Source organism: Thamnophis sirtalis, unplaced genomic scaffold, assembly GCF_051295495.1.
Source record: "Thamnophis sirtalis isolate CommonGarterSnake01/CBP01778 unplaced genomic scaffold, rThaSir2_p1.2 scaffold_8, whole genome shotgun sequence".
Taxonomy (NCBI): Eukaryota; Metazoa; Chordata; class Lepidosauria; order Squamata; family Natricidae; genus Thamnophis; species Thamnophis sirtalis.
The window spans coordinates 67,579,441-67,634,939 of NW_028261388.1; the positions used below are offsets into that span (position 1 = coordinate 67,579,441).

The following is a 55,499-nucleotide window of genomic DNA, read 5'->3' on the forward strand; positions in this document are numbered from 1 at the left end:
ATCAGCGGTTCGGCGCCATGCCTCCCGGCATGCAGAGACTGCTCCAAAATCTCCCACGTGCTCCACTGAGCCACGTGGAGGGGGAAATCGCTAGTACACCAGGAGCAGTGTGGAGCAGAGGGATTGAGACCATTGAGTGAATACCCTCCTGTTGGCAGCCCGAACGACTAGGCTGACACTGGGGAGCAGAGTGCATGGTGCCAGGACTGCAGTCGCCAAAACCAAAACCACAGCCACAAGGCAGCAATCCCAGGACCACAGGATGCCCATGAGACACCTGAACAGTCCATGGGAGCAACCCAGATGGCACAAGTGAGAAACCAACAAGTGGCCCTAGAGGAAGGGGGATCTACAGTGACCAAGAGGGTTCTGCTGGCATCCTAAAACAGTGAGGACAACGGGCCAGAGGAACCAATGGTAAGTGACCCCATCCATCCATTCATCATCCCTGTCACCATAAGAAACCCCCAGGTGGCTCAGAGGACAGGTATGGTTGCATTGATTGATTCAAAGTGTACCCGGTATCATAAGGCAGATTGTGGTTAGTGAGCTAGGGATATAGGTCCTGAAGATGCCCAAACCCATTAGGTTTGAGCAAGTGGACAGCTCAGTGCTTGGGGCGGGGCTATCCACATCACAGAGCTTATTGCAGTAGCAACGATGACTGATTCCTTAATATTGGGCTTGGCGTGGCTGGACAAGTGAGGACCCAAAATCTGGTGTGAGGCGGGATTTAGGATGCTGAGAGTAATGACTGGATCCAACCCACCACTCCATGAGCAGGTACAGAGGGGGACAGTGGCCAACCCAGAGGGGAATACAGGGAAGACCTTGGAGAGGACCCCCTTGCCACAGTCTATACAGACCTGGCGGAGGTGTTTAATGAGGAAGAATGTGAGGTCCTACCCCCACACTGCCCTACTGACTGCATCATCAAACTGATCCCCAAAGCGGAACTACCCAAGCCAAGGATGTACTCGATGATGCCAAAGGAGATGGGACAGTTACAGCAGTACACCAATAAGAACTTGCTTAGGGGGTTTATCTGACCTTGTTGATTGCATGTGGCGGCGCCCATATTGTTCAGAGAAGAATGGGACTCTACACTTATGTGTCGACTTCCAGGGATTTAAAGGGGTCTGTGTGGAACACCTATATTCCTCTGCCCCTAATGAAAAACATGCTTGCGATGTTGGCAAAGGGACAGTTTTTCACCAAGTTAGATCTACGGGAGGCCTACTGCTGGGTCTGGATTAGACTGAGGGACGAATGGAAGACAACATTCAACTGGGGAGCTAGCCGTTCCAGGTGATGCCATTCGGGATACAAGGAGCCCCAGCCATGTTCATGCAACTTATCAATGAGGTGCTGCATGAACACCTTTACCTGGCGGTCTACCTGGTTGACATCCTAATCTACACCACCACCATGGAAGAGCACAACCAGTTGGTACAGCAAGTGCTATGGAATGTCAACTCTTAAAGTTGCCATAGTGAGAGAAGGGGGGGGGAGCGCATTCCATGCATACTTTCAGCTAAAGTCAGATCTCAGATTACAGCAGGCTTGGGAGGGGTGCACCTCATTGAGGAATGTGATTTATGACACAGACTGAGGGGAGGGAAGGAACAGGAGTAAAGTTCAGCTATAACTCAAACAAAGCCCAGGTCTGACTGAAAAGGCCTTGCCTAATGATACTCCTAATAAATGACTAATTTTGTATTGAAACTTGGCTCGATATTCATGAATCAATTAGGGCATTTTTAGGAAATCTGACATGGAAACTGTTAGTGGCCAAGATATACATGAAACTCTTAAAGTGTGAGTTCCACAAAACATATCTAGATTACCTGGTCTACTGAATATTCAGCGATGGGGTGGAAATGGATCCACACAAGGTCCAAACTGTGTTAGAGTGGCAAGCCCCAAAAAATGCATAGACAGTTGCAGTTTCCTTGACTTTGCCAACTTCTATCAACAGTTAGTCCCATCATTTGCCAAGGTTGCATTACCTTTGACTGACCTGCTGGAAACAAAACACACTGTGGCAAAACCCTGACCTGGACAACCCCTCTTTTGGATGATGGACTACCAAAGGGCATTCCAAGTGCTGAAAGCTCCTTGCTCAGGAGGCAGTCCTGAAACACCCTTATCTCTGATGACCATTTGTCGTGCAGGCCGATGCCAGCGACATGGCCATGGGGGCTGTCCTGTTACAAAGGAATAAAAAAGGTCATATGCAACCCTGTGCCTATACCTCCTCTACGCTCACAAAGATGGAACGGGGTTGAGCAATATGGGAAAAGGAAGCCTTTGTGGTGTGCTGGGCGTTGCTAACGTTCTACATTTATAGAGGGAACCCAGGAGCCATTAGAGTTGGACAGACCATAAAAGCCTTGAGGCCCACGGCGGTTGTCCCCGAAGCAGGTCCAGTGGGTGCAGTACTTCCAATGGTTTACCTTCACCCTAAAATATGTCCCAGCAGGGAAGAACTTCTTAGCTGATGCAGTGAATGCCCCAATACAAGAGTTGTCAGGAAGATGTAGTTCAGGCCATCATTCCAGCCAGCCAACCGGCAGCTCAGGTAACAGGAAAAGAGAGATGAATTGGAGAGGAGAGGAGATGAATTGGCAGAGGAGCTGCTAACCACATTGCTAAATGATTCCTGGCTCACAGGGACAGATTGGCATGGAAGAGTGACAAATTGTACATATCACCTACCCTAAGTCCCAAGGTGTACAGTGGTGCCATGACGTCAAATAGACTGACCATTTTGGGTTTCTTAAAACCCTATACCTGGCCAGATGGCAGTTCTGGTGGCCTCGCATGAGGTCAGAGATCAAGAGCTATGTGAAGAGCGGTCGGTGCATCAATGAAATTGAGACCTGGAAGACCCTAAGTCTCTTGCAGACTGTGGCTGATCCCGTCTGGTCATGTGAGGAGATTGCCATGGACTTCATAGTAGACCTGCCAGAGAGCAACGGGCCCATTGTAATATGGACAGTCATAGACCTGTACCCAGCCGATAGCAAGCATGCAGCAATTGAACCCCATGCTGGAGGTCCAGCTGACATAAAGTCTTAGTCAATTAACAAGGTGGTTTGTAAATAACTGAATTCTTATTTTTAAGAATAAAAATAATTCTATATACATTGTCTTCATGTGACCTGATGACATCGCCCTTGCCCTTCCTGTTTTGTTACTGAATTCAGTGGTTTTACCTTATATGCAGGAAATTGAATTGGAAATAATCCAATATAAATCCTACTTATTAGATAACGCTCAAAAGAGCAAGGAGGGGATTGTTATTTAAATGTGAAACATTTGAAGTTTGACACAGAAAGTTTATAAACAGGAAAGAAATCTCATATATGCCTCTTATGGCTATTATTCATAGCCAATATGCTGACAATGACCTTTAAAATGTTAATGTATTCAAATCTAGTATTCCTTCAGGAAGCTTCATCCCATTCCCTAAAATCTGACAGAGAAATTGCTCTTTCTCAATAAGGGTGGAGATAGCATCTATGCATGGGTTGACACTGTCCGTGCTCTGATTGGAGTGAGTCTGATTACTAATTAATTAACACGGTGTTTTGGAGTGGCTGCCATGGCCACTATGTTCTAACCCTGTGATGGGGAACCTATGGCATGGGTGCCAGAGGTGGCACGCAGAGCCTTCTCAGTGGACACGCACGCCATTGCCTCAGCTCAGCCAGCTGGTCGTCAGGTTTCTGACATGCGCACTCTTGCCGGGCAGCTAGTCATTGGGTTTCCTAGGCCCGCATATGCATTGGCCATTCTGGTGCTCTGCTGCGTGCACGCCTTCTGGTTTGGGCACTCTGCCTAAAATGTTCACCATCACTGTTCTAGCCAATATGCCTGCCTCACAATTGAGACAGAAAGGGCTTTGGTACCTACCTGATACATCCATGATAGCACCCATGCATGGGTTGACACGGTCCATGCTCTGATTGGACTGATTACTAATTAATTAAAACACTTTATAACCCCTCTTGTGGGTAACTCTACCCATTTTCAACTCAGTCCACTCTGGGACAGTCGTGTTCTCCAGTTTCTTCCCTTCTCTGAATTCTATCTCTACTCGTTGAGAACAAAGACTTTGACAGGTGACAAACCTGATAGACAGGGATGTGAGTAGACTGGGAGTTCAGAAGCCCCCATGCCATCAGCCACAGGGCTTTGGCCCACGGCCTCGCATCCCCTATCTTCCCTCAGTTGGGTGACAAACTGACAGTGGCAAGGCCCCCAGCCTGAGTGACAGCCGACATCGCAGCCCAGCTGCGTGGCTTTCTAGCTCTGGCCGCGGCACGTGAAATACAAAGCCTTAACCATGGCTAGAATCCCTGGTGCAATTGCAGTGGCTTGAATACACCATGCGTGCACCTGCAGCACTCCAGAATCACGCCCTGAACTGCCCGACGCGCAGGACCATCATGGAGGCTAGTGGGTTAGGTTTAGGTTTAGGTTTATTGGGATTTATATGCCGCCCTTTTCCCTGAGGGGACTCAGGGCGGCTTACAACCACAGGGAAGGGGAAGTGCAAGGTCAAAACAAACACTTTGTGAACAAAAGAAAAATAATAAAACACAGCTTTCATTCAGCAATCAAACACTCGGGCGGGTAATTGGAAGCCTATCCCCAGGCCTGCTGGGAGAGCCAGATCTTGAGGGCTGCGCGGAAGGTCTGGGTCGTGGTGAGGGTGCGGATCTCCATGGGGAGCTCGTTCCATAGGGTCGGGGCAGCAACAGAAAAGGCTCTCCTCCGTGTGGTCGCCAGTCGACATTGACTGGCAGATGGAATTCGGAGGAGGCCCAGTCTGTGCGATCTGATTGGTCGATTTAGGGAGGTAATCGGCAGAAGGCGGTCTCTCAAGTACCTAGATCCACTACCATGGAGTGCTTTAAAGATGGTCATCATTATCCTGAAGCGCACCCGGAGACCAACAGGCAGCCAGTGCAGCTCGCGGAGGACAGGTGTAACGTGGGCGAACCGAGGTGCGCCCACTATCACTCGCGCGGCTGCATTTTGGACTAGCTGTAGTCGCCGGATGCACTTCAGGGGCAACCCTGAGAGGTCAAGGAGAACGGCTCGGAGTGGTGTTATCGGCAGCTAATGCCTTTGGCAGCAGACAGGGCCTGTTAGGTGCCTGCAGTGCTCCTTCCCGACCAGCAAGGCCAGGTCTGCACCAAAAAAAGCATGAATGCCTTTTTTGGGTGGGTAGGGCCAGCAAGGGAGGTTGCGGCCATTTTATCTCTCTGCTAGTGGAAATGGCAGACAGTAGCGTGCCCGATAGCAATGCTGGAGCACCCAGGAATGTTTTGGAGACCAGAGACCTGCTCATGCTGGGGCAGGCCATCGCCCCCCCCCCCCCAGGCAGTCACCACCTCAGAACCAGTCAGGGGGGAAACCCAGCACTAAGAGCTCCTTTTCCAAGAGCTCCAAGTCCAAAAAGGACTCCAAATTGGCCACCAAGGCCAAGCATAGGGAGGCAGCAGGGCCATTGCAGCAGTGCCCAGACAGGGTTCCAGTGCCCGCCACCCATCCTAGCCCAGTGTCGCCTCTGCAGCTGGACTTCAGTCAAGGCCCCTTTAGCCCTATGTTGCCCATCCAGGCTTTGGGGCAGCACCGCTTTGCAGCCACTGAGCAGACCGGCGGAGGCTACCTTCACCCCAACTGCCGTTGGTCTTCACCCAGAGGTCACTCTTGCCAATGTACCAGCGGCATACCCGATGCTGAGCATATCCACTGTGGCATCTGGCTTCCAAGACATCATTGCCGAAGCCATCAAGCAGGACATCGTGGCAGGCCTGCAGGAGAGGAAACAGGGGGCTCCAACAGGGACTTCCCGGTCTGCCCCTTGGGCGGCTATGACACCAGAAATGGTCACCCGCTTATCTCCAGCTGAGCTCATCCTTAGCCCCTCTCCCACCTCTGAAGAGGGGGACACCCGAGATGCTGACCTTTTCAAGGAGGACCCCACCCCAGACAAGCCCACCTGCTTAGGTGTTTTTCCTCTTGCTCTTTTCAAACCATTGTTAAGCAAGGCCAAGGCCTCCTCCAAATTCAGAAAACCGGTAGTGACTGCCACTGCCCCAGAGCAACCTCCATCGGCCAGCACCCTATTCAAGGAGCACAAAATGGAAGCTGACACCATCCCAGCACCTCAGCTGTTCATCATCATGGTGGAAAGGGAGTGGTCGGCACCGGCATTTGGCCCCGCACCCTTGTCTAATGATTGGTGCTTCTACTACAGCTGAACAGCTGAACAACACCCTTCTCTGGCTGACTGTCGATTCCCCCCCCCCCCCAATTGCATTCCAATACCATACTGCCTGGTGCACAGGAGGACATCTTCAAGCTGGAGGATAGACAGGCTGACCAGGTTCTCTAGTGGGGACACCAAGCGGCGGCCTGGGCAGTGCGGGCCTCGATGGCTGCTTCTTTCTTTTCCCGCTCTAGCCTCTTTTGGCTACAACAGCTTCAAGAACGCATTCCCGCAGGTGACTCTAGGGCCCACCAGGACCTAAATAAAATAGTCACCACAGTACAATTTACCGCAGATGCCATGCTGAGTGCCACCCAATTCGCAGCCAAGGCCATAGCTTCATCTGTGGCCTTGTGTAGGCTTCTGTGGCTGTGTCAGTGGCAATCTGATACGAGACACAAATGGTCCCTAGCGTCTGAGACATACAAGCGGGGGGGGGGGCTTTTCGGGGACTTGCTGACTCCACTGTTAATCGAGGGCAAGGATAAACGTAAGATCCTGCCCTCTAACCCAAACAAGGGGTTCGCACGATCTGCCTCCTACCCCAGGAGGCAGCCCTTCAGAGGACAGGAGTACGGGGGGTCTTTCAGACATACAAATTACTCACCGCCTGGCTTTTCCCAGCAGGGGGGCTTTGGTCAGCAACCACCACAGCAACAATATAGGCAACAGAGGGGAGGCCAGTCTAAGTGCCCTTTAGAGGGATCGGTAACCGATAATACCACAAACCTTAACCTGCCGCAGGATCAAGCCCCCATTGGAGGCCGTCTGCGGTTTTTTGCCAACCAGTGGGAGGTCACAACTTCTGACACATGGGTTAGAGCCATGGTCAGGTTCGGTCTGACCTTGGAGTTCATCTCCCACTCCCCTAGGTCTTTCCTCCAGTGCCCCATTTCCAGTAATCCCCAGAGATGATTGTTAATGTCTTCGGCCATCCAACACCTCCTGGACATTGAAGCCATTCAGGAGGTGACCACCGACCAAATTCGCCAGGGATTCTATTCCTGGTTGTTTGTTATTCCCAAGGCCTCGGGGGGTGGGATGGGGGGTGGAGAGCCATTCTTGATTTAAAACGGTTAAACAGGTTTATTAGTTATAAATGTTTTAAAATGCATTCGTTACACTATTTTGGAGGGGGTATGAGAGGAAGACTTTTTGACCTTGGTCGACCTTACGGAGGCGTACTTGCATGTACCCATCCTGCAGGAACACCATTAGTTTCGTTTTTGTTATAATTCTTGTCATTACCAATACACGGCTTTGCCTTTTGGCCTTTCTTCTGCGCCCCAAGTCTTTACTAAGATCTTGGCTGCCCTGGCTGCCCATTTATGTGCCATGCCTGTCAGAGTACAGGTATATCTCGATGAAATTTTGATTCAGTCAACCTCATGGAACAGGGAGGATCTCCACACCATATTACACGTACTCCAGTTCCACGAGTTCTCCATCAATGAGACTAAGAGCCATTTCACTCCTACCACCAAAATTTTACACTTAGGGGCCTGGATCGACTTGGAGGTGGGCAGGTCTTCCTATCAGAGGAATGTAGTAATAGCCTAAGGCAGCTGGTGACAGAGGTTGAGAAGGAACATAGACCTACTCTGTCCACTCTCTCCAGACTCCTGGGCAAGATGTAGCAGCCATTGCCATTGTTCCCTGGGCCAGACTACACACAAGGGACCTCCAATGGTTCCTCCTGCCCTACCAAAAGAGAAATAACACATCTCTGGTCCATGTGACCCTACCCAGGGAGGTCCGTCGCTCCCTCAGATGGTGGAGATCTGCGGCCAGAGAGGGGATGCCATTTCAGAGTAACCAGTAGGACCACCATAACCACAGATGCCCGTCTGTATGGCTGGGGGGCTCACATGGGATCACTTGAGGCTCAGGGCCAGTGGACTCAGGCAGAAGCAGTTAGGAGCATCAACTGGTTGGAGCTCAGGGCCATAAGACTTGTCCTGCTGTGTTTCCAGCAATCTATTACCAGGCAATACGTGTTAATACTGACAGATAACATCACTGCCAAGGCCCACGGGAACAGACAGGGGGGCACCAGATCTTCCTTATGCAGGAAGCCAGTGCCTTGGAGACCTGGGCAGAAAATAACCTTCTCTCGATCACAGCTGAACATAACTCAGGGGTGGCCAATGTTAGGGCCGACTGGGTTAGTAGAACCAGGATAGACCAGACAGAATGGCGATTGCACCTTTTTCTTTTTCAGATCACACACCGGTTCGGGACCCGTCGTGGATCTGTTTGCCTCCCATTCCAACGCTCAGCTCTCCAGGTTCTTCACGAGGTTCCATATGCCGGGAGCAGAGGGCGTGGATGCCCTTCGCAGCCCTTGGCCAGAGGATCTCCTCTATGCCTTTCCCCCAGTCCCTCTTCTGTCCAGGGTTATTCACAGGATCATCAGCGTCCAGGCAGAGGTTATCCTTCTGGCCCCTTACTGGCCACAGCGACTGTAGTTCACTGACCTTCGGACATTGTTGACAGAGACCCTGGAGAATCCCATCGGACAGGATCGCCCTCAGCCAGGGATTGCTGGATCCCCCAGAGCCCCTGTGGCTTCAGCTGACCCCTTGGCGGTTGAGTGGCTCGCTCTGAGCAGGGGCGACTACTCAAACAGGGTAAATAGCACTATACAGGCCTCTAGGCCTTCGACAGTCTGCATCTACAATGCCACTTGGAAGATCATTTGCAATTGGTGTGTAGACAGACTAATTAAATCTGAGGAGTCCTCAGTTCCCCAGGTGCTGCAGTTTCTCCAGGACAGTCTGGAAAAGGGGCTGTTGCCTAACACCATCAGGAAACAAGTGGCAGCCCTGGGTACCATACTTATCTGCGGGGAGGGACAGACCCTTTCCCATCACCCTATGGTCAGGAGGTTCCTGAAGGGAGCCTCAAATCTGAGACCACCAGCTGTCCACTAGTATCCATCTTGGGACCTTACCAAGGTTCTGGAATCGCTTGTCAAACCACCGTTCCCCATCACAGGGTTAGAACATAGTGGCCATGACAGCCACTCCAACACACCAAGAATTTGAGTTGCAAGAGATTCCAACAATGAATCAAAGCCTTTGTTTTTAGGTTGGCATTCATCCCTTATACAGTGCATCTTTTGATGCCATTAGGCTCTGCCTGTTCTAACTTTATAATCTTTATTAGATATTTCTGTGATAATTGTGGCTTTGCTATTTGTTTCTTTTCTGATAACATATCCTGAAGGATACACATCCATCAGAAAGCTTTAACAAAAATGCATAAAAGAACCTCAAACAATCCGTTTTCTAACATCCGAAAACTTTGACCTAGGGCACCTTAGTCTGCTGTGGAAAGCCTCTCAACCTTCTCACATATGAAACTATGAGAAAAGGAGCTTTCTGTTGCAGGGCTTTCTGAGGGAACCTCCCAAGCTAGTGCCAGGCTGTGCTGTCATGGCAGTGAACAAAGTTTCATAGTCTGTGCAATTTTAGATTCATAATGTATTGTATCTGTAGCTACTAAATACAAACTTTTAAGCTATAGCAGGACGAACTTGGAATGAACAAAAGAGAAGAAAAATAAGAAATATTGTGTTTAATATTTTAAACCCACCGGTAAAATATAAGGGAAGAGCAATTGTCTCTGTTGTTTTAGCTGAAAAGAACTTCTCAAATGTTAGCAACTATCTTCAGCACATGCAGTTTAATTAAAAAGATTTAAACCCACATTAGATGAGGAGGAATTAAGGTTAGGAAATCTCTTTCCATTTCAGTACACTCAAAGAAATACTTCAGATATCAGGAAAATGTTGAATAGGGTAAAAAGGGAGAGTGATATATATTTCTGTGAAAAGTATCCTTATAATTTCTTTCTTTTAGAATTCAAGCATGAATAATAGCAAAAATAAAAACATGGGACTTTTAACAGATAGCAAAAGATGGATGCACTGAAGTTAATTTTTGGTCCAGGACTCTTTCCTTTAATAATATTCCTTTACTGAAGCAAAAACAGAAGTATGTCCAATAAGTTATAGACATCTGCTATAAAAGTCATAAAAAACCGCCAAATTAATTTCTCAATGGGCATATTGCCATGCAACACACAGCATCTCCAGGCAGAAAGACTAACAAAAGATAACTTTTAAAAGAATCCACATGATTGGAGTGCTACATGACTTCTCAACTTCTACTATGGTCAAGCAAAATATCCACCAACATTATCTGATCTCTGTTTATAATTCCCATTGCTATAGAAGGTTGAAAATTTGTCCATGTAGGTGAGCTTTTTACTGAAAGTTTCTAATTAGGCTCTTCAGGAAAATAAAAGTAAGAAAAATGGTTCAAAATATAATGCAAATCCTGTCCTTTTTTGAAGAGCAGCAGCCTTGTGAAAAGTGATGGTCATTGCAGAATGAAAATTGAAGAGGGTCACCTAGCAACAACCTGACCCTCATATGAACGTGAAGTGAGAAATGTTTATCCCCACAAATAATGGCTGAAAATTGGGTTGAGTAGAAACCCCCATTGTCTTCTGTGCTCAATCAATTGTTTCTACTGGAACCTATTGCTTCCTTAGAGTCTTATCATCCATACGATTTCACATAGTGTAAATTATAGGATCCAGGCCTCATATTTCAACATCACTTTCTTTATCATTATCATGGTCACCGTCGTAGAACTCATTGGAAGCTTCTGGCCTGCAAGATATAATAAAGTTACATAGGATAAGAAGATAATGTAGCAAAAATTAAGGATAAATATGGAATCTGCTTATTTTAAAAAATGCAACGAGCACATGGCTCTGAAAAGGAGAACTATGGCTATTAAACAGATCATGCCAAGAGTCCCAATCAATACATACTGATTTCTGGAAGGTAACTGCTGGAGTTTCTCTCGAGTATCAGGTTAAAATACATAGTTTTTATTTCAGGGACAAATATAAAAACATGCCTGCTGTAATTATCTTCTGAATTTCTCTCTTCTGGATCAGGTTCATCTGTGCGATCATAGCTCAGAAGATCAGACGGGACATCATGGATCTGGACGCTAGGTGCATGATTCAGCATCTTCAAATTCTCAAATATTGTCTGTCGTATTTGATCTAAGTACTTCACAGACACAAAATGCAGCAAAATCCTATTAAGCAAATCACTTCAGCAAAGATGATCAAATTCCTAACATCATTTTTGCGGCCATCAAACTTAACCCATAATCATAGACCCGCAGTCATAGTGACCACAACAGTTTTCCAAAATGTTCAGAACACCCCTATTTTCAGAAATGTCCCGTTCTGGTTGCAAATAGCTTTTGTTTTCCCGCCAATAAGAGTGTATGCAGCATCACGCTTGCATTAGTTATTTGGTGTTTTCTGTAGTGGCGTTTGAATTTGAGTTTTGATCATTTTGACTGCAGATCTTTGTTAATGTATATATTTTTAATAATATCGAGGCCAGGTTTTCCACCAAAAAGAATGTGTTTGGTGATCCAAACTTCAAAGAAACTGTTCTAAAATGGTATGAAGAAGCAGAGGGTGATCTGAGTGAAGTGGAATTGGATTACGATGAAAATTTTGTAATGGATGATGAGGAACCCGCCACTACCACAGATTCTGACATCAGCTCCCGATGAAATTGATGACAGGTACAATCTACATCATGCAATAATTTATATGGCAAGAACAAATTCAAATAGTTTTCTGCACCTTTTGGAAGCAATAGATCTAGAACTGCTAGTTATAATATTGTAGTGCAATTACCTGGACTACGGCCAGGAGCTAGAAATCTCGGAAATTCACCTACTCCTCTAGAGACTTGGGAATTACTATTTTCTAAAGAAATTATTAGCACCATCATTCAGTGGACCAATGCAAAAAATAGAGCAGAAAGATTGAAGTTCAAAGATGGAGAAACAAAGGAAAGAAACTGGAAATGTCGCGGTGAGAACGGCTGGGAAATTATCGCGCTCCGAGGAGCTTTGGAAAAACCCAGACAGCAAACCATCATCGGAAGGTCTTTGGACCAGAACTGTCCTGAAGGGATGGTGAAGAAGGAGAGGCATTTCAGACAACTGCGAGGAGCCAGGCAAGCTCCAGGGAGGGTTGGAAACAAGCTCTCCAATTCGACGGTGGTGGTGGTGGCCATCTTTTAATGACCACCCTGAACCTGGGGCAACCGGACTAAGCTTGGAGCAGGAGCAATGTTTGGACAGAATGCTGGGACCAGGAGATTGGCCAATTCAAGGATAAAGGAGTTTAAATTTGGAGCTTATTTTTTTTTTCAGAGCTTAAAAGTAGCAGTTAATTTGTACTTGGAATACGGAGGGAGGGTAAAAAAAAGCCGGTGACTAAAATACTAAGAGCCCAAGAAGATTTTGGTTAATATAATTGGAATTGGAGAAGTCTACAATAACAAAAGTAAAAGATTCAGAGAAGAAAGAGCAAATTTTCTGTGTGGATTTAGAGTTTTTCGTTTCTGGCAACTTTGACAAATTATTGATTTGATCATATTGTGGGATCGTAAAAGCCACCTACTGGAAAGAAAGTACAGCAACATTCTGAAACAAAGCCCAGCGGTAAAATTTGACCTTGACCACAGGAAAGATAAGTGGAATACTCTGAGAATTTTTAAGGAGTGTATGGTCCTTCCCTATTGTTTAACTTTGTTTTTCTACGGCTGAGGAAGAAAATAAAAAACTTTTGAAGTGCACTGGACTAATTTGGGACTGGTTATTAAAATTAGAAACAAGAAGAGGGGCTTAATTAATTGTTGTAAAATATAATAGTATTAAAATTTTATTAAATTTGAACATGGAGTGTGGGATGTATGAAGAACTACTTGAAATGTTAAAAGATGCATGTGCATGTAAAAGGTAATAAAGAACCAGAAAAATCATTGAAACACATAGAACAGGAAATAGGAGAGCCTAAAATTGGAAGTGGAAATATGATGTAAAATGAATTATGTATATGAGAGAATGTTAAAGGGGAAAATCTGGGCAACACTTGGTTTACAAAAAATTTAAAATTTATAACAAAAAATAAAAAACTTTGTTTGGAAAAAAAAGATGGAGAAACAAAAAGGGACTTGCGCGATGTGGAGATCAATACAATTTTTTGTTTATTGCTCTATATATCAATTTTTAGATTCAACCATGAAAACATCGACTGTCTTTTTGCTAATGATGGAATTGGTCAGGAAATTTTTAGATATGTAATGAACTGAAACAGATTTGCTAATTTGTTAATTTGATCAATAAATGAAAATTTTAACTATACAAAGTAAATTTAACAACATATCCCACCTATTATTTTTATAGATTAAGAAAATTGTATGAGCTGTCATTATGACCTCATGTTTGTAATAGCTTAGCTATTAGTAGTACGTCTGTAGTTAAGGGTAAAGCATAGTAACAAATTTAATCTACTATTAGGCACAGGCTTTTTTAGTAAACAGAAGAACTAATAATGCTTCTTTAGAAACAACGGAGATATTTTGGAAAGGAGGCAAATAAAAGAAAGGGTCAATTTGTTCATTTAGCAGGAGATACTCACTTGCCTTGAGTTCTGATTTTCAATTCTAGTGCTGACATCAGGGTGCAGAGTAAAGTCTGGAGCAAAGTATTCAAAATATTCTTTATGGATAAAAAATAGAAATGTTTATATATTAAAAAGAGAAATCCATATATAGCACACATCAAAGCACAACAACAGCCAGTTATTCCTTTGAGAAAATACAGTTAATCTTCAAGTTAGCAATAGCAATATTACTTAGACTTATATACCGCTTCATAGTGCTTTTACAGCCCTCTCCTCTCTAAACGGTTTACAGTCAGCATGTTGCCCCCAATAATCTGGGTCCTCATTTTACCCATCTCGGAAGGAGGCAACGTTGAGCCAGTGAGATTTGAACTGCCAAATTGCAAGTACAGTAAAGGAGGAGTAAGTGGAATTCGGGTCACTAGCAAAGCAGGCCCAGTGCCTGTGGAGAACCGGCAAGGCAGGATAGTGGGGGAAATAGGCAGGGGGCATGTTGCAGCATCTCTGCTGCCGGTGGTAAGGGTGAATGACCACTGTGGTGCATAACTTCACTACCAGGCTATAAATACCGTATTTTTCGGAGTATAAAACACACTTTTCCTCAAAAAAGAGGCTGAAAATCTGGGTGCGTTTTATACATTGAATACAGCATTTTTTTGCCTCCCGAAGCCCTTCCCCTTCACCAAAATGGCTGTGCATACCCTTATGGAGACTTTCAGAGAGCTCCTGGGGCTGGGGAGGGCAGAAATGAATGAAAAATGGGTTGTTTTTGCCCCCCCAGCCCCCAGCAGCACTCTATAAGCCTCCATAACGCTATGCATGCAATTTGTTTGAAAAAAAATGTGTCCGTTTTTTGCTTGTTTTTGCCCCCCCCCCCCCAAGGCTATTCATGCCTTTTTATTTAAAAAAATGGGCCGTTTTTGTGAAAAATGGGCCGTTTTTGTGAGGTTTGCATAGTGCAAAAACTTTTTTTCCCCTTTTCGGAAAGCTCTTTAAACTGATTGATGAGAATTACATTGATCAAGTGCTGTGCCAGCAGAAACAAGGTCTTAGGTGCTGCAGATTGTCAGCGATTTCCTTTTCCAGCACATGGATAAATACACCTGGAAACATCTACCTACCTACTCTCTCTCTCTCTCCCCCTACCTACCTACTGTATTTCTCTCTCTCTCTCCCTCTATCTACCTACTCCCTCTCTCCCTACCTATCTACTGTATTTCTCTCCCCCCTCTATCTACCTATGTACCTACCTACCCTCTCTCTACACATTTACTGTATTTCTCTCTATATATATCCCTCTATCTACCAACCTACCTACTCTCTCTCCCTACCTATCTACTGTATTCTCTCTCTCTCTCTCTATTTCTCTCTCTCTCTCTCTCTCTATCCTCTACCTATCTACCTACCTACCCACACTCTCTCTCCCCCTACATAGCTACTGTATTTCTCTCTCTCTCTCTATTCCTTTATCTATCTACCTATCTAACTACTCTCTCTCTCTCTCTCCCTACCTACCGATTGTATTTATCTCTCTTTCTCTCCCTCTCTATCCCTCTATCTACCTACCTACTTTTTTTAAAATTTGCCTCTTCAAAACCTTGGGGTGTGTTATACTCCGGTGTGTCTTATACTCTGAAAAATGTGGTACTTTTTTGCAGGGGGAGGAATGTCGTAATTTTGAGCTGTCACTAATTGAACTATCTCAAGGATTATCTGTAATACAATCTTAATGTTTTCACTCTTTTGTCTGAGACATGTAATTTATTGTGACCCTTTATATCATAAAGCATAAACGCACAGATTGAATATAAGGTTGAGGTAGAAAACCTCCAAGGTCTCTTCCAGCCCTATGATTTTATCTGCTAAAATCTCCTCACAACTGGTTACTCTACAATTAGAAAAAAAACCAAAAGAAAATGCAAATTTCCCTGATGCTTTTTATTCTTAGTGTCAATTGCATATCATCTTCATCTAGCATATTAACATACAGTTTTTCCCCAAACTGGGTACCCATGATCTTCAATATTGACAAATCATTGCTGATATGTGAGTAAAGAAGCAATTCTTCAGACAATGTGACTATGTCACATTAGAAATCTAAAAAATAAAAGCAGCCCCTTTAATACAAGCCCAGAAATTGCTTAGAAGTCAGCAAAAGGCAGTACATTGATGTTAAAACTTCTGTTTTGTTAAAGATTTATTGATGTTCCTAAACTGACTTTAAAGACAACCCTGGCTATGCTATTTCAGTACAATATTCAGACATTCTGCTTAATGAAACAATATTTCATTAACATAATAAACCAATTATTCCCCGCCACACTGAAAGCGGCGGTGGTGAGACCCCTCCTGAAGAAACCATCCTTGGATCCAGCTGTTCTTAATAGCTATCGTCCAGTCTCCAACCTTCCCTTCTTGGGGAAGGTTGTTGAGAAGGTGGTGGCCTTCCAGCTCCAACGGTCCTTGGAGGAAGCAAACTATCTAGACCCCTTCCAGTCAGGCTTCAGGCCCGGTTACAGCACAGAAACCGCTTTGGTCGCATTGATGGATGATCTCTGGAGAGCCAGAGATGAAGGACATTCCTCCATCCTGGTCCTCCTTGACCTCTCAGTGGCTTTCGATACCATCGACCATGGTATCCTTCTGCGACGACTGCGGGAGGTGGGAGTGGGAGGCACCGTGCTACGGTGGTTCTCCTCCTACCTCTCGGACAGGTCGCAGTCGGTGTTAGTGGGGGGGCAGAGATCGTCCCCTAGGCCCCTAAATTATGGGGTGCCTCAGGGCTCGGTCTTATCCCCCCTACTATTCAACATCTACATGAAACCGCTGGGAGAGATCATCCGCAGGCACGGGATTAGATACCATCAATATGCGGACGATACTCAATTGTATCTGTCCGCCCCGTGCCAACTCAATGAAGCGGTAGACGTGATGAGCCGGGGCCTTGAGGCCGTTATGGACTGGATGAGGGTTAACAAGCTTGTGCTCAACCCAGAAAAGACCGAGTGGCTGTTGTGTTTTCCTCCCAAAGATTTGGCTAATATTCCACCACTCAGGCTGGGGGGTCAAATTTTATACCCCTCAGAGAGGGTTCGCAACTGGGGAGTCCTCCTGGATCCACAGCTGTCATTTGACCACCACTTAACGGCTGTGACCAGGGGGGCATTCGCCCAGGTTCGCCTGGTGCGCCAGTTGCGACCCTACCTGAATCGGGAGGCTCTCACAACAGTCACTCGGGCCCTTGTGACCTCTAGGCTGGAATACTGCAATGTGCTCTACATGGGGCTGCCCTTGAGGAGCATCCGGCGACTTCAGCTAGTGCAGAACGCAGCCGCGCGAGTGATTGCGGGTGCACCCCGATTCACCCGCATAACACCTATCCTCCGCGAGCTGCGCTGGCTACCTGTCGATCTCCGGATGCGCTTCAAGGTGCTATTAGTCACCCATAAAGCCCTACATGGCAGTGGATCTGGATACTTGAGAGACCGCCTTCTGCCAATTACATCCCTGCGACCAATAAGATCCCATAGATTAGGCCTCCTCCGTATCCCATCGGCCAGCCAGTGTCGGCTGGCAACTACAAGGAGGAGGGCCTTCTCAGCAGTAGCCCCGACCCTTTGGAACGAGCTCCCCGTGGAGATTCGTACCCTCTCCACCGTCCAAGCCTTCCGCATAGCCTTGAAGAACTGGCTCGCCCGTCAGGCCTGGGGATAAGGATAGTTACCCCTCCCGAATGATGAATGTATGTTGCCTACTATTTTATTATATGTTTCTATCTTAATGTCTGTATTCCCCCTTCCCGGTTTTGTGTGAGCCGCCCTGAGTCCCCTCAGGGAAAAGGGCGGCCTACAAATACTAATAAAACTCTAAAACTCTAAACTCAATTACTTCTGGGAAATTACACTAAACATAGTATGGAGGAAGAATGTTTTACATTTCTTAATTGCATTATGAAATTGTTCACCTTTGAACTGAGGGCAAATGAGACATTATTATAACTGCATATTATGCATAAAATATAAACGACTGCACAAATGTAGAAAAGTTACTGTGTGTTATATACTAAAATACAATAAAATTTATAGTATAGTATTATTTATATACCTGGCTAAGAAAAGGTTAAACAAATAATTGTTTATATTTTAACACAGAAGAACCTGACTTACCACTATATGGAAGCTCCTCACTAATTGCTTCATCTACAAGCAATGATGTTTCATAAGTCCTGAAAGGAAAGGCAGACCATATCCATCAAGACCATATATCTATGCCACTTACTTACTAATATATTACATTTATTGGCCGCTCATCTTACCATAGGTGAACCTATGGCATGTGTGCCACAGGTGGCACGCAGAGCCCTCTCTGCGGGCATGTGGGCAGTCACTCCAGCTCAGCTCCACCATGCATGTGTGCACGCCTCCCGCTGGCCAGCTGGTTTTTGGGCCTCTGCCACTCATGGGGGCGTGAGCATATGGGAGATGCCTACACATGCGTGGGGGACATGCATGCATGTGTGGTGTGGGAGGCCATCACTGCCATAGGGTAACTCTGGGCAGCTTACAATAACTTATAGCCATGAAAGATGGCTATCTCCAGCCTATCTCAATGCTCTTACAATACTCACCAGCATCGGGCCACATTGCGAACTGTATAACCACCGCCTCCTAATACCAGAAGGGGAATGTTGAAACTTTTTACATATTCCACACACTCCCTGGAATCCAAAGTTAGAATATTTATATTGGCATATACTTGGCATACAATACACATAAAAATTGTGTGTGTGTGTGTGTGTCTGTGTGTGTAAATCTAGCAATTTATGATAAATGACTGCTGTTAAAATGATTTCAATGTTGTTATCAAACCTATTTTGCTGAAGCTGGGAAATTGCTAAGCCAATAGGGGATTGCCAAACACCACCACCCCCCACACACAAATATTTGAACAAAGGACCTTATTAATTTAGGGAAAATCCACTGGGGACTGCACAGAAGAAAAGGGCAGAGAGCTGAATTAGATCCAAAGACAGAAGGTGGTTGAGAGAGCCATTCTTTTTCTGATGCTTGCTTTTCTGTCTCCAAAGTGGAAGAGTCTCAGCCCTTGCTGGAGTTTGAATCAATTACAGAGGACTTTGAAAGACACCACAGGTCCAGTTTTAATGCAATGAGAAAATTGCAATAATATTTTTGACAGCATATTAAAACTGGAGGAATAGATGCAATACAAGAACTATGATAACTATGATCTTTTCATACTCTCTAAGATTGACATATACTGGAATTGCAATAACGTGTTGTGACTTATAGAGTGACTTTCCCCTTTAAAATAAGCTCAGCACTGAAAATGAATAACAGCTCTTAAGCAATTATAAAGACAGCAGTTTGCTAAGGGGTATGCATGTGTGTAAAAGAAAGCAAAATGGCAGCCACAGATATTGAAGAGATAGACTTCAAATTTTGCTGCCACCAGCGACATCACTGTGAAGATCCCTGGCAGCATATGACATCAGAGTTAAAAATAGACATAGTTTGTAAATAAACTACTCTTTCTGCTTTATTTGTTAGTGAGGGTTACTGTAGGTGGTCAGCTAAAAAACAAGCAAAGCACATTCAATATAATATAAAACCCCAGCCATTTTGCAACCTGCAGGATAGTTGGCAGCAGCTTTGGTGTTTAATATAAAACACAAAGTGTTTTATAAGAAAAAGAGAGTACAGGAGAATTTGAGAGGTGTCTTATCTTAATGCCTAAAAAAAACAGAACTTCAACAACATTAAAAGAGAAAAAAGCAGAGACGTAGCCTCATTAGCCTAATTTCCTATTTAATTTTTGATGGGTTATAAAATGGACTTACCCATGTCCTCTTATACTGAGGTTAAAGCAGCCCAGGCGATCACAGCCTAAGGAGTCAGCACCACACTTAAAGGGATAAGTGGGAGAGATAAAAATGAGGAATAATGACAATTGAAATTTCCCAGCAAACCTACCCATCATTATTGTAGCCCCTCTTGTAATCTGTGAGTCCCTTCATATGACCACAAGGAACAGCCATCAAAAATTCTCACCTGCAACACTATGCAAGTTGGCTGATAGAATTCCACCACTTGATTAATGACCGGCTGGAAGAGGTGCTTATAACCTTCCAAACAAAAAGACAAAGGAACCACTGCTATGATTTCCCTGCTGAAATATGCACTGAAGATGGATACTACCACAAGGCCCAGTGGAAGACTCACTTTGGTCATCAATGCCATCCCGCAAAGGTACATTTAGACAGTAATAGCGGCCACTCTCAGCTCCAACTTCATACATGTCACCTACATGTCAGTGTAGAATTTAAATAGGAGTACATATTAGAAAACATCATTTTCCAGAAATGTGACACAGAATTTCAATTTTTTTCACACACTTACTAGCTGGCTAATAGAAGTCTGATTCTTGAAGCTGACAAAGAATAGTAAAAGATTTTGTACCTGTACCAGGGAAAAAGTAATTCCCGTATTTGTGAAAAGATACTGTCATGACACGGTCTGTCAAGTAAAAAGCTTCCTGGACACCATCTCCATGATGGATGTCTATATCAATGTAAAGCACACGTGGGTGGTACCTGTCAGAGAAAAAAACCTTTTCTGTGGGAAAAACCGTATCTCCTAACATCGGTAAAACTTAAAGTCTCATGTATGAAAAATCTGTACTTATCACTAGTGTCACAGCAGCATCTCCTCAGAGCTACTGCAATTCTGACAACACTGATCTAAATTGCCAGCACTTTAAAAATCATACTAAAGAAAGAAAAATCAGTCCAGGATCACATTCCGATAAATTGCAGACAAAGGTGCTCATTTTCTATTTCAAGATTTTTTTCAATCATGCATCACCTTTATTTTCTCTGTGGTTGTAATACCCTCTTGTCTTTGTCATTCTCCTCTCACAATTGATGAAGAACTTATTAAGTCTGGAGTTATGGTGTATAGAGAATTTTTGAAGTTATCCCCAAAGTTAATACATTTCCTCTGAACTCAATGAGCAAACAAAAATATCACTAGTACTTCTGCCACAATTTAAAAGATTAGAAATAAACAACAAAAAGTTAATTAAGACTTTGATTTTAGAAAGTTAAGAATAGATTACAGGTCCAAATAAATTTGAAATCAGATTTTGGAATGCATTATACAGGTAGTTCTTACAGACTTACAACTGTTTAATGACAGTCCAGAATTATGATGGCCACGGAATTAAAATGTTCACTTTCCCAGGTGAAGGATTCTTTATGGTAGTCCTCAACGTACAACCACAATTGGGACCATAATCTTCATTATTGAGCGAAGGGGGGGGGGGGCATATGATTGCTTTAGTCAACAATGAGAATCTCAGCACTCTTGGTTATTGTAGTTAAGCAATCTCCCTGGTCATTAAGCAGAGGGAGTGAAAGAGTCACCTGTTGAGTTAAGCTTCTGTGTGGATGCAGAAGGGAACTCTTCTGTGGATTGCAGGAACTTAAATCTGACCTTTACTTTTGTAGTCTGCTAGAGGAGTTCCCGTATTCTCCATGCTTGGAAGGGGAATCCTTCCATAGAGCTGCAGGAATGGAGCTCAGATTTTCAGGATCCAATTTCCATTTCTGTAGCCTGCTGGAAAAATTCCCCTCCACAAGCAACCCTTTTTTTTCTCAAAGGGCTGCCTTGCAGAACAGGGTGGGGAAAATTCAGTTCCACAGGGTTCCCTCCTGGCAAGCGGCCTTTTCATTCTCAAAGAGTTGCCAGTCAGAAGAGCATCTCAGCTTTATGACAGGCAGCAGCAGCAACATGCAAACTTCCTTGCTGGTTTCATGGTTGACTTTTTGGGGAAGCTAGCAGAGAAGATTGTAAATGGTGATCATATGATTTCATGGCTCTTGGCAACCAGTTTTATGTATGAACAGGTTGCCAAGCACTCTGATCATGTGAACTTGGATGGTGATGCAATATTTTGTTAACGGCTGGAAGTGCTTTATATGGGCCATAAAACAACCTTTTTTTCCTAAGACATAATTGAAATAAGCAATTTTAAAAATTGAACTCTAGAGGGAACTAAAGTTTTTTAATTAAAGGAGAAGAATACATAAACCTAATTAACAGTTACAGAATTACACAAAACATTGTAACATTAGAAATACTGATGGACACTTTTGAAAAATGGAATCAGAAGTTAATATCAGCAATGTCAATAACGATCCTGGTTTTATAGACAAACTGTGTCCAAAGATGTTATGGAAAAAACAGAAAAGGAACAAGTTTTATCTGATAAGACAGAGACAGAACTGACACTAAAAGTGGATCTACTAATTACAGGATAGAATGATATGGAAGGAGATGTCTCATTAGGCATGTAAAAGAAATCAGTTGATGCTTTAAAAGTCAAAAGAGAATTATAATAAGGTAAATTGGATTTACAAAAGAGGTCTGTTAAAGTTGGATGAAAATTGTGATTAAAGGATAAAAAAAGAAATGAAAATAAATCAAATTCTATGACATTACTTGAAAAGACTAAAGATTGAGATTGTTAGAAGTAAAAGGAAGGAATATAAAATTGGTTTATTTCAATAAGTGTCACAGGAACAACTCAGACAACTGAGGAATAACTTTCTGACAACTCTTAATAGATTTGATGATACCAAGACTGAAATTATATGCTTTATGGATTTGTTTAAAGGTAAGAAATGGGTCATCGAATGAAGACAAAATTGGAGGAGGTGAAAAGCTACCATAATTGTTAAAAATTGTTGCAATCAATGTTGGAAGTCACTTCTTTATATATATATATTTCTTTACTACATTCTTATCTCTTTTGTCTACATTTTTGTCTTTGCACTTTTTTATTCTTACTACTTTTCTTTCTTTCTTTTAGTTTATGATGAACTCTGGAGTGAGTTTTCCAATATTTTCTAAATGTTTGGGCATTTTTAATTTTTGGCACTTGGAAGGAGACCTCATTATGTCTATATTTAGAATCCCAGGGGAACATTGTGAGAGAACACTTGTACTGTGGTGAATTATTTATGCAAACAAGAATACCTACTTGAGAAGCTCCAAAATGCCAATCACAATGTCATTCACATAACAAAACCCAGAAGCCTGGAGAATGAAAAATAAAGAAATTACTGTATGTTAGTTAAAAGGAGCCACTATGCCTTCCTAATAAATAAAGCAAACTTGATTATTACCTCAAACTTCTTGGCATGATGCAGTCCTCCAGCCCAATTAATTGCAATATCACAAATCTAAGAATAGAAGAGAAATATTAACTTTGAAAAAAGAATGATCACAAAATAAAATATCTAATAAAAGATCACTAAAATCAATACTTTAATTTATTTCACTAGTCTGTAGTATCCCCCTTTTAATAAACTGCACTAGAAACATTGAATCATAGGCCTGAAAGGGGTCTGGGGGGGAATCATCTAGTCTAACCTCTGCCCAAGGCAAACGATCTTATACTACACCAGAAAAATCAATGTTCAATCTTTTCTTGAAAATATCCAGTGATAGAGCACTCACTACTCTGGCAGGCAAGTTGTTCCACTGAATAGTTGTTCTTATAATTTCTTAGTTCTAGGTTGGATGGCTCTGTATCCAAGCTTCCACTGATTGCTTCTTATCCTATTTTAGGTGCTTTGGAGAATATCGTATCTCTTTTCTGTGAGTACGCTTCATGCAATGGTGGGATTCAGCTGGATCGCACTGGTTCAGCAGAACCAAGATCTATTTTTTTCTGCGAACTGGTTAGACGTGCTCTGGAAAATCTGTGCTTTCTGGAACATGTCTAGTTTTCGTTCAACTTCCTTCTAGGCGGGGGAAAAAAACCCTCCCCAAAAGTCCAAGAGAGGAGCGACGGAAACCTTCAATCACATCACTCAGACGAAACCTGTCTCAGGTGGCATGGGCCTGCAGATAAGGAAACACTCCAGGGCCAAAGAACCAGTGGAGCGCCAGAGGGTCCTGGAGGGTGCTGAAGCAAGCAGGAATCCTGTTGCATTTCTCCATCACGTTTCTCACCTTCCTGTGCAGGGAAACAAAACTTTGTGAGACTAAAACAAAAAGTTCAATCAATCAATTCCAACTTGTCACAGAAAAAGAAGATCTTGCAAAGTTGGAATAGATTGATCAAACTTTTTTTTTTTTTGTCCCACAAACTTTGGTTTCCCGGGACACAACGGTAAGAAATGGGATGGAGAAATGCAACAGAGCTGGAAATCAGGTAGGCAAAGAAATGCTTGGGGGAAGAGAAGGCATCTGGGCAGTGGTGGGTGGGGCATTTTTCATAGTGCAGAGCTGCGCTGCAGTGGAGAAATGAGAAACAGAGCGACCAGTGTGAGGGAATGCCGCTTTCCCTCTTTCTTCTCCCTGCTCCTCCTCCTCCTTTTGTGCCGGCTGCTCCATTTCCCGTTTCTCCATTGCAGTGCAGCACCCAGGATCCAGTTTGATAGCGGGTGGCTGGGGCAGGGGAAATTTAACAACTGGTTTGCCCAGGGTTAGGTTGGCTGTTGCAGGAGGCTCATCCCACATGTGCGGTGGAGCTAGAGGACAGAGATGGGCCACACCTCCCATGATGGCCCACCTGACCCTGGGTGAAGCGATTGTTAAATTATTTGAATCTCAGCACTACCTGACATGTCACCTCTAATCCTCTTTGTTAACAGAATAACAAGAGTAGGAAGGGACCTTGTAGGTCATCTAGTTCAGCCCCCTCCCCGGTCCAGACAGGAAACCATATACCATTTCTGACAGATGGCAGTCCAATCTCTTCTTGAAAGCCTCTAGTGATGAAGCTCCCACAACTTCTGAAGGCAAGCTGTTCCATTGGTTGATTGTTCTCACTGTCAGAAATTTTTTCCTCATTTCTAGGTTGAATCTCTTCTTGATCAGTTATTAAGCTAGACGTACCTAGTTCCCTTAAGCGTTCATCATATACAAGTAATACTTAAGTATGAACGTTCATTTAGAGAATTTTCACAAGAACAAATTTATTCAGAAAGGGTACTTGTTAGAAATTCAAAACTGCAATCCTGCCATACAAAGAGGTCTCTGTAACCATGTGACTTAGATTCAGTCACTGCTGCAGCACCACCAGCCATTTTTAACTCTGACTCTTTGAGGTCACAAAATTCATTTCCCTGAAGCCGGTAGGGGTTTTTTTTGTCCCTGGTCACATGGCCAAACAATATCCAATGATTTTTGCAGCTGGTGGGGTGCTGAGTTTATTTTTGGGTTTTTTAGTGCTGTGTGGGCTTGAGAACTAGTACAAAATTTACTTACTTAAAAGCAGAGCAGTTCCCATAGTGCTTACAAAGAGTACAGTACTATAGAATAACAAAAAATATTTTAAAATGAATTGCTTCTATTTTAAAATATTTTTTGTTATTTTATAGTACTGTACTCTTTGTAAGCACTATGGGAACTGCTCTGCTTTTTAAGTACTATACTTTGCAAACTATTGTTTGTAAGTACAGTACTTTGCAAATATATATTTTTTGCATTTGCCTTGAAACTGTGTAGAAATGCTAGCCAGCACCTAAACATTCTATAGTATTGTGTTGCCTTACTTTTATTCTGGAGATTAGTGCATATTGCTGTAGTTTGTAGGTTTTGAATTTAAATTGTTTCTAGAAGTTGTGGGTGCTCCATCACTGGAAGTTTTTAAGAAGACACTGAATAGACATTTATCAGAAATGCTCTTGTGAGTGCAGTGGGTTAGACTAGATCACCTCAAGATCTCTTCCATCTCTGTTACTGTTCCAAGCTGAGATTTCTGTAAATCCCATCCCCCTCTGGGTACCTGGCTGGAGACCTTAAGCTAATTAGTGGCAAGTGGGTTTTTTTAAGCAACAGCAATCAGAGAGTTCTGTAAATTACTGCCCATCCCCCTCTGGGCAGCTGTCTGAAGAAGCTTGAGTTGACTAGCAGCAAATGTGTGGTTTTTTTAAAAAAGCAACTGCAAAGGGAGAGGTCTGTGAGCCTGCTTGGAGGCAATTTAGTTCCTCAGCCAAAGGTAGCATCAGAAACAGCTGATAGGTGGCCAGCGGGAAAGCCTCAGTTCGGTTAAGGATGGTAGCAATCAATTAATGAATCAGAGGGAATAGTCCATACTTTGTTCATTTAACGAGCCATTTGACTCGATTATTGAATTTGATTTTAAAAAGTCATAAAATTGACTGATTCATTTGATGATTTTTTTTTTTACTTATGAATCTAATGGGCAGGCTCCGTTAGGTTCGTATCTCGAGGACTACTTGTAGTTTAGTTTCCAGACCCTATATCATCTTTGTTGCTCTTTGGTGCAGACCTTTGGTAGGGATTCAGAATCTTTTTTGTATTCTGATGACCAGAACTGGAAGCAATATGAGTAGTTCTTGACTTATGACCACAATTGAGCCAAAAAAGTCTGTTGTTAGGCAAGGCAGCTATTTAGTGAATATGCTTCATTTTACAACCTTTTGCCACATCTGTTAAGCAATTCACTGCTGTTGTTAAATGAAACATACTATAGCTAAGCAAATCTGGTTTCTCCGATTGACTTTGTTTGTCAGAAGCCAACTGGGAAGATTACAAATGGTGATCACATGACTCCAGGACAATGCAACTGTCATAAATACATGCCAGTTGCTAAGCACCCAAACTTAAGATCCCATGATCGTGGGGATACTGCAACAGTTGTAGTCACATTTTTCAGTTCAGTTGTAACTTAGAACAGTCACTAAATGAATGGTTGTAAATTGAAGACTACCTGTATTCCAAGTATAATATACAGCAATGTACTGATTTCTCAAGGTTTTGATACTATCCCTCAGTTGATGCAGCCTAGGACTGGATTGGCTTTTTTGGCAGTTGCAGCATACCGCTGGCTCATAGTTAGCAATAGCAATAGCAGTTAGACTTATATACCGCTTCATAGGGCTTTCAGCCCTCTCTAAGCGGTTTACAGAGTCAGCATATTGCCCCCAACAACAATCCGGGTCCTCATTTTACCCACCTCGGAAGGATGAAAGGCTGAGTCAACCCTTAGCTGGTGAGATTTGAACAGCCGAACTGCAGACAGCTGAAGTAGCCTGCAGTGCTGCATTTAACCACTGTGCCACCTCGGCTCTGTTAAGTGGTGATTCACTAGGACACCTAGGTCTTTCTCACAGTTAATGTACTTAGGCCAGCTACTGTCTCTACTATGCCTATGCATTGTTTTTTCCTGTCTAAGTTCAGGACCGTACTTTTCTCACCACTGAACTGTATGTTGCTGGATAGAGAATGCGCAAGTCTATCAAGACCCTTCTGACACTTCCAAAGTGTTAATAATTTATCTCAGCTTGGTGTTCTGAACATTTGATAAGCTCACCTATCCTCACATCTAGATCATTTATGAAGAAGTTGAAGAACACTGTCCCTAAAATAGAAGCTTGTTGTACCCATTGCATGCCTCCCCCCATGTACATGTAGTTTCAAGACTACTTATTGAGTGTAGTTAGTCAGCCAGTTGTGAATCCATCTGGTGGCAGTACAGTCCATCCCTCATTGTTGTATCTTACCAATAAGTAGTCTGTTGTCTACTTTGTCAAATGCCTCACTGAAATCTAAATATACTATCTCCACAGCATTTCCTTGATCCACTAATTATCAGTCCTGAAGCCATTTTGGAAGGATTTTCAGGGCTCCCACAGCAATGCTGGGTAGAGCTGTGGGAACGTGAGGGGGTAGATAGAGATATCTGGGGGATGTGTAGCCAAAATAGCATTCTTTCCCATGGGAGCCAAGGACGCTTTACCAGGTGTTGGAGGGTGTAGACAAAAGCCAGCCGGAGTTGGGACTGTGACTTGATTTGACCATGTGATGGACTTGTGACCTGAAGGGAAGAACTTTGGGTTTTGATTTGGGTAGGGAAAACCCTGGGTCCTTCAGAATTGAGTTTTCACCAGCTGTGCCAATATGACATTCCTAATAAAATTATGCTTTGAGGAAACTCTAGACCTTAGTGTTTTGATTGCTTTGGGTTTGTTACTTGGAACCCTGACACTAATTTAGTCACTTTATCAAAGAAGGCAATAAGGTTTGCTTGGCACAAACTGTTTTTAATAACAAACCCATGTTGGCTTCTAGTAATCGTCCCATTTCCAGGTGTTCACAAAGCTGCTGCTTAAATTATCTTTTCCAAGATTTTCCCAAGTATTGATGTCAAGCTGATTGGTCTATAATTTCCTGGTTCCACTTTTTTCTTTTTTTTTTGAAAATTGGAACTACATCAGTTTTTTTCCAGTCTTCTGGTTGTTATTCTATGTTCCAGAAGCTTTGAAAAATTTTGATCAGTAGTTCTGAGATTACATCTGCCACTGACTTCACAACCCTGAGATGTAAACCATCTGGTCCTGATGCTTTGAACTCATCTAAAGTGGATAGGTGTTCTCTTACTAATTTTTTTGCTATTTTTACCTGCATTCCTGTTCTGTCTCCCATGGTATTGCTTTTGATAGGCTGTAACATTTTTTTTCCTTTTGCATGAAATGAAGGAATTATGCAGTTCCACTTTCTCTATGCTGCCTTGTCATTATCTTGCAATCTTCCCCATTAATGGACCGATCATTTCCTTGACTTCCTTATTATATCGAAAGAAGTATAGGTGACCCTCTGGTTGCCTCAACAAAGATGGCAGCTAGACACATCAGGAACCTGTCTAATCTTCTTGCTGCAGGGTTTGTCTCCCAGTTATCAGTGTAGTTAAAGTTTCCAAATAGTACAACACTGTGTTTCTATATACCGTATTTTTCGGAGTATAAGACGCAGCAAGGTTTTGAAGTGGAAAATTAAAAAAAAAGTTTTTGCACTCTGCAAACCTCCCCAAAACGCCCCGTTTTTCGTGAAAACGGACCCGTCCTCCCGTAAGGCATGAATAGCCTTTAGGGAGCTTGCAGAGTGCTCTGGGGGGGGGGGGGGGAATGAGCAAAAAAGGACCTGTTTTTCACCAAAACGGTCCTGTTTTTTGTAAAAAAAAGGGGCATGGATAGCTTTTAGGAAGCTTAGAGAGCTCCTGGGGCTGGGGGGTTTAAAATTGAGCAAAGAATGGGCCGTTTTTCACTCATTTCTGCCCTTCCCAGCCTCCAGTAGCTCTTTAAAAGTTTCCTACAGCTATTTTGGTGAAGGGAGTGGGGTTTCGGGAGATAAAAAAATGCTGTATTCAGTGTATAAGACGCACCCAGATTTTCATCCCCTTTTTTGATTTTTTTATACTCTGAAAAATATGGTACCTTCATTAACTGATCAGCAAAAAGTTCATCTATTTTATCTGGTTGGGCAGATTGTAATATAAACCTACAGCAATATCATTTATTTTTTCATCTAATATTCATCCAAATGCATCCAGGAAGGCTTTCATCCTTGGTACTATGTATTTCTGTAGATGTATAGTGATTACTTACATATTGTGCAACACTGAGTCTTTCTTTTGAACAATTTATATCCTTCTAGCAGTATGTTTCAATCATGGGTTCCATCCATCAAGTTTCAGTAATAGCAACAATATCGTACCTACCCTTATCTACTGGGATTTCAAGTTCTCCCTGATTGTTCCCAGTACTTTGAGCATTAGTGTATAGGCACCTAAGTCCTTTATGGCTGACCCCGCATTTGCTTCCTATGTCTGCTGTTTTATATGTACCGTATATACTAGAGTATAAGCCGAGTTTTTCAGCCCACTTTTTGGGCTGAAAAAAGCCGCCTCGGCTTATACTCGAGTCTACAACTGGATCCGGCAGTGCTGTTGCCTGTTGGAGAAGGCGAACCAGCCTGCCATCGCCGGCCACCGCCAGCCCCGCCGCTCTTCCCGCCACCTTCCAAGCCGCACAGTCCAGCGGACGGAGCAGAAGCAGCCCCGGGGCTCCGCTGCCGCTCCCCGCATTTTCTGGACGGGGATCCCTTGGAGAGGGGATTCCAGCCTGCCATCGCTGGCCACCGCCAGCCCCGCCGCTCTTCCCGCCCCCTTCCAAGCCCCACAGTCCAGCGGACGGAGCAGAAGCAGCCCCGGGGCTCCGCTGCCGCTCCCTGCATTTTCTGGACGGAATAAAATGAGGTGAAAAGAGCCAAAAATGTGCCGTTTTCTCCCAAGGAATCCCTGTAACTCTGCTTCTCAGCCTCCATTCCTTCCAGTTGGCAAAGGCATTCAGGATTTGGGGATGGAGGGGGGAGTGTCTTCCCATTCATTGGGGGGGGGGGGAGTTGAAGACCACTGAACCAGATTAGGGAGTGTGCTAAAACAGGAGCCAGGGAACCTGAGAAAGGATCCGAAGTGGCATCTGTGAATAGGCCCAGGTGGGAAAAAGGTGCCCAAAACATCCAAGGAGTTTGGATTATTCTTTATACTATTGATGTTGTTTGTATATTTTTCTCATGGATTGCACCAGTGAGGCTAAAACCAATTTTGTTGTATACATGATGTACAATGACAATAAAGGCTACTATGCTTTTAAAAAGAGGTTTTTTTTTTTTTTTTTTTAAAGGTTTCTTCTCTGGTAATATTGTACTTGCTAACCAAGGAAGGAATCCCCTCTCCAAGGGATCCCCGTCCAGAAAATGCAGGGAGCGGCAGCGGAGCCCCGGGGCTGCTTCTGCTCCGTCCGCTGGACTGTGGGGCTTGGAAGGGGGCGGGAAGAGCGGCGGGGCTGGCGGTGGCCGGCGATGGCAGGCTGGTTCGCCTCCTCCTCCTCCAACAGTCTCGCAGGAAGGAATCCCCTCTCCAAGGGATCCCCGTCCAGAAAATGCGGGGAGCGGCAGCGGAGTCCCGGGGCTGCTTCTGCTCCGTCCGCTAGACTGTGGGGCTTGGAAGGGGGCGGGAAGAGCGGCGGGGCTGGCGGTGGCCGGCGATGGCAGGCTGGTTCGCCTCCTCCTCCTCCAACAGCACTGCCGGATATCCGCCCAACGCTGCGGGGGCGCCAGCGGGAGCTTTGGCGGCTTCACCTCAGCCGCAGCGCTGGGCAGCAAATGTGCTGGTGCTGTTGGAGGAGGAGGAGGAGGAGGCGGCAGCAATAGCACCTGAGGACAGGACAAGAAGCAATGGAAACTTGTCAGAAGGAGACTCAAGCTGGAAATAAGGAGAAATCTGACAGTAAGAACAATTAAAATCCTAGGAAAATGTCCTTTCATGAAAAATTACTTTTTCAGTTAACTCTGCCTGGCATTAGTTGGGCGAACAGAAATATTAGTTGGCCAATTCTAAAAGAGAGCACCAGAAAGAACTTAAAAGATTTTTTAAGAGAGCTGGGTTTTTCATTTATATTATATGTATGAACAGAATTAACACAAATTGCAGATACCAATCAAACATAAAGAAAAAAAGGATGAAATAATGCTCATTTTTAAAAACTCAATGAAAATAAAAACAATATACCAAGAAGGTGGCATACTGGTTGTGATTTGATCTCTTCGGGGGATCCCGGGGATCCCCTATAAAAGTATTTTAATATTGCAGACTTGCAGTATTATAAGTCATACTGATATTATAGAACACTTTAATTAAGTGGGTCCCTTGAATAAACATAACTTTGAGTTTCAAATAACACTGATTTTTTATTTTTGAAATTTACCGGTAGCTGCTGCATTTCCCACCCTAGGCTTATACTCGAGTCAATAACTTTTCCAGTTTTTTGTGGTAAAATTAGGTGCCTCGGCTTATATTCGGGTCGGCCTATACTAGAGTATATACGGTAATTTTCCTCTCCTTCCTCATTGTCTTATTTGTTGTCTTGGGATTTATGCTTTTGGTCTAGTTTTAAAGATTGGTCACACTTCCCTTCCATTTATACTTTAACGCCCTTCGGATAAGACGAGCCAATTGTTTTCCAAACACATTCTTCCAGGCTTTGTACTCTATCTCCTACTAGAAGTGCTTTTTGTAGGCAATGTATACCATGGTCCAGGAATCCAAAGTTCTGTCAACAGCACCATCCTTTTTAAAATCCTCATTGGATTTGATAGTTATTATAAAAAATAAGATTACCTATGCCCCAAATTGTTTTGCTTTCCTGCCTAGTTGCTTGAAATCTTTAGATATTTTTTCTAGATTCTTGATTTTATTATTTATCCCAAACTGAAAAAGTAGAAATGGATAGTATTCAATGGGCTTGATTAGCCTCTCTGACATGCCTTTAATCTTATCTAGTCTACAGATTGCTGATTCTGTTGCTCTGAGAAGTGAGTCACTCATCACAAACACCTGTGTTGTTGTTGTTTTTTTCCTTTGGGGAAGTCTGAGCTACTGGAACACATGAATGAGACCATCCTCCCAATGTTTGCAGGTTATGAAATTGTTCAGCTCCAGTGGTTGTGAGGTCAGTCTTTTGGGGTTTTTTTGTCCTGTAAATAACATGCTATCAACTATCTTCCTCTTGGGCTTCATTTTTTCTAGTAATTGCTTCTTCCTTGCTGTGTTCAAATTGGATACAGACCTCTGCCTTTACTAGGAGTTCCACATGTTCAGGTATGAGTGTACACATGTATTAAAGTATCATTCTTGTCATCCTTTGCAACAGTGCCAAGCACTGTGTAAGCCTTTGCATAAATTATCAGGATACAATTTAAAAAATATTAAAAAGGATTTAAAAACTATTCTTAAATGTACATTGATTAAAGAAATAATCACAAACATTTTACATATATACATATATGCTGTATATATTTGCTTACATACAATTACATTCTATTCTGCTTTCTTATATCTTATTTCTACAAGATGGTAGATCTTATAACTGACATCTGTCTGAAAGTGCAAAAACTTTAAGCAGTTATTTGAGTCAAGGAAGCAGGTTGGGACAAGAAAGATATATCTAAATACAAATTAAAGGGCTGGAGAGAGGAACAGAAAATGATCACAATATATTCTGAGGTTCTAAGTAATAGATCAAAACCCAATCAAAATAGCAGGCCACAGAAATCTGATGAGTTTGACAAAAGTTATCAAAAATATTCTCCCAAATTTCCAAAATTAATTAAAATGTAACTAGTTCATATCCCTATAATTTCACAAGTACTATCATTCCATCAAATTTAATCTAAAAAGCTGACAAAAATCATTGTTTTATATAATATGGACTTTCTAAAAATGAAACCTTTATGTGCATTGTTCTGAGTACTGAAAGCCATAAATTACAGTTTAAAATGCATTCTTACAAATTATTAATTTAGGCTCATGCATTTATTCAACTTTAGTTACGATCGTACTTCAATAAAATTCAATAAAAAGTTATGAATGCCATTTTACTGCATAGTTGAAAACAGCATTTAGAAGAATGCTCTAGTCAATATCTTAAGGTATGAAACAGTAAAAGGCTGCTTCACCTCTATACCTTATTATTCAGCTGTGTTGCTCCTTGCAAGGAAGCTCCAGTATATCGAGAACAAAATTCAAATAGTCCTGGAAAAACAGGGCTGAAGGAGAAAAGAATCAGACAATTATATGGAATTAAAGATAACATAGCAGATCCATATTATTTTACTTTCTTGTAATACTATATTTCAAGTTAAGGAAAATGTATAGGAAAGCCAATTTTGGGGGGTGGTAAGTGATAATGCATAAGATTTCATAGAAATATAGCAAACTAATGGCAGAAAAAGATCTAGTGATCCATCAAGTCTGCTTTTGAGTTTTTTGTTTTATTATTTATTTGTTTGTTTATTTTAATTATTATTATTTATTTTATTTTTTATTTTGGATAATGGACATGTGTTTATCCCAAACAGGCTTCAACTCAGTTGCTGATGACTGATCCACTACCTTTTCTGGAAGTTAGTTCCAAGCTTCCACTACTCTTTCTGTCAACTTATAAACTTCTAATATTGCTTTTGAACTTCCCTCCTGTCAATTTAAGATTATGCCCCCATGTTCTTGATTTTTGCTTAATATTGAAAATACTGCCTTCTAGAACCTTGTTCGCACCCTTAATATATTTGAAGATTTCAATCTTGTTACCTTTCTTGCAACTTTCCCCTCTTGGCAGGAACTAATAGTTACTAGGAAGGAAAGACTGAAAATAAAGCTTCACACAAAATTCTGGTCATTGATTTCCACAAAAATATTGCAGAGAAGCTCAATGAAAACGAATAAGGCAGTAGATCAGGCATAGTTAAGTTGGTAAGTTAGTAGGCAAGTTCCTGGCTAGAATTAAGCTTCTAGTATTTCAAATGTTTAAGTGATTTGGATGTTTTGCATCCAAAATGTACCGCCTGAAGACTCCCTTCAGCCCTGTCACAGCTCAGTAATAGCTGAACTCTGGTGGGAACCCTTTATACCAGCACTTTTCTTAAAGTACCATTATCTACATGAAGTGAAAATTGTTTCACTAGATGAGCAATTAAATTTAAGAGAGACAAGGGTACCTTTCTTCATGTAGGAAACAAAAGTTAAATGCACAGGTATATGATAGTGCAGTCATGGCTAACATTTTTGTTGTCATGTGTGCCGAAAGTGCATGCCCGCACCTATATGGCAATGCGTGCATGACCTGTTGTGCTCTGCCTCCCTGCACATGCTCATGCGACCCCCCCCACAATCACCCCCGCATGCGTGCACGATCCCCCCACACCCCATTTTGGGCCTAGTAGGCCTCCCTGCAGCCTCCTGGGACCAAAAACAGCCCCGGGGGGTGCCACACACCCCCACACTCTCCCGTTCCCCACGCATGACCCCCACCCCCGCGCATGCCCGCATTGCCCATTCCCCCATGCATACATGGGCATCTCTCACATGCGCGCAGTCCCCTGCGAATGCAAGAGACCTGGAAATTTTGGCAGAGACCCGGAAATCAGTTGGCTGGCAGGAGGCATGCGTGTATGCACGGTGGAGCTGAGCTGGAGCAACAGCTCACATGCCTGCAAAGAGGGCTCTGCATGCCAGCTGTGGCACACATGCTATAGGCTCGCCATCACGGTCGTAGTGGATATGACTGCACTTTTCAAATACCAGAAATACTAAAGACGATCAGAACCCATTCTCTATTGTTCCAGGGTATATGGAATAACATATTTGGTTTACAGGAAGGGAAATGCCTGTTAGATTTTTTTAACCCTTTTTAACTGCAAGGACAGTTCTATAGCGGAACCATTTGCACAGGCAAATGCTGGGCTCTGGTTGAAGGGAAATAAATTATTTTGATTTATTCTGATTTTTGCACTGAGTTGGCATTAATAGGTTAAACGGCCTCTTTCAATTCTGATTCTATGGCTTATGTAGGTAACGCATATAAAAATTAAAAGGTGTTAATATGTAGTTTAAATTATTTCTGTACCAGATTAGAACATTGGTTTTGCAGATAAAACTGTTGAAAATGATTTGCATTTTCATGTAACTTAAAAATGAGTAGGAGGAATAACCTACCAAGTGATGAGGATTTACACTTTTCCTATAGAATTTATTTTGAGATTGAGTCAAAACAAATGCTTCATCAAATGAAATCTTAGGCTTGGTCATAAATTTCCCATAATTGCAACATAAATCACTGTTTGACAATAGATCAACAAATTCTGAATCCAGCTTTCTTCCTCTATAAGTATTTGTGTGATCCACTCAATCCTGAACTTTTCCAAATATATGTACCTCACATAATGTCAGGTCTGTCTCAATTTGGACATTTAGGAAAGAAAAACCCTCGACTCCATTTCTTTGAAGTAAAAGGTTTTTTTGCTAAAGTTAAGTGATGATAGTTAAAGTAAAGCTGAAACTGAGTATTGTCATGCAAAGGTTGCAATTTTCACCCTTTCCTGGCCCTCCCCCCTTCACCAGTCCATCATTGTCCAATACTATTTGGTTTTGATGTTTTGGGCTTTGAAGTTTGGTGCCTCTCAATGTACTTTCACATTTTGTTCTCAGGCTGTGTGTCCTTGGCAGCCACTTTATTCTGGATTTATACCTGGTTCCTGACAGCTTGTCTCCCCCCCCCCTTTTCCTACCTATTCCCATGCTTGACCTTTACTTTCCCAATTGCCTCTCCAATCCTTTGCATTTTATGGCAAGATGCCAGCAAAGCAAAGGAGATGAAGATGGCAGACCTGACATATAACTTCGTAATTTTATTCAAGAAACTAAGAGTATATTAGTTTATCCCTTGATATTTTTTTAAAAAAGAGAGTAACAATCATTATATTTCAGTCGCTAAGGAAATGGCAGTTTTGTTAAAATATGCATAAAGACATGCAGGATAATCAACATAATTAATTCTGCTACTTATAATCACTGCCTGAGGTTTCAGTTGATAAATCCTTTTTACTTCAAAGACTGAAACTGCTGGACAATTAAGTAATGAGTTAGTAGTAAAAAGTAGTAAAACAGAACAAATTAATTGCATTATGGCAAGGTGAATGTAGGCACCTACAGGGGTTGTAAAAGATTTTTTCAGCAGATGGACACACTTTCTCTTTCAGCTTTCCTCCTGTTGCGGAGCTGTTCCGACTTCAGCAGCTTGAGGCTGTGCTTATTGTCGCCAGCAAGAAGAGATTCTCTTGGATCAATCAGGGACTTTGCGGTGTCCCTGAGATCAGCAAGAGGTACTCTTCCCTGTCACCATCTCTTCAAGACAGTTTAGGTCCGAATGGACTGTCCAGCGGCAAAAGTGTCGACTGGACACGTCGTACCGTTGCGATGTCAGCTCCTTTTTTCTGCCCAACAAATGATCTCTTAATGGTCATAGGGTCCATGTGGATCCCCATGGGGGAAAATCAAGGGCTACTTTGCTGACACGCAGACACGAAGGGGAAGCTTCTGCCTTGTGTGGTTCCAGGGGGAGGGAGATTGTTCCTTCCAGATGATAACTGATGCCTTTGGAAAAGGAGATCAGGTTTAAAAGAGGAAAAACCGCTGTGACTCTTGCTAGTCTTTGGTCCCACCAAAAGATTAGCTGTTATGTGTACAAATATATTTGTGTATAAACACTAAACATGGAGATTTAAAATGTCATATCTTAAGATTTCAAAGATCCAACATCTTGAGAACTATGATTGCTTGTGGAGGGGAGAACTTGCCCATTCAAAAATGCCTAACTAAAATGAAAAAAAATGGCAGAGAGCGCTGAGGACATAGAGATGTCTATTGCTATGGAGATAACACTGGGATCACAAGTCTAACAGGATCACACTATCATAAAGCAGAATGAAGCAAGAGTTTTAGGTAGAAGATCTGAGGGGAAGAAGTTGCTGTTGCCAGCTGTTCCTTCTGAGCTTCCCAGCATCTTTATATATAACTATTAATATCACACAATCTGTCTTGTGTTCCCTAAATATCGTATCACCTTCAAGTGCAGTTGAGGATTCAGTCTCATTACCAGTTGAAGATTTGTTAATTCAGTTGGTTTCTATAAATGGAGTGGAGGAGAGAACTACCTTGTCCTTGACAGGAAACAAATTGTTAAGTCTCCTAATTAGCTGGATGAATGGTTTAGATGTTAAGTATCAAATTTTTAGTGAAAAAAAATTAAATATACCAAAATGTATAAATTTTATCCATGGGAGACATTTCTTATGCAGTCTCCAAAACATGTAAACTTTGCACCCTTCTCACCCATCCTATATATCTAAATGGTGTAGAATACTAACCAGTCATCTCCCACATTGAAAGCATTGAGGCTTTTGGTGAATCCTTGCATGTTGTTAGGACTAACTCTTTGAAGGAAGTCAATATAATCTTCTGAATGAAAGCGACACATGTCATGCTGAGAAGCTTGATAGGGCTTAAATACCTGCAGGGAAAAAGTTATAAAGCATCTTAATAACCATTTTATTATTGAACAAGCTTATAAGGCTAAAGTTCACTTTCTCAGATACATATGGTAGGTTACCATAAGCTGGCAAGCATAATTACATGTATATATACACACCCATGTCACCCATCTACATGCAATAGGGGAGGAAAGGATGGAGAAGACTTCAATTAGAGGAGGAAGAAATGTAAATTGGACAGTGTTAAATATAAAAAGACAAAACAGTTAAAACTACTATTACTATTACTATTACTATTACTAAACACATTTCTTCAAGAGTAACTGTTGAATTAGTATCTGCATTCCAAACATGGGGACCAAAATATGCACATGAATCAAGAGTACCTCAGCATTAGTACAGGATCTAAATTTTTTTAGCTGAGGAACACCTAGCCTATTAGATAGGATTAAGACGAAGTATCATGACTATCAAATACTCAAGTTGGCTCAGAAGCTGGAGTTGGTGCAGAGGGTCCCAATAGCAGATCCCCCCACTGACCCTTTGTACCAGCACCAGCTTCTGAGACAACTCAAAGGCATTCCTAGTTAAAGAACACTATAGTAGTTCAATCAGGAGGTGATCAAATCTTCCAGATAACTGGTGCACCAACCAAAAATGAACAAAAACCTAGTCACAACTTCCATCAGAAACATCTGTAAGTCACAAACTAAGATTGAGTATTTGATTCCTTAGTCTGCTTGTCTGAAGCAAACGGTTTGTGGGCTTTCTTATGTATCATCTTTAGAAGAGGCTTCCTTCTGGGACGATAGCCTTGCAGACCAATTTAATGCAGCACACAGCATATGGTCTTAGCACTAACAGGCTGAGTCCCCACCCCTTCAACCTCTGCAGCAATGCTGGCAGCACTCATACATCTAGTTCCCAAACCTCTGGATATGACCGCTGAGCATGGGCACTCAACTTCTTTGGTTGACCATGGCGAGGCCTGTTCTGAGTGGAACCTGTCCTGTTAAACCACTGTATGGTCTTGGTCACCATGCTGCAGCTCAGTTTCAGGGTCTTGCCATCTTCTTATAGCCTAAGCCAGCGATGGCAAACCTTTTTTGGCTCGCATGCCATAAGCAGCGGGAGAGAGCAGGGGGGGTCGTGCACAGGTGTACTGCACCCTGGTTTGTCCGTTGGGCCATTTTTTTGTGCTCTGGAGGCTTACACCATAGAGCACACTCCTAGAGTGGCCGCTGTTGGATGACTCGGCAGCCAAGTTTGGGAGTTTGGAACCGGAGAAGACATTATGCTTGGAGCGTGGCAGCGGCTGCTGTAGGGAGAGCTGGGCCTGGACATGTTGAGGCTAGGAGGCATGCCTGCTGGAGGCAGAACAGGCGCTCACACAACTCTCTTTTCCAGCTGGGCAGAGCTCTATGCACTGACCTAACGGGTATCCCTAATGTGCCAAGCCGCGGGAGCTGGGGAGCCGGCAGAGCACCACGTGGCTTGGTCCCTTAGTGATACCCCCTAGGTCAGTGAAAGGTGCTCTATCTGGCTGGAGAGGGAGGTTGCTGGGCGGTTGCTCATGAGCTTGGTCACCTCATAGTTGCTTCGCCCCTGAGGCTGTGCCCAGCTCTTCGGGAGCCATTTCGCAAGGGAGCAGCCGCTCGGCAAACCCAAAACAATAAGCCCTCCCCTATAATAAGGCCAAGGCCATATTTTGTAAGTAAAAAGAAAATAAGACCCTGTCGTATTTTCGGGGAAACACGGTAGCATCCCCATGGTCACTTGATCAAAATTCAGATAGTGGGCAACTAATTCATATTTATGATGATAGTAGTGTCGCGGGGTAATTTGACCACCTTTCGTGACCTTCTGACAAACAAAATCAATGGGAAAAACATTCACTTAATAACCACGTTACTAATTTACCAACTGAAGTGATTCACACAGCAACTGTGGTAAAAAATATCATAAAATGGGGCAAAATTCACTTAATAACTTTCTCAACAACAGAAATTTTGGGCACAATTGTGGTCGTAAATTGAGAACTTTGTAATTAGAATAAAGCTTCATCACTGTTGTGGCAATATTTGAGCTCTTCTCCCCTCTGCCCCCCCCCAGCCCCCTGGAGACCATCTTTCTCTTTGGATCTTTAGGGTTGCCACATTTAGTGCACAGCCCTGCTGTGGGGCACTGGGAGGGGTATTGCATGAAGTGGGTAGAGATAGATAGCCATAACAACATTCTTTTCTCTGAGAGTCAAGGATATTCAACCTGCAGCTGGAGAGGCATGACTAGAAAATATGTCCAGTGGGAATGATGGATTGATTGGACTATGTGATGGACATGTCAATGCAGGGGATTGGACCAGAACTTCCTTTGGGTGGGGGAAACCCAAGGGCTTTGTTATGGAATTATTATTCCATAATAAAATGGAACTTTGAGGAACTGCTAGCCTTGGAGTGGTTGGGGGTGTTACTTGGAACCCTGACATTTTCATTTTTTCTAGAAGGACTATCTGTAACTGCTGCGTAACAATGTTGGTAAAATTTCTCCGGAGTCTTGCTGAACATTATCCTTGATTCCTTGATAATAAAATAGTATCATTGCTGGGTTTTAGATGTTTTTCTGAATCCTTGGTCTGATCCTCAATTATGAGATTTTCTGGTGGTTATCCATTCAACTAATGAGGTTCAATCTAGCTAGAAATTTAGAGGCGAAAGCCTCTAAAAATAAATCATCTAATCCAATCCCAAATAAATCATCTAATCAAATCCCAAACAAATACAGAATAACAGAGTTGGAAGGGACATAGGTGGTATTCTGCTCCAAACCCCTCTCAAGCCAGCCATGTCCATCTAGTCACGCCGACCCAGCAGTGACTACCCAACCACACCTACCTATGAGTCGTCATAGTCTTACATGCAACTGTGGCCCTTTGAAGGCAACCAAAATCCTGATGCAGCCCTCAATGAAATTCAGCTTGACACCCTTGGTGTAGGTGTATTGGTTATTCCTGACAGCTTAATATCATCTGCAAATTTAGTAAGTTCCCCTTCTATTCCCTCATCTAAGTCATTGAAGAGTACTGAGCCTAAGACAGAACCTTGTGGTACCCTACTGCTTACTTCCCTTCATGCAGATGCAGTACCATTAAGAGCCCTCATTGAGTATAATTTGTCAATTACAATGGTGATGCTATCTATCCCACTTTTATCTAGCTTACCAAGAAGTAAGTTGTGATCTACTGTATTTTTTGGAGTATAAGACGTACCTTAATTTTGGGGGAGGAAAACAAGAAAAAAAATTCTGCCTACCAGCATCCATCGGTATTCATCTGGCGAGTGTTCTTGCAGCAAATAGCAAACAGTCAGGTCAGCTTCAGTACATTATTGCAGCCTGATTCAGCACCAGCAGCTGTTCCAGGCTGCAAGGATTGCCACATAACATCGCCGCCTCTGTGCCTCACATTTTTAGCCTGTGCCTTGTATTTTCAGCCTCTGAACGTTCAAGGCTATGGGGATCGCCAGAGCACATCGCCATCTCCGTGCATCATGTTTTTGGCCTCTGTGCATTGCGTTTTTTGGCCTCCGCATGCCCCATTTTTGGCCTCTGCACCACATTTTCAGGTGGTTCCAGGCAGTGGGGATTGGTGGCAGTGGCAATCCTTGCCGCCTGGAACCGCCCAAAAGCGCAATATGCAGAGGCTAAGAACTGATGTGCAGAGGCTGAAAACATGATGCGCAGAGGCAGTGATCAGTGGCGATGTGCTCTGGCAATCCCTGCAGCCTTGAATGGGTCTGAAACGGAGCATTCGGAGGCTTATATCGCAAGGCATAGAGGCCAAAAACACAGGGCACGAAGGTGGCAATGATCTGTGGCAATCCCTGCAGCCTGGAACAGGACTAAAACGCAATGCACAGAGGCCGAAAATGGCCAAAGGGTGGGGGCGGTGGGTGGGCAGGGCTACATTTGGTATTTAAGATCTACCCAAATTTTAAGGGGGGGGGAGTTCATCTTATACTGTGAAAAATAGGGTACTTTGTTGAAAGCCTTAGAAGTCTAAGTATACTATGTCCACAGTATTTTGCTTTGTTTTTTAAGAAACCTATGCTGGCTTCTAGTTATAACTTTTATTATTTCTAGATCTGTTTTCAGATCTATTTTTAAATTAGCTTTTCTAGTACCTTCCCAGGTATTCATATTAGATTGATTGGCCTGTAGTTTCCTAAATCTAGGTTTTTCCCCTCCATTTTTGAAGATGGGGACCATATCAGCTCTTTTCCAATCCTAAGGTAGTTCTCCGGTACTCCAGGATTTTTAAAAGATATGGTACTGTGGTTCTGAGATGATTATGTTCTATGTTTGCATTATTCCAATATGACATTGTCACTCTCCCCCAAGGTTCCTGCAATTTCAGTTCCCTCTATCACTTCTTCTGTTTGTAAGAATTAAGTCCAGTATGGCTGTCCCTCTTTTGCATAACAAAGTTGTCAACTAGGTTGGCTATTCGATTTCTCACTTGGTGCTGAATTAGTATTCCAATTGATGTCAGGGTAATTGAAGTCCCCCATTACTATTGTAATGTGTTTCCTATCTATGAATGTTAGTTGGTTGGCAAAAAGTACATCTATTTTTTCTGCTTAGTTGGGTGGCCTGTAGTATACACCTATAGCAATATCATTCTTTTTATATATATATATATTGGCCCATATGCATTCTAGGAAGTTTTCATCTTTGGTTTCGTGCATTTCTGTGGCAATGTAATTATGTTTTACATATAATGCAACTCCACCTCCTCTTTTATGGGGCCTAGTTTTTTTTTTTAACAGTATGTATCTTTCTGTCAGCATGTTTCAGTTGAGGGTTTCATCCCACCAAATTTTGGTAATTGCAACTATATCATATCTATCCTTATGTACTAATAATTCATCTTCACCTGTTTGTTCCCCAAACTTTGAGTTTTTGTATATAGGCATTTGAGATATTTTATGTCTGACTTTCATGTCTCCCTGGTGTTTATGTTTGTCTTCCTTCCCATTGCTCCTTCCTTATTATTTGTTTTGTTTTGGGGAGGTTTTTGCTTAGAATTAGGTCCCATAGATCGTAGAGATTGGTCACCCCTCCCCTCAATTTTAAGTTTAAAGCCCTCCTGATAAGTTGAGCCAACTGTTTTCTAAAAACATTCTTCCTGTTTTTGTTAGGTACAGCCCATCTCTTATCAAAAGCCCATTGTGGAGGTAGTGCAGACCATGATCCAGGAATCCGAAGTTCTCTTGGTAACACAAACCAGTGGTTTTCTTGTTCTCTTACTAGATGTTGACCTTTCATTGGCAGTACAGATCAAAAAACTACTTGTGCACCTAACTCTTTAACTTTCTTGCCCAGCTGAATCACTCAATATTGTTTTCAGGTTCATTTTGTGCCATTTATCCCTATGTGTAGTAATATAAAAGGGTAGTAATCTATTTTTTTCACAGATTTTTAAAAGGGAAAAATTTAGAATTTGATACTCTAACAGATCATTTAAAAATTTAGGGGAAAATGTCTAGTTTAAAAATTTAAATTCTAGCAGTTCATTTAAAAATGTCAATTTTTTAAAGTTTCAGTGTTGAGTGAGTCTAAATGTAAGGTTTGTTCTTATCCTGTCATGAAGTGCTCTATAAGTATCTCTTTTTCCCTGCCTTCTTGTGATCCTTTCCCTCCTTGTTTTCTTGTGAACTTAATTTATCCCTTCCTTCTTTTTTATATTCCACACTTGCTATTGTCTACTCTGCCTATTTATTTATCCCCTTATTCTTTGCCTTGTGTGCTGTAGTTGTTTTTTTATCCTCTCTTCTTATTTGCCTTTCGCCTGCTGCTACTGGATAGTCAGCCCTCCCTTTCCTCAGTGACAATACAAAAGACACAATTGTGGTACTTGCCTCAACACTGCCCTGCAAGTAAAAGTGGAGTTTGTGTCATGATGTCATCCTGAACATGTCATCTTTTGATATACTGTACTGTTAGTTTGCAAATTTCTCTGCCAGTGAGTTTCCAAGGATGAGAATGGATTCAAACATGTTACATAAAAGGTATCTTATAAACATGAATCAAAATTCCAGGAGTTCAGTGGAATTACAATTTATATGTTTAACAAGCTATATTCTAAATCACAAAACTAATGCTATAATATGCCACATAATATTGCTTTTAATTCAGATATATTTATTAAACACCCATTCCAAGAGATTGGTTAGCTTTCAATGCAATTTAATAAGTTGAACTTTCTTCCTTTCCTGCAGAGTAAACAGGTGATCAGAAACTATCCTGGCACTTTGTATGTAATAATACAAAGGTAATATAACTACCTGCAACTATGAACTCTGGCATTTATGCCAGAAGGTACTGAACCATCTTTTCCATGGGAAAGGAAGGTGGGGTAAGATCTTCCTTAGCTGAAACTGACAGAAACAAAACAAGTCAAGTATATCATAATTTTGAATCTGGTAAACAATGTCCAAACTATGGATTCCTGCTTTGAAATATTGTCTTCTGTTTTATTATACTTAAAAGCACATTATATAGTGCGTACTGGCTAACATATCAATTCTTTAAAAGTTGTAATAATTATCTAAAAACAAACATGTGAAATCCAGCACTTACAATCATCTTCTTATAGAGTCCATAATGTAGCACCAGACTGTGGGTCAATGCCAACCGATGTGGTTTCATGGGATGTCCTGTTCCTAATATGGGGGGGGGGAAACACATGTAATTAACATCTCCACAGCAGAAGCACAGGAATCTATCTACCTGATCACTACCACAAGTTCTCAAAGAATAAAATGGAAAGTAAAAGTGGGAGGCCTTTTAAAAGACTATTAATTCATTAACTGGGATCTAGACATATTTATCTTGTTTTGGAAATTTCCTTAAAGTTTAAACAATCAAAACAAGTCCCGTGTGCAACCGTATCTTTTCACAAAGTGATTATCTGTAATGTACATGTATACATCTTGGAATCGACTTGAAGTTCCGAACAACTGCAATAACTTTCATAAAGTAAAAAGCATGGCTACAACTGTACAATAATAATATCAAAAAGAATAATATTAAGAAGAATTTAAAATTAAGCGGGAGATTATGGAATGAAGACAAGATGACTGAAATATAAAATGGAAAAAATGTAAAATGCATATGTATACATGTATAATTAGAAAATGTAAAGAGGGGAAAATCTGGACAACACTTTTTTTATAAAGAAGTTTTACGTATGTAACAAAATAAACTTTGCTTGAAAAAAATAATATCAAGAACCTATGATTCTGCACATACACTCTAATATTTCATAAAGATACTCACAGAACAATGCTTCAATTCTATCACATTCCATAAATACAGATACAATTATACTCCACTATGAATAGTGTGCCACTATGTTAGGCTATCAGATCTGGACTGCAAAAATCCAGGTGCTCTTTGGTGCTATCTGGACCTTTGCAAACCACAAGCGATAATCCATACCATTAGATGTGTTACTCTGAAACAGAAGTTGGTTGGGTCATTGATAGGTTGTGTGTGTAACAGTAAGCACTGCTGTAAGAATTAAAGCAAGTTAGCTTTTGAAGGGCACAAGATTCTTGTTTAAGTTCATGATGCATATATGACTGCAGTAATTATAATGAAGCAGTTCAAACGTAATCAAGAGCACTTGGAAAGACTCATACCGTTAGAATGATCTCCTGCTTGAGCAGGGGGTTGGACCCTTATAAGGTCCCTTCTAAATCTGTTTATTCTAATTCTAATTCTTATTCTATTATTCTTTCTCAAAACATGAAGTAGTGTGAAATGATTCCAACCAGGTCTCCTACACGTGCACAGAACTGCAGTCTTTCAAATCAGGAAAGTTAAAAGCTTTTTTTCACCGTTGCCCAAAAAACAAAGACAAGGACCGAAATGCCTTTCTGATAAAGAGGAGAAACTGTAGCACATGGCTATTAGGAAAAGTCCAATCCTTCCCTCCACCGAGGGAAAATCAGACAGCCTTCATTCGATCAGAAAGCACGAGCATCCCAACATTCCCAATTACCGCTGTTGCGCACGCACCGTAATGAAAATTGCCCACATCGGGATCATAGAAATAAGCCACAGTCTTCGCCATACCCTAAACTCGGAAGGACTTGAGCGCCGAATGACCTCCCGGTTGCGCCCCTCCAACCACAGGCAAACGTCACCGCGTCGCCTAGGCGACGTGCGGAAGCTGTACCCGGAAGGAAGAAATCCCTTTCTTTCCCTGTGCGCAAGCGCCTGGTCACCGCCTCCTTTCTGGTTTGGGGTCGGAATGAGTTGCTACGTAGCGAAGAGCAAAAAGGCATTGAGGAGTCACGTTGCTTCTTAGTCAAATAGCAGGGTTCAGATTCTGTTCGGTTTGCTGTTTTTATTTGCTGCCGTATCTGGGCGGCCAAAAGTTGGATGATCTCTAAGCGAGAGTAACGATATTTTTAAAAACCTTTTCTTTCCCTCTAGGTTTAAATATAAACAATTATATTTAAATAGTTTAAATAGCGGTAATACAAAATGGAATAAAAGACTCGCTTCTACCATCTTTTTAAAATACCCTCAAAAATACTCTCATAGGTTCGAATCTAAAATACCAGATTGTGATAGAATCTTCAACGAGACCGGAGGGATTGAGAGGGGCCAGAGACTGGAGTCACTGCATTGCAGGAAGCAGCAGGAAGCGGCGTAGGTCTGACTTAGAATCCCTGAAGCCTTCTGCGTTGCCAGGAAAGTAATCATTGATAAAGGATTTAACTTTTTCATAAAAAACGAAAACAATATATCAGTAACCCTTCCAAATTAAACAAAACTTGAGCATCTTTACATATGGCTGTTTTCACACATCCTTAAACAAAGTACATCAACTCAAATTCTACTATTATGAACTACCATTGCTTTTAATAACCTAAGGACAAATGCCATTTTCATATTTTTTTATTAAAAATTTCATTTGCAATAGTAAAAGTGAAAACAAACTAAACTCAGAAAAAGTGCAATGCAATAGTAAGAAGTAAGATAAAGAGATAAAATAGGTAGAGTGACTTCTAATTGTTATTACAAATTTGATAATACTTCATCCTCTATAAGGCTACAAACAAATATTTAGTTAAAAACAAATAGTTTTTCACACACATACTCTATTTTGGGTTTCTTTTTGTAAAATAAATGATATAGTGTCCAAGTCTGAATTATGTTCATTCACAGCCCATAATGAGTCACAAATAAGTTTGTAAAGAGTCCGAGAAAAGTCTGCCAAATTTGAGCTTCTGGTGGAAGTCACGGTGTTCCATTTAGTTTGCCCGATTTTTTGTTTGTTTGTTTGTTTGGAGGCTCTTAGGGGTGAAGTTGGATCCTGGAGGGATCAACAGAGTAGAGGGGAGACCTCGGAGGTAACAGAGAGAAGTGCGATCTCCTGTTACAACAAGAGGAACCTCTCAGATCTGATGCGAAAGAAATTGGCCTCTATGGCAGATCGGAGACGTGACAACCTGACTGTTTGAATGGAGTAGGAAAAGAAAAGTGGTAAAACAGTGTGAAGTATCTGTGGAAATAGCCAGAGAGGAATTTGGCATTTATTTGAATCTCCGTGATTTTGGGAAATACGTTTGTGGTTCCGACACAAACGGCGTCACAAAGTTAGCTGGAGCTCTAATGATAAAAAGACTGAGAAAATGTTGGACTATGTGCTGATATCTAGGAAGTTTCACACTTTCTGTCAAGACGTTAGAGTAATGCGGGGCGCCGACTTTATGACAGATCACCATCTTGTTCTGGCCAAGATCCAACTACGCCTCAAAGTCACCAAACACCCAAAGCCTACTCCTAAACTCGACTACTCTTTTTTAAGTGATCCCGATTTACGTCAAAAGTTTGAAATAGAGCTAAAAAACCGATTCGCCCCATTGGAAATACATACCGATATTGAAAGCAGCTGGAATGCGCTAATGGAACCGTTAAAAACCACAACAGAATCTATCTGTCCATTATTACGCAGAAAAACAAAGCCGTGGATCACAAACAATACTCTAAACCTAGTTGACCGAAAGAAAACAATGAAAAACACCAACAAACCAGCCTACAACCGACTAAACAGAGACGTCAAAACAGCACTCAAACAAGACAGAGAACAATTGTGGATTCAACAAGCTGAAGAAGCAGAAAATGCGGCCAAGTCACATAACACCCACAAACTGTTTAAGATAATATCTAGTGTGACGAAGTCCTACACAAAGCCAAGTGATGTGCTATATGGCCTGGACGGCAAGGCCACTTCTAGTCCAATAGAAAAGATGCAATTGTGGTCTGACCATTTCCGTAAGCTGCTGAACCGACCAAATCCCACTATCAATAATGATGATCTAGATGGCCCTTTGCCAAATCGAAACCCTTATATAGCAGAAGGCCCGCCTACGAAGGAAGAAATTAAAGAAGCTGTCAAGCGACTTAAGAACAAAAAAGCGCCTGGCGATGATTTACTTCCGCCTGAAGCATTTAAAGCTGCGGGTGAAACTGGCACTGCAGCACTACAAGTCATATTCCAAAACATATGGGATCAAAACCAAACGCCAAAAGCCTGGAGCAACGCAACCATAATACCCATACATAAAAAAGGATGCAAGAAAACGTGCTCGAACTACAGAGGGATTAGCCTTCTTCCTGTTGCTGGGAAAATCCTAACGTCAATCATTAGAAATCGGCTTAAGCCACACATCAGAGAACATCAACGAATAGAGCAGGCTGGTTTTACAGAAGGACGAGGGTGTAGTGATCAAATATCTGCCGTCCGGAGAATATTAGAACGACGCATCCGATATCAGCAGCCAATAATAATAATCTTTGTTGACTTTTCTGCTGCTTTTGATTCCGTCCACCGCCGGAGTCTATGGAAAATAATGCACAAAATTGGTATACCCGAAAAGCTAGTGAGCGTCCTGCAGAATCTTCATAGCAATACGTATAGCAAGGTGAAGGTCAACAATCAAGAAACACCAAACTTCCTTGTATCAACAGGCGTGCGACAAGGTTGCTCAATAGCGCCTGTATTGTTCAATCTGGTCATCGATTGGATACTAAAACAAGCTCTGAAGGATTGTTCAGGGGTAAAAATACACGACCAACAATTGACTGATCTGGACTATGCGGATGATATTGCCTTATTTGCCGAATCGCCTCCAGAAGCACAGAAGATGCTGGACCAACTCAAATCTGCAGCTGAAAAAATTGGCTTAATCATAAACACGTCCAAGACTATTTGCCTCGCACACAAGATTCCCGATCCTGGCCTACTGCTCAATACTCAAACTTTAAAATGTGTTGAAACATTTACGTATCTTGGTGCAAAGATATCGTCCAGTAGGTTTATCGATACCGAAGACATAAACCATCGATTAGCAAGAGCCTCAACAACATTCGCAAAATTATACTTTCGACTGTGGTCGTCCCAACAAATATCCAGGCCCACAAAAATGAAAATATTTAATGCTTTGATCATACCAATACTCCTCTATTCATCTGAATCATGGACCTTTACAAAAGCTCAACTACAAAAATTGGAGGTGTTCCAAATGCGATGCCTACGCACCATAAGCGGGCTCAGTCTACATGATCGGAAAACAAATGACTATATACGGAAACTGTGCCTGAACCAACCAACCATCGAAACACTTGTAAGGCGCAACCGAATGCGATGGGCAGGGCACGTTTGGAGAATGAACAGCAACTCCTGGCCCAAAATAACCATTGAAGCACCCGTGCCAAAAACCTGGAAGGTGCATAAGAACGCCCCACGGAAAACATGGATGAAGCTGATTGAAGAAGACCTCTCGCGAATCCATTTTACCATACGAGATGGCAAAACTGCCGCTCAAAATCGCAAACAATGGGTGGCGATGGTTCGGGATGCATGCGACTCTACAGCGAAGGGATTGGCGATGCCGTACCGACGCTAAAGACTTAAATCAAATCAAAATCAACATCAGCTGATGAGTGAGTCTCTGAGATGCCGAAAAGGGACTATATTTAACAATAGTAAATTTAGAAACAAATACAATCGAATAACTTTTATATATCTCTTACTTATACATTTTCGGATATTTATTTCCATATGTCTATTTGATACTCTGTTATATCCCTATATTTTTGTATACATGATAGGCTATGTAAAAAATTAGAGGAAAAGTTTGTCATATATATACCTATACTCATGTGTAATAAAAAATATAATGTGGAGAATACTAAATATGTACTTTATAATTACTCTTAAATTGACTGTATGGAAATGTATGAATTTAACTATAGATCTTGAGACATAGTTTAGATATAATTAAATGTTAGGATTTTTATAAGATTTATAATATAATTTATAATATTTAATAATATCTAAGGTAAATGTTTGTAAGGTGTTTCTAGATTCAAATTACCTATAGATTTATGCTTGTATTTAGAACTATTAGATTACATAGAGGTTTTGCCGAACAACTGGACTAACCATAACCACTTAAAAATACAATGGAAGGGACAAAGAAAAAGGGAGAGATGAACATTAAACCAGAGGATTCTAAAAGAAAAATCATATGTGCAAATGATGGCAAAAGAACTCAAATTATTTTTTAGGGAAAATCGGAAAGAACAAACAATGCTACAAAATTATGGGACACAACTAAAACGCATATCCGGGGTTTAACAATAACCTATGTGGCGTGGAGAAGAAGATCACCAAATGGCACTCCAGAAAAAATTCAAAGAATTGGAATGTACCCTACAGGAAGAACCAAAAAATAATAAAATTAAAGAAGAAAGAGATCTAGTGAAACTTAAAATCAATTTAATGCTACAAGAAGAAATGACATGAAACCTTAGAATGACAAAACAAAATTTCTTTTAAAACGCTAATAAACCAGGGAGATGGTTCTATAAATTGAAGAAAGAGAAAAAATTAATACAACAACTACAGGATGAGAAGGGGAATCTTCATTACCAGTCAGAGGGGAAGAAAAATCATCCAAAACTTTTTCTAAAAAATTATATAACCAAGAGGGCGTATTAGAAGAAAATATTAAACAATACTTAAAAGAGAGGGGTTTGCCGACAATATCAGATGAAACTTGGGAAATGCTAAATGATAAAATAATGATGACGGAAATGAAGGAGGCAATTAAAAAACAAAATAATAATAAAACCCAAGACCAGATGGCATTCCAGCAGAATTATACAAAAAAATTCAACTGTCAGCATTCCAAATATCATGCAGAATTAAATCAGAGTCCAAGGAAGAGCTATTCTTAAAGTTCCAATTTAATAAGACAGACATGTTGGCACAAACTGGAATCCCAAATCTAAAAGCTTCCTGGGATTCCACCAAGTTGAAAGTTCATGATCTTATCCCCACACCCATCACATGGTCCAATCTTCTTCGGCCACGCTGGCATCTCCACCCAGCTGGTTCCAGTTAGGTGCAGAGGTGCAGAGACAAAAGATAACCTTGGGTTCTAGAAAGGAATGACAACAACACATTCCACAATTCTACTCCTTTCTATTCCCCCTCCCAATTACTACACTAATGAAACAGCATAATGAAATAATAGGGAGTGTGGCAGGCCAAAGATCCTAAAAAGGAATATGACTGCAGGCCTGACATCAACAGCCACTTGAGGGACCAATGTTGGAACTGAATAATGAAGCGCTAGAGCAAGCTGGATTAACAAATTCATGGATTGAGGCATCTATAACATTAATTCCAAAGGGTACTGACAATCAGCAGTTCAAAAACTATAGACCAATTTCATTACTAAATGCCAACCATAAAATATTTGTCACGATTATAGCGTAAAGGTTAAAAAAATATTAAATGAAATTATTCACCCTGACCAAAATGCATTTCTTCCAAAACAACTATTAAAAAACAATGCAAGAATGATAATGAAAATATTAGAATACTATGAAAAATCTGAGAAACAGACAGAGTTGATATTTGTGGATGCACAAAAAGTGTTCAGTAACTTAAATTGGCAGTTTCTTACCCAATTAATCACAATGAAATTTGGAGAAAAGTTTATGGGGATGATGAAGGCTCTACTCAAATAGGAAAAATAATAATAGTAAATGGGAAATTAACAGAGAAATTTAATATAGCCAAAGTGGTTAGACAAGGATGCCTACTATTTCCCCTTCTATTTATCCTATCATTAGAAGTATTGTTGATACAAATTAGTCAAAAATGTGAAATAAAAGGATTAAGAATAAAAAAAGAAGAATATAAAATACAGGCATTTGCAGATGACCTGGTTTTCATCATAGAGGACAGTACTAATGCAAGAAATAGAGGAATTTGGTAAAGTGGCAGGATTAAAAATAAAGAAAGAGAAGACAAAGGGAATAACTAAAAACCTTACACATAATCAGAAAGAGAAATTGGAGAGGAAATTGGGAATTCAGAAAAAAAGACAACTATATTAAACTACCACAACAAATAAAAAAATTTTTGGAAAATTGGGCCAAATTACAGTGAGATATTGGATGAGCAAGGGAAACTTAAACCGAACCAACACCTAAAATCTCAAGGAATAGAAATAGACTGGTACATAAATATCCAGGCAAGGTACAAAAAGACTTAGAACCATACAGCTTTCAAAGAGAACAACAAGAACAGGATAAAATATTATTGGGGACAGAAGAAAAAATGATAACTAAAGTATACAACTGCGGCTTTTACACGCTTCTGATGGGCCGCTCATGCTTGTAGCCGAATGAGAAGAAAAAACACCGGACAAATCCTTCTTGTGATAAGCTCTGGCCCCGAGCAATGCCCGGGAGGCTTTTTTATTAGTCCCAAACAAAGAAAAGGTGTATACAAAATTACATCAACAGGCACATGACTAAATAGTCCAATGATAATATGCAGTGTGGCAAAAAGCTTCGTCTCTGGGCAAAAGAGTGAGGTGAGTGGCAAGGGGGGCTGCTTCTTCCCTGGGCAGGAGAAGAGAGATAAGGAATAGGGAGGGGGGAGTGAGGAAAGTGAGCAGCTCGCATTCCTGCCTTTGAAATGCTAACTGCTAGATAGATGCTGGTACAGAAAGGCACACTAATTAATAGGAAGACTTACGTATTGCTAACAAGAATGTTTTTGTTAGCATCCATCTCTGGGCCTGTGTTTTCCAGACAGCCTTAGCCGTCCTATACACAGAAGTGGTAATGGATCTCAACATCTCCTCATTTTTGTTTTAAAATGAGAAGGAGGAAAGCAAACATATCAAAATGCAGATTCTTCATCATCACTGGTTATAGCAAACACCTTTACAAACAAATTGTTGTCCAACTCATGGTCGTTCTCAGCGTCCAGAAGGGACTTAGTTTCGTGGATAAGCACGTTCTTCCTAGCTGAGGAAAAAAGGCCTTTGAATAGCTGAAAGAGGGAGGGTAGGCATTGAATGCAGCAGCAAAGTGACACAAGCACTACTATAATACATATAATGGAGGAAAAAATGCTTCTTAACCAGGAGCCATCCGGTAGCCAGGACCACAGACCATCCCACCAGGCTGGCAGGACGTCTTCTCGAATCTGGGAAGCCAACTCCTTTAAGGAACTGATCTGATGCTTAACCAATTGAGAGGTGTCTGACAGGTTAAAACAACACATGTTTTTGACAGATTCACAGCCTAGATCAGTGATGGCGAACCTATGACACGCGTGTCAGTGCTGACACGCGTAGCCATTTGGGGTGACACGCACAGGATTTCATGCGATTCATCCTCGGCTCCTGCACGGCCGCCAAGGATGAAAGAATCTGTGCTGGAGGAACGGGGGGGGGACGTGTGATCTCCCCCGCCCACACTCACTTACTGTATCGCCACCGCCCCTTTCTGAGCGCAGGGGCTGCTGGTAAGGCGTGCCGTGCGCACACACGTCATCAGCGCGGCGAGGGAGGACCCGCAGGAGAGGAGCGTGGGAACAGTGCGCGCCTCTCTCCAGTCAGGCCGGCACAGAGAGTCTACTCCTGGGACTGTCGGTTACGACCGCACCACAGCAGGGAACAGCGGAGTGCCAACGGGAACTGTGAGCGCCATTTTTGTAGTTTAAACTATAAATTGCGCAAAATTATGTTTTTGTCGAAGTGACACACAAAGCGAGTTATGCTCGATTTTTTGCCGATTTTTGACACACCACGCCAAAAAGGTTGCCCATCACTGGCCTAGATGATGTACCAGTAACAGAAAATCAATGGCAGCACGATTGTCTAAGACAGCATGTCTGATCTCTGCCTGTTCCATATTCAAGGCAGCTATGGCTGTAGATGTGATGTTTATAGTTTTTGCAAGGGAACAGGCAATGCGATGGGCTGTCCTGTGATTATGCATTGCTAATGCCGGAACACCAACTATAGAGATAGCAAGGGAAAGATATTCAGCCTCGTTAAAAAGATTAATTGAGCTGTCACATGTTTCATCAAGGACTACCGACCTCTGTGGTCGTGGAGTGAGGTCCTGTTTGGTTGGTAGAACCGCAGTAAGGCGACTCAGACAGCAACGTGTATCTGATAGATTAGCAGGTATGTAATTAAAAGTTTTTTGACCACATGTGAAAAACCAACCAGCAGGAAGCAGAACGTGAGCCCAATTGTAGGAAATGTTCTCATAGGTGGAACAGTTGGCAGGAAAGATTCCCGTGGGCATACAGGATTGTGTGAGAGAAGCAGTACAATTTTGAATGCGTGCACATGTAACGTTGGGTCCACTAGCTACAAAGGGTGTGGTGAGAGACATGGCATCAGCTGGGAGCCGTCTTGTGAAAGGGCCCCACACCATAGAGTCACCGTAATTAACTTCCTTTCTTTTTTTTAAACATTGCTAGCTGGGTGTCTTTTAAAATAACAGAAAGAGGCATGCAAACTGGTATTAAACAATTCCCTAATAACATGTTCAGGTCCACAGCTTCGCTTAGGCAAAAATTGGATACGTTTGCCTGTTCTGCCAAACGCATCCACAGGTTGTATGTCATTCGAGTGTGCAGACCGTGAGAAGCAGCTGACCTTTTCACCCTGTGTGTGAGAGATCTAGTAGGTACATATAATGGTTCCTGTAACTTGTAAAAGGCACGATGGGAAATTTCACAGCGTATTAAAAATGCAAGCAATACTAAAACTATGCCACACAGTGAAAAAATAACATAATGATATGAGAAAGTTCTAAAACTAAAAGGTTTCATACACTCCTGCCACCGCGACAGGGGATAACCTAGAGGTCTTCTTCGAAATAAGGGACATCCTTCTGGTGGCGAATACGGTGGAGGGTGTCCTTCCCCGTTTTCCTGGTCGGGGCAGGAAACAGCCTCTGTGTTCTCATATGGTGGAGGGTGTCCTGGCCTGTTTTCCAGGTCAGGCCAGGAGGCAACCTCCACAAGCTGTACCTCATTTGGGGACTGACGGATGATCGCCATCCCTGGAAGTGTGTGGTGGTGATTTAGGAAGAAAAGGTCTTACGTGTCTTCCTGGCACCCAGAGCACCTTGTCTTTTAGCTGGATGGCAGCGTAGCCCCGTCCCCAAGTGATCAGGTCAGCAGGTCCTCGCCACGTCAGGTCAGGCAGGCAGCGATAGTAGACAGGTGGACGGGGGGTGTCTGCAGTAGGTGGAGCTGCAAAATGACGAGTCGCTGCTGAGGATGGTGGGCTGCCGGTAAGATTTAAAAAATTCAGGGTATAAAGGCAGAGGTTAAGCGTGTCTTGCACTGCTGGGAGGCCAGGGGGCATTTTTCCCCTATTGCCAATATATCTGTCCAGGGCATGTTTTAATGTCTGGTTGGCGCGCTCAGCCAACGCCTGACCCTGGCTGTTATAAGGAATGCCAAATTTATGTACAATGCCCCATTGGTTACAAAAGGCAGCGAAGGCTGCACTTGTGTAAGAAGGGCCATTGCCTGTTTTTAATTCTTTTGGGCGTCCCAGCGATGCAAA

At 42.1% G+C, this 55,499-nt stretch overlaps 1 protein-coding gene across 1 annotated transcript; it reads right to left on the reverse strand.

Annotated features, from left to right (window-relative positions):
* Nucleotides 1-9,850: 9,850 nt before the first annotated feature.
* On the reverse strand, nucleotides 9,851-45,706 carry HDAC3 (histone deacetylase 3). The gene is made up of 15 exons (XM_087721840.1): nucleotides 45,601-45,706; nucleotides 44,158-44,240; nucleotides 37,399-37,541; nucleotides 33,162-33,243; nucleotides 23,010-23,066; nucleotides 22,865-22,920; nucleotides 20,281-20,414; nucleotides 20,044-20,124; nucleotides 19,873-19,946; nucleotides 19,662-19,726; nucleotides 18,432-18,521; nucleotides 17,971-18,029; nucleotides 13,820-13,899; nucleotides 11,221-11,378; nucleotides 9,851-10,967 (listed from the first exon to the last, which is right to left on the reverse strand). The coding sequence occupies exons 1-15, from the start codon at nucleotides 45,653-45,655 to the stop codon at nucleotides 10,898-10,900; spliced, it is 1,287 nt and encodes a 428-aa protein (XP_087577966.1). The 5' UTR covers nucleotides 45,656-45,706; the 3' UTR covers nucleotides 9,851-10,897.
* Between the last annotated feature and the right edge of the window lie 9,793 nt (nucleotides 45,707-55,499).

Bases quoted from the DNA above. Each gene is read 5' to 3' on its own strand.
- HDAC3 (XM_087721840.1), bottom strand. From the start codon at position 45,655: ATGGCGAAGACTGTGGCTTATTTCTATGATCCCGATGTGGGCAATTTT. The intron at 37,542-44,157 runs GTAAGTGCTGGA...TTTTCCCTGCAG, and splicing joins GACTCTATAAGAAGATGATT to GTATTTAAGCCCTATCAAGC. The intron at 18,030-18,431 runs GTGAGTATTGTA...CTTTCCTTTCAG, and splicing joins CGCAATGTGGCCCGATGCTG to GACTTATGAAACATCATTGC.